At 41.7% G+C, this 61,497-nt stretch overlaps 1 protein-coding gene across 2 annotated transcripts; it reads right to left on the reverse strand.

The window, feature by feature from the left end:
- Nucleotides 1-14,443: 14,443 nt before the first annotated feature.
- On the reverse strand, nt 14,444-57,412 carry PLEKHB2 (pleckstrin homology domain containing B2). 2 transcript variants are annotated; one of them, XM_047872016.1, is made up of 8 exons: nt 57,286-57,412; nt 45,301-45,345; nt 39,890-40,042; nt 38,507-38,609; nt 32,679-32,718; nt 31,088-31,177; nt 22,311-22,416; nt 14,444-16,368 (listed from the first exon to the last, which is right to left on the reverse strand). In XM_047872016.1, the coding sequence occupies exons 2-8, from the start codon at nt 45,335-45,337 to the stop codon at nt 16,232-16,234; spliced, it is 666 nt and encodes a 221-aa protein (XP_047727972.1). In that variant the 5' UTR covers nt 45,338-45,345; nt 57,286-57,412; the 3' UTR covers nt 14,444-16,231. The 2 variants fall into 2 exon arrangements, with proteins under 2 accessions (XP_047727972.1, XP_047727971.1); XM_047872015.1 differs by having other exon boundaries at nt 22,311-22,419; nt 57,286-57,409.
- Between the last annotated feature and the right edge of the window lie 4,085 nt (nt 57,413-61,497).

Genomic DNA, 61,497 nt, shown 5'->3' on the forward strand with positions numbered 1-61,497 from the left:
ATTCTATGAAGCCAGCATTACCTTGATTCCAAAACCAAAGACCCCACTAAAAAGGAGAACTACAGGCCAATTTCCCTGATGGCCATGGATGCAAAAATCCTGAACAAGATACTAGCCAACTGGATCCAACAATACATTAAAAGAATTATTCACTATGACCAAGTAAGATTTATACAATATCTGCAAAACGATCAATGTGGTACATCACATTAATAAAAGAAAGGACAGGAACCACATGGTCCTCTTAATAGATGCAGAGAGAGCATTTGACAATATACGGCATCCTTTCTTAATAAAAACCCTCAAGAAAGTAGGGATAGAAGGATCATATCTCAAGATCATGAAAGCCATATATGAAAGACACACTGCTAATATCCTCAATGGGGAAAAACTGAGAGCTTTCCCCCAAAGGTCAGGAACACAACAGGGATGTCCACTATTGCCACTGTTATTCAACATAGTATTGGAAGTCTTAGCCTTAGCAATCAAACAACAAAAAAGAATAAAAGGCATCCAAATCAGCAAAGAGGAAATCAAACTTTATCTCTTCGCAGATGACATGATACTCTATGTGGAAAACCCAAAAAATTCCACCCAAAAACTGCTAGAATTGATCTATGAATTCAGAAAAGTTGCAGGATATAAAATCAATGCACAGAAATCAGTTGCATTCCTATACACCAACAATGAAGCAACAGAAAGAGAAATCAAGGAATCTATCCCATTTACAATTGCACCAAAAACTATAAAATACCTGGGAATAAACCTAATCAAAGAGGTGAAAAATATATACAGTGAAAACTGTAGAAAGCTTATGAAAGAAACTGGAGAAGACATAAAAAAAATGGAAAAATATTCCATGCTTCTGGATTAGAAGAATAAATATTGTTAAAATGTCAATACTACCCAAAGCAATCTACATATTCAATTCAATCCCTATCAAAATAACACCAGCATTCTTCACAGAGGTAGAACAAATAATCCTAAAATTTGTATGGAACCAGAAAAAACTCCAAATAGGGAGTTTTCTCCTGAAAAAGAAAACCAAAGCTAGAGGCATCACAATCCCAGACTTTAAGATGTATTACAAAGCTGTAATCATCAAGACAGTGTGGTACTGGCACAAAAACATACACTTAGATCATGGAACAAAACAGAGAGTCCAGAAATGAACCCACAAATGTATGGCCAACTAATCTTTGACAAAGCAGGAAGGAATATCCAATGGAATGAAGACAGTCTCTTCAGCAAGTGGTGTTGGGAAAACTGGATGGCAACATGCAGAAAAATGAACCTGGACAACTTTCTTACCTCATACACAAAAATAAACTCAAAATGGATGAAAGACCTAAACATAAGACAGGACGCCATCAAAATCCTCAAGGAGAAAACAGGTAAAAACCTCTTTGACTCTGGCCACAGCAACTTCTTACTCAACATGTCTCCAGACACAAGGGAAACAAAAGCAAAAATGAACTATTGGGACTTCATCAAAATAAAAAGCTTCTGCACAGTGAAGGAAACAATCAGAGACACTAAAAGGCAACACATGGAATGGGAGAAGATATTTGCCAATGACATATCAGATAAAGGGTTAGTATCCAAAATCTATAAAGAACTTATCAAACTCAACACCCAAAAAACACGCACCCAAAAAAAATCCAGTGAAGAAATGGGCAAGAGACATGAATAGACACTTCTCTAAAGAAGACATCCAGATGGCCAACAGACACATGAAAAGATGCTCAACATCACTCATCATCAGGGAAATACAAATCAAAACCACAATGAGATACCACCTTACACCTGTCAGAATGGCTAACATTAACAACAACAGATGTTGGCAAGGATGCAGAGAAAGAGGATCTCTTTTGCACTGCTGGTGGGAATGCAAACTGATGCAGCCACTCTGAAAAACAGTATGGACGTTCCTCAAAAAACTCAAAATAGAACTACCCTATGACCCAGCAATTGCACTACTAGGTGTTTATCCAAGGGATACAGGTGTGCTGTTTCGAAGGGGCACATGTACCCCAATGTTTATAGCAGTGCTATCTACAATAGCCAAAATATGGAAAGAGCCCAAATGTCCATCAACGGATGAATGGATAAAGAAGATGTGGTATGTATATACAATGGAGTATTCCTTGGCAATCAAAAAGAATGAAATCTTGCCATTTGCAACTACGTGGATGGAACTAGAGAGTATTATGCTAAGAGAAATTAGAGAAAGAAAAATATCATATGATTTCACTCATATGAGGACTTTAAGATACAAAACAGATAACATAAGAGAAGGGAAGCAAAAATAAAAATAGGGAAGGGGATAAAACATAAGAGACTCTTAAATATAGAGAACAAACAGAGGATTGCTGGAGGGGTTGTGGAAGAGGGGGGATGGGCTAAATGGCTAAGGGACAATAAGGAATCTACTCCTGAACTCATTGTTGCACTATGTCCTAACTAATTAAAAAAATAATTAATTAAATAAATTAAAAATTAAAAAAGAATTAAAGTCAAAAGATGACAAATATGAAAAAGGGGTTGAAATATGGGAGAGAACAGGTGAAGGTCCAGCATTCACTTAACAGAAATTCTACAAGGGGAGCAAAGATAGAATGGAGAAGACACAATTTTTGAAAAGAAAATGGCTGAGGATTTTCTCAAAAATAAAAAAAAAATGAATCTTCAGATTCATAAATCACAAGTTTTAAGATTTTAAAATGTCTAAATTAGACATATTGTAGCAAAACTGATAAACAGCAAAGACAAAACTGTAAAAAGTAGAAAGAAAAGGCAGATTACTAACAAAATTAACAGAAATTATGTTCACAGCAAAACTCAAAGCAAAAATTGGAGAATAGGCAATTGTGAACTATCCTAAATGTTGACCAGAAACCAACAAAACAAACAAATAAACTGACCATCACTCTAGTATTCTATACTGAGTTTAAACCATTATTCCTGAGTAATAAGAGAATAAAGATATTTGCAAGCAAAGACTCAGATGGCTTATCACTGCATACCCAATGGAAATGAGTCCTAAGAGAAAGAGATTACATGTAGAAGAAAAGAGAAGAGATACAAAGAAATAGCAAATGAGGCAAATATAAATGTTTACTATAAAATAATTATGATAAATTGGAGAATATAAAAAGGAGCTAAACTACTGGACAATAATAGATGAGAATAGATGGCAGGGATAGTGGGAGGTCAACATTCTAAGAATCCAGTGTCAATTAGGGGGCAAATTTGACACTATTAAGTCTGGTTTGTAGACTTAAGAGTAAGCATTAGAATGTTTAATCTCTGATGTACCTAGGTGGCTCAGTCGGTTGAGCATCTGACTTTGGCTCAGGTCGTGATCTCCTGGTTTGTGGGTTCAAGTCCTGCAATAGGCTCTGTGCTGACAGTTCAGAGCTTGAAGCCTGCTTTGGATTCTGTGTCTCCCTCTCTCTCTGCCCTCCCCCACTCATGCTCTTTCTCTCTCTCTAAAAAATAAACATTTTTTAAAAATGTAAAAAAAATTTTTTTTAATTTTTTTTAATGTTATCTTTATTTTTGAGACAGAGAGAAACAGCATGAGCAGGGGAGGGTCAGAGAGAGAGGGAGACACAGAATTGAAAGCAGGTTCCAGGCTCTGAGCTGTCAGCACAGAGCCGAACGTGGGGCTCGAACTCATCAACCTCAAGATCATGACCTGAGCCGAAGTTGGATGCTCAACCAACTGAGCCACCCAGGTGCCCCTAAAAAAAATTTTAAATAGCCAAGATATGGAGGCAACCAAAGTGTCCACCAATAGATAAATGGATAAAGAAAATGTGGTATACACATACACAATGAAATATTACTCAACCATAAAAAAGAATAAGATCTTGCCATTCACATGCCATTCACATGCCATTCACATGACAAGATAAACCTAGAGGGTACTAACCTAACTGAAATAAGTCAAACTGAAAAAGACACAAACCATATGATTTCACTTATATGTGGAATCTAAAAAACAAAACAAAGTAACAGAAAGCAGAATCCAACCCATAAATAGAGAACAAACTGATGGTTACCAGAGGGACAGGGAGTGGGGGGGGGTGGGCAGAATGAATAAAGGGAGTAGGAGATAGAGGCCTCCAGTTACAGAATGAATAAACCACGAGAATAAAGGTAAAGCATAGGGAATACAGTTAATGTTACTGTGATAGCATTGTACATAACAGAGGGTAGCTACACTTGTGAGCAGAGCAAAACATATAGAGAAGTGGAATCACTATGTTGTACACCTGAAACTAATGTAATGTCTTGTGTCAAATATACTCAAAAATGTTTTAACAAAAAGGCAAGAGAAGTGCCAGCCTGGATAAGATGGCACAGAGCCATTTCTCCGTGCTTCTCCCACGGAGCACAACTACAAACCCTGGAAATAACAAAAAGCAACCAAGAAGAATTCTCTCAAAGATGGAAAGAGGAAGGAAAACTGGCTTAGTTCCCCAAACTAGGACTGAAGGCATAGCACAGTGTAGGGCATCTTCTGTCTTCCCAACAGAAGATGACCCAGGCCTAACATTTCTTTCCCAGGCCCCCATCCCCAACTTAGTATGACAAGGTGGCACAAGTAGGCTCATGCTTCCTCTGGTTGGAACGGGAGTCCCTCCAACACTACTGAGCAAACCCAGCACCACCAGCAAGGGGATCAGTCAGGAGCCCCACTGACTGAGGAGGTGGCTGAGGAGGTATTCTCCTTCCTCACCAGGCCTGAGACTCTCCAACCCCAGCCCAGATAGTATCTTGGAGGTACCAGCAAGAATGGCCTGGTTACAAGAAGTAGCCCAGTACAAGAAATCTCTTCATGTCTGGGAGCCTGAGATTGCCCTCCCCTGCAGATGGCCCAGGGGCGGGATGAGGGACAGGGAAGTGCAGGCAAGAAGGCTTCTACCACAACAAACGACCTAGGCAAAGAAGCTTCTTTGTGCCCTTGAGCCAGACTCCCCTCCTTGACAGGGAGACACTGAGACTGCTGGGGGGAACCACGACTATAAGCAGGGACCCCAAATCCTCTTTGTATACATGGGCCTGAGATTCCTCTCCTCACCCCACCCACCTGCAAAGAGGCATGAAGGCAGATCGGTGGCAGGAACAAGAGGTATTCTGCCACAGTTAGTACCCAGCCCTGAAAGCTTCTTCACCTCCCGCTGCAGACAGGAGATCCTACTTTCTGACCCAAAGACCAAGGTAGCTGGGGGGCATCCACACACACAGTAAGTGCACAGCTCATGAGGTGCTTTCCAACCCTGCCCCACGGATGGATCCCACCAGAAAAACACATAGCCAGAGAACCTTCTCTGTCCCCAGGAACTTGAGGCTCCTCTTCCCAATCCCTCAAACTGGACAAACCCCCTACACCCCCGGACAAAACACCACCTTGTGCCAGCAGGAGCCCCAACAACACCAGATAAATCAGAACAAAATATCACTTCCAAAGTTCTGAAAATTCAACTGCCATTAAAACCACAGCCAACAAAAAGTGGGCCCAGACCTGTGCATAGACATAACTAGATTTAATAGAACCCAAAGTCTCTCATAAGAAAAAGTAAGAGTCAAGAAAATCACAACCTGAATGAGAAAAATCACTCACCTGACACCAACACCAAGATGAATCAGATGTTGAAATTATCCAACAAGGATTTTGAACCATATATTAATCATGTTTTTCATATTTAATGATGTTTTGACCTGGCTAGCCAGAAAGAGATTGCACTCCCAGGGCTACCTAATTCCTAAAAACTTAAGAATTAGGAAGTTTTGCTTCACCTAATTGCTTCACCAGCAAATTTACCCTTCAGATGCAAACCAACCAATCCAGAGTCCATAACCCCAACCTTTATGGAACTGTCACACCAAGGCAATATTTCTCCTACCCTAAGTCAACTGAGAGTCAGGTACGAGACAACTAGGGACAGCCTCTCTTCCCCAGAAACTGCTGGAATTATTCAAAGTAGCCAATCCTAAACTGTTTGCCCTGCCCTGCCCTGCCTTTCTTTCAGAAATCCCCCAAAATGCCATGGCCTATGCCTTCCTTTTGTTACTTCCTGCCTCCTGAACAACACAGGTACTTCCCCACCTCTGTGGCCTTACATGGCATGCCTCTTAGGGAAATTGTGAGTAACATTAAATTTCTTGCAATGACATCAACTTCTTCATGTCGTCATTCAGTCACCTTTATAAATTAAGACTTGGCACAAAATCAACAATCATAAAAATGCTTCAACAACAAAAAATTACAAACAAGTGAAAAAATTGAAAAATCTCAGTAAATAAATAAAAGTAATTTTAAAAACAAATGGAAACAATAGAATTGAAAAAGCCAATCACGGACAAAAGGAACAATGGCTAGGCTCAAAAGTAGTGTGAAGATGACAGAAGATAGAATCAGGGAACCTGAAGACAGACTAACAGAATTTACAAGATAAAGAATAAAGAAGGAAAATAAACTAGTATAGCCTCAGGGACCTCTGGGGGAAAACAAAAGAGTTAACATTCATATCATCATGGTCTCAGGGAGAGGAGAAAAGAGATTGAGTTTGAAAGAATATTCAAATCAATAATGGCCAAAAACTTCCCAAATTTGGCAAAAGACACAAACTCACAGATTTAAGAAACTGAGAAAATCCCTAGCAAAATAAACCCAAATAAATTCATGCCAAGAGTGCATCATAATTAAATTTCTGAAAACTAAGGACAAGAAGAATCTTGAAAGCAGCTAGAGATGGCATCCGAGATGGCAGTGTAGGTGGGTCCTGGGCTCACCCCCTCCTGTGGACACACCTAATCTATAGCTGCAGATAAATCATTTCCCTCTCCAGAAGATCTGAAGACTAGATAAACTGCTCTCCAAAGGACAAAAGTGATGAGGTTTTTGGGAGTGACAGTGGGGTTTGTGGTGTCTGGAGCCGACAGTCAAGAAAGAATTCTTGAAGACGTCTCCAGGGCAAAAATGTGATTTTATTAAAGCACAGGGACAGGACCTGTGGGTGGGAAGAGTTGCCCCAGGACCATGAGGAGGCTGGGACCATGAGGAGACTGGGACCATGAGGAGACTGGGGTTGGGGGAGGTAAGTCCAGGGGAAGTTTCCAATGAGATTTTCATATGCTAAAGAAGACTCCCAGGATCCCGGAGGCCTGGCTATTGTCAAGCTAGGGTTGTTTTTCCTTCTAGCAGAGCATTATCATTAAGACATAGGGAGTTACTCTTGCATGGGTGGCTCAGTAGGTTGAGCTTCCGACTTTGGTTCACGTCATGATCTCCCAGTTCCTGGGTTTGAGTCCCGTGTCAGGCTCTGTGCTGACAGCTCGAGCCTGGAACCTGCTTCACATTCTGTGTCTCCCTCTCTCTCTGCTTCTCCCCTGTTCACACTCAGTCTCTCAAAAATAAATAAAGATTAAAACAAAACAAAACAAAAAGACATAGGGAGTTACTCTGCCTACCTCCAGTATTTGTCAATGGGCTGCAGTTTATAAGGAAATTTAATTCTATCTGCCTTTTCCTTCTGCCTTTGTTCACCACCTCACTATGGAGGGATGATGGAGACTTAGGTCCTGCAGGACTAAGATCTCTATCAGTTAATCCTTTGTTTTCCCCTTTCCTCTGTTCTTGGGCAGCCAGAGTGCCTGAGGAATATCCCCACATATCCCACCAGGGGGTGGGGGGCTGTTTGTGGCCTGTCAGCTTGCCTTATGCTCCCTCATCAAAGAGGACACATCAAGAGGTGTAGCAGACCAGGCACCTGGATGGCTCAGTCAGTTGAGCGTCCAACTCTGGATTTCAGTTTAGGTCATAATCTCACCGGTCTGTGGGTTCGAGCCCTGCATGGGGCTCTAAGCTGACAACAAGGAGCCTGCTTGGGTTTCTCCCTCGTTCTCTCTCTGACCCTCCCCTGCTGCTCTCTTGCATACAGCACCCTCTCTAGCCCAGCCCCTTTCCACTCCAACCCCCATGCCCACCTGCCCTGTGGCTCCCTCACATCCTGGCAGGTCTGTCCTGAGAGTCCCTGTGCCCCAGATTACCAGCTGCAGGCCTTACAGGACCATCCCTCTGCCTAGACCTCTGTCCTGCCCTCCGGATGCTCCCATAGGACATTCAGGAGAAATCCCACACCTCACACAGCACACTCCCAACGTCTCTGCCCCCGTCCTACCCAGAGGCCCCAGGATGAGGCCCAGGATCCTGGTCAGGGATCACTCCTCCATCCTCCAGCCAACCCTCAGCAAGTCCTACAAGGGTCACTTGACAACAAATCTCCAATTATTCCAAGGTTTGGCCTCCACCACACAGCTGCCAGCTCCTCCCAGCGCTTCTCCAAGTTCTCTGTCCCCAGAGCCACCCTGCTAAAGCCACTCGTGGCTCCACCATAGTCTGGAAACCCAGTATAACCCCTGCCCTCCAATGCAGCCCCTCCCAGCACTGTGCAGCACCCACTAAGTTGGGGTGGTTGCTCCACAAGGCAACAACCTGGTCTCTCTAGTCTCATGCCCCAGTGCCTAGCACTGAGCAGAGCCCAGTGTGTGTTGAGTGCATGGGTGGTGTACTCTGGCCTAAAATAGAGGGGAAGACTTGAGTGGGTCTGTGGGCATAGCAGGGACTGTGGGCATAGCCTCGGGGCGGGGTGGGGGGCATTCAGGAGGCACACTGCCCTTTCATGTGGAGGCAGCAGCAACCACAAGGCTGGACAGGACCTGAGACAGGGCCTACAGTGGCAGGACAGACAGGGCCTAACTGTGTAGACTAGACCTGTATGGAGGATCCTCAGGGCCTGGGAGGCCCAGGCCAGGGCTCACAGATGGACTCAAAGCTTGGAGTTTGCAGAAGCTTTGTGGAGGGAGGGCCAGCATGAGAGAGGCACCTTGGGAGGAGTGAGAGTTGGGCATGAACCTCACATCCTTCATGACAGCCTACATGGTGCTGGGGGCTGTCCTTGTCCCCATTACACAGACACTACCAGCTTCCCCTCCTCAGGGCCTATGTGGCTTACCCTGGGGAGTTAGGAAAGGACAGGGAAACACTCTCCACCCGGACAGTCTTGGAGTGACTGACATTCAGCAAGCCCCTTCTCCTCTAGGGATGGCACCTAAGGCCTCCTCAGCCCCGAAACACTAGAGACAGAAGATGGGAACATGGACTCCTCAGTCCAGGGGAGTGAGCAGGGAGCGGGAATGTGGGTACAGGGGCTCTGTTTCTGCAGTCAGACCCACACCACGATCCAAGCATGTCTTCTTTGGGGCTAAGTGTGGGAGCCCTGGGAGACAGGGCAGGCCTGGGAGGGGTTGACAGCAGAGACATTCCTGAGGCTGCTCTGACACCCAGTGGTGATTCTCAGAACCAGCTGCTGCAAGGAGGAAGTGTAGCTGCTCCCCAGCAGAGAAGTGGGACAGGGGGCAGAGAAAGGCGGAGAAGGGGTGGGGTGGGAGAGATTGAGGGAAGGACGGAAAGAGAGAAGGAGAGAGTGGGTGGGAGAGGGTGGGAGGAAGAAGTCTATTTTAGGCCAATGGTTCTCAAGACTTGAACTTGCAGTGGAATCAACTTGAGGGCTGAGTTGCTGATTCAGGTCTGGGCTGAGCCAGAGTTTGCATTTCTTTTTTTTCTTTTCTTTTTTTTTTTTTTAAAGTTTATTTTGAGAGAGAGCATGAGTAAGGGTAGGGCAGAGAGAGGGAGAGACCAAATCCCAAAGAGGCCCCGTGTTGGCAGCTCAGAGCCCGACATGGGGCTCAAACTCCCAAACGGTAAGATCATGACCTGAGTCAAAATCCAGAGTCAGATGCTTGACTGAGCCACTCAGGTGCCCGTAGAGTCTGCATTTCCAGTAGATTTCTGGGGGAGGGGGGCTGCTGGTGGTCTGAGACCACACTCACACTCCTTTCCTCGTTTAGGAAAGGAATGGAGGGGAAGAGAAGGAACATCTGGGCTCCTGCTATGTGTCTGGGGGCTGGTTCTGTTATTATTAGACTTGGGGAAGCCCCCAAAGTCCTTCCCGCGGTCCTTCCTTCACATCTGCCTTGTACCTGCCACCCCATCGTGGCATGAGAGGCGGCTCCTGGGAACCGGGATGAACAGCCTGCGGGTATGGGGACCATACCCACACCTTCCCGCAAGGATCCAAGGCCCCAGCCTCCCACTGTGCTTGGCACACATTCTCTGTGCCCATGACATGCTCACCTGGCCTCTTGAAAATCACCAGAAGAACCAGGTAGGGCCCTGCCTGGTTGGCTGCTCAGGAGAGCCCAAGGCTCACTGCCCACTAGGGGAATGGCCCTGCTTAATTAAGGAATGTCATCTGAATGACTAGGGCTGGGGGCCAGGGGGGCAGGGGGTACCTCTGACCTGACTTACCACTGGCCAGGCAGAGGAACAGCCAGAGAGCCATGCAAAGTGTACCAAACACCTGCCTCCCACTGTGTCACTCTCCTCCTTGCTGTTTTCACCTGGAAGGGGCAGAAAATCTCCCTAGGCACAGCAAGGATGGAAGGGAGGTACCCCTGGCAGAGAAGAGAGGAAGGCATAAGTGTTCTGGGGAGGCAGGGCTTGGGGACCCTGGGACTGGGGCATTGAGGCTGGAAGGAGTACCCTGGGGTTTGGTGAAAATGAAGACTCCAGTCTACCCTGAACCCCTCTGGCCTTTCCGGACTTGAGCCCCAGGGATATGCACTTGTTATCAGTACCTGGGCTCTACAGTTTGGACGAGAACACTCATGTTCCTGAGCCAATTCATGCCACACACCATACCCCAGGTGAGGCAGAGAGGTCTGTTCCTCCCAGTGATTGAGGAGACAAGGTAAGTCACACAGAAGCAAGCAAAAATGTAAAACTTTCTCAGCGAAGGGAGGAGGAACAATCAGGGGCAATGATGTAATCTGCCACAAAGCCCACTATTTGGTGTGATAAATGAGTTTAAGGTATTAAAGAACAAATGAGTGAAATGACCACATTCCTTGCTGTGAAGGGGGACTCTCCTCCCCTAGGCCCCAAGCTGCCTGTCAACTGGGGAGTAGGGAAAGAAATAATTGAACAAGAACAAAATCTGTGAGCAATGATGTTTGTGTTGTATGAACCAACAATTTACATGTAATTTGCAACCACCTACTGTACCAATCAGTAAATACTACGCAACTGAGGGTTAATATAAACTGATTTCCATTGAGTGTCAAGGATAGCTGGCCATTGTTATCTGCCATTCACTGGATGTTCATTGGCAACTGTCATCAGGACAGATTGCTCCTGAACTCGGACTACACTGTGTAGCCAGGGCCATGTGACTAGCTCTTACCACTGGAATGTCTACAGTTTGAGCACCACTGCCAAGCTGAAGAATGGGTAGATCTTCACCACCTTTCTGTTCCAGCAGGATGCCAAAGCATCCACGAAGGACTCCAAGACAACCAGTGTGGTCCCTAAATGATAGCCTGGGGAAATCAACCACAGGACTAGGACTTGAACAGTAAAGCATTCAGCACTCAGCTCCTGAGATCTCAAGTGGCTTATCACAGCAGTCAGCCTCTGCATACAGTGACACAGACTCCCACTTCCAGGTCTTATGCTCCAGAGAAGCTTATCATCTATGAGTTCCACAGAGCCAACAGGAACACAACCCCTTCAAGAGCCCCACACTGGGATGAGAAACTTTTGAACAATATCCTTCATTATAGCATTGTTAGCAATAGCAAAAGTCAAATGGGTACTGGATGGAATTATAGGATAAATCAAATGAATGAGGAAGTTCTTTAAGTACTACATGGAAACACCTCAGATATGTTAAGTCAGGGAAAAAAAAAAAGAGGTAAAGAATAGCATACATACATCAGCAGTTTTCAAGGTATGATCCAAGGACTCCTTAGGGTACCCAAGACCCTTTCAGGGGGTCAGCTCAGTCCTCCCTTTCCAACTACATGTCTATGTGCAGCCGTATTTCCTTCTATGCCTCAACTAACAAATCAAATCAGACCGAACACAGAAACATACAGTAGAATCCAGCTGGTTTCTATTAAACCAGATGCTAAAGAAATATCTTCAAATGTGAAAATGCTTTGCCTCAGATTTTGGTTTGGAAAATAAGTTTTGTAAATTCTATGTTATAGGTTTTAAGTTTCTAATTGTCTCAATTTTATTTCATAATATGGAACATATTGATAAATATAACTCATGTTTAAAAGCTCTTTGGAGGCCTTAAAAATTTAATAATGTAAAAGGATCCTGCGACTGAAGTGTCTGGGTACCACTGGTGTATATATCAACCTCTGTGTAAAAAGGGGAGAAAAATAAGAATATTTTTTGTACTAGACTATATATGCATGAAGGATAACATGAAAGATAAACCTTCATGAGAAGAGAGAACCTCTCTTCTCAAGAGAGGGTAGGAAATGGGCAGATGGATAACCCATTACTAAATCGTTGTTTTTAAAAAAAATTCTGGTGCTGTGTATAACTTATTCAAAAAAAAAATTTTATACAGCTGGAGGCAGCAGGGGTCAGCATGACAGATGACGATAAAGTCAAGCTGGAGAGGGAAAGGGCTGTGGTCTGTGTGTGGAGTGTCTACCCTTCTCCACACCCAGAAAGTGTCTCCTGGCAAAATACTGGAGGATTGCTCTCTAAAGAAATGAAACCAAGAGACTCAAAGTTTCTGGTATAAATGAAACTCACCTTAAACTGTAACACGCAACCACACATCACCATTTAATGAAAGTTTGCAATAGGTGAGGTAAACAGAAAAACTAGCCCAGAGGAAACTGGTAATTCAGGATCTAGAGATTTAATTTGGGGATGGGGAAAGGGAAAAAAAGAATACAGTCATGCAACCAAAGACATGTAGTTGGAAGAAGTTACTGAATCTGCACTGCCAAGTGGATCTGGTTCAAGATGATCAGTTTTCTAATAGTCATCTTACAAGTATTACTACACATGCCATCCATATGTTCCTGTGGAAATTACACCTTTATAGGACATGGCATAAGGAAAAAGAATATGCTTTCATATCAGATATAAACCCATTTCACTTACTACCTGTGTGCTCCTGAGAAAAATATTTAACTTTTGAGCCTGTTTCATCCAGTGTAACCTGGACAATAGTGCCTTATAGAGTTACTTTAAGAATCTAATGAGTCATTCTTTTCTGATGTGATAATACATTCCCCAGCACTCAGGGATTTCTCAGTAAGTGCCATTCTTCTTTTTTTTTAATTTCTTTTTAATGTTTATTTATTTCTGAGAGACAGAAAGGCAGAGCACGTGTGGGGGAGGGGCAGAGAGCAAGGGAGACAGAGAATCCAAAGTAGGTTCCAGGCTCCAAGCTGTCAGCACAGAGCCCTATGCGGGGCTCCAAATCATGAACCGTGAGATCATGACCTGAGCCAAAGTCAGACACTTAACCAACTGAGCCACCTGGGTGCCCCACTCAGTAACTGCCATTCTTATTGCCCATGATGTAGCAGAAAAAACTGACAGTGTGTTACTATAATTTTTTTAAAAAATGGATTGGTGGTTGTCAGAAGTGGGGGTGGATAGTGGGAGAAATAGGTAAGCTGGGTTTTATTTAGTTTAACTAAATTTAATTTAAAAAAACAAGTCACAATGCAACCTGCTTTAAGGTTAACCATTTAATGTATTAACATTTTCCTTATAAACATACAATTTGCATATACAGGGAAAATAGGTTCTGTGGACACAAGAGAATATGAGAGGGAAGCAATCAGAAAACAGATCAATTCTAGGGGGGGAAGAAATGGAACTGCATTCCATGCCTGTGTCTACATAAACTTGGGAAGGAGAAAGAAAAATGAAACAGGATCATAACTGATGCAGAAAATAAACTTAGGCCATTCGTCTCAACCATGGTTGAGACCAGTGTCTTGGGTCCAGGTCTGGCCTGTTTCAGGATAATCATCTGAAACACAGCCACTGGCCTTTCTTTTCTCCTTACTATCTAAGACTCTGAAGTTCACTCCAGTAACCAAAAAACAATCAGCTTGGCATGTGTGCAATGTCAGTGGGCAACTTCTTCCACATATGAAAGTGAGAAAAGCTCACTCACACCTGAACAAGTTCCTTCCACCTCATCTAACTTTTTTTGATTTAGGATTACCTAAATTGAGGCAATCACAAAGCTGGCATCTATAGAAATTGGACCAAGGAAATGAAGTATCTCAGCCCATCTTTATACCTACTATGCATTTCCTAACAGCATCAAGTCACTGGCAACACTGAATTTCCAGGTTCAGCTGTGGCTGCCCAATGGGGCTGGCCAACAGAGTGCACACACATGTGGCCCAAGCTTCAGTTTACACCTGCCCCTTCCGTCAGAGGGGGGACTCTGCTTCCCAGGCATTTCAGCAACATAACTCAGTACCCTGTGGTTCCAGGAACTCCAAGTTCAAAATCAATACCCAATACCACATTAAAAACTGTTTAATATTTTATTAGTAAAGCATACAGCTCTTAATAATGACTATCTAAACAAAGCCATTCTTACTACAAAGGATGTAAAATCATAAGAGCAACATTTTTAATCATCAAAACCAACCTTGTCACAAATCACAGTTGGCAATTTTCCACTGTCTCAAATATCCAAAGGGGTGACAGTCAAGTGCACCTCCTTTCAACTAGAAACAGACTCTACAGTGTAAGTTCAGCAGAACTGCCCAGGAAAACAGACCTGACATCAAGGTCGTTTGGCAGATGGCTTCATATGGAGATCTATTTAAGTCTGCTCAGAGATGGAGTCAGTTGACCTATGAAACAAGTTATGCATGTAACTGGCCACAGAAAATAAAAACAGAATTTGTGCTACTAGGGAGTGTATTTTGGAGTGCCAGCGTAGGGACTGTTATTGTGCTAAACTGCCTTGGTGGAAGTACATTTTTTAAAGGTTGCAGGACAGAAGACTGGACTAATTTTGGGCTTTACAAATTCATATAAAGAAATAACAGAAGTGCAGGATTATGGGTTTTCCAGAGCTTCACACATAGCTGGGGCTCAAAATTACATGGTTTAAGCTTCTGTGTCAGGAATAAAAGCAAAGCCCATGTCCTGGTCAAGCTGAGTAATACCTTGACAGAAGGTCATTCATGTCCTTAGGCAATCATTTCCCATCTGTAACCTGAGTCTCCCCAACAGCCATGGTCCCAAGAGCCCCCCCTATACATCACCAGGGCTCCATGAACCCCAGTGCTTGGGGGACAATCACAGTGCCCCAGTCCTGCACAAAGCAGGACACCTGCTCTTCAGAAGGATAGAAGAGAGGAAAAGAGCACCCTCTGCACAGTGTGATCCCCAGAGGCCTGACACAGTCACACTGTAAGTATGGCTCTCATTCCATTTCCTCACCACTCTTAATACCACTTTCTCAACAAGTAGCAAAATAAGCTATAAGTAGGCTGATGTGGCAATAAAAATATCCAAAGCAGACACTAAAAACATAGGGTCTTCTCTGAATAAAGCACATCTACCTCCACATACTTCAAACTGTTTTGGCTTCTTCAAGTTTTAAAGGATAAAACTTTGAGGCGCAAGCCAATTCCTAATATGGGATATTTTCCAAGGATAATACCCAAAAAAAACAAAGAATAAAATAAAGAAGCATCATTTTAAGAGGAGGTGGGGAGGAAGGTGGGGAGGGAGGAGGGTGGGGAGGGGGGCTGACCCTACCCCATCATCCTGAGCAGTCAGCCTTGCTGGCCCCAGAGGTCCTGGGGATACCACCCCACTGCCTCAGGGAAGTTCCTGGTTGCTTACCAGTCCACAACTCCTGAAGTTACATGCAGCCAGCTCTGATCCAAGGCTTCAAAGTTCAATGTTAAACAGAAAGAAGATGCAGTTCTCCTTGCCACATTGCTCACTCATACATCACCATATATAAACAGAACACTAAATTATCCCTTAAGCACTATACCTAACTCTGAAAAGAAAATGCCATTCTAGATAGGTATGTCCAAAATAAGGTATTCCAAGAGTTCTAGAATGAAACTCCTGGAATGAGCCAGTGCCCCAGAGATTCCATGTTTTAGCTAAACACAAATCAGAAGCCTTCTCTATAGTACGTGTATGGATTAGTTAGAACTATGATGTCATCACTTTCAAAAGAACAATTAAACTATTATTAAAAACATTTATCACCAACAGAAATGCCCTGCAAATTATATTATTGCACACAGGGTATCAGAAGCTATGCACATCCAGATCTGAAGGACTCTAGAAGACCCAGAACAGAGACCCTAAGGCCATGCCGGTGGCTGCTCCGGCCAGCATGCCCAGTGCCAGATCACTGTCGCTGTCTCGATACCGCTCCCGAATGATGATCTGGTTGGCAGGCTGTTGTCCATAAAGTCCTAAAAAAGAAGTGAAAAAGCAGATGCTGTTAGGAGCAGTTTGTGAAGTCCAACAGTCCCTCATAAAGACAGTGTGCCCTGAAGTGGCAGAGGTCACATCTCCCTGCATGTGCATCCCTCTCCAACAGTGCTGTCTTCCTCGCAACAGGTGTGTGGAGTCGCTGAGTGGGTGCTCCCCGGTTCTCCCCCAGAACAGGCCATGGTGACTATTTCTAAGACTGCAGTAAGAGGAAACCAAGGTGCTCAACTTTCCAAGGTCCAAACCCCCAAACGCTGCAAATAGCAGGGTCCTAGTGCAGCTGTAAGCTCCAGTCCCCAATGTCCACTTCTCCCCCAAACACTGCAAACAGCAGGATCCTACTGCAGCTGTAAGCTCCTGTCTCCAGTGTCCACTTCTGCCCTCCCCCAAGCACTGCAAACAGCAGGGTCCTAGTGCAGCTGTAAGCTCCAGTCCCCATTGTCCACTTCTGCCTTCCCCCAAACGCTGCAAACAGCCAGGGTCCTAGTGCAGCTGGGTTCCCAATGTCTACTTCTGCCCTCCCCCAAACACTGCAAACAGCAGGATCCTAATGCAGCTGTAAGCTCTGGTCTCCAATGTCCACTTCTCCCCTCCAGTCACACTTATTAGGATGACAGGTAGATACAGGAGAGCATGGGAGATACATAGAGCCTGCATCGTGAGAGGCAAGAATCTGCACCTAAAGCTGAAAATGAAAAATCCATTTAAAAGCTAATTAGCTTCTTGATATTCATGTAAACCATTTTTAAATTAAACCTTAAATCTGCTAATAAAACTTGCTCATTTTTAATCATAGGTCTTTATGGGGGAAAATACTTACGTTAAGGGGAAAACTTCTAAAAAGCAAACTTTAAACAAGTTTAATATTTAATTTGCATGACTAAAGTTTACAACTGGAAATGTACTATTTGTTCTGTTCTATACTTCACAGCTATACTATCTAACAGCTAATTAGCTTTAAAATTACTCAAATATAAATAATGTTAACTTCCCTCCCTGACCTGCTGTTCCCTTAACAGTTCAACCCTACGGGAGCAAGAAACTAATACAACAGTAATGTGTATATGTAGATGAAAACCAACAGCAAAATAACGGCTAACATTTAGAAGTCCTTAGTACTCTAAGCAATTACAGTACAAGCATTTACATATACTGACTCACTTAATACTAACAACCCTATGAGCTGAGTTTATTATTATACCCATTTTACAGATGGGCAAAAGTGAGGCACACAGGGGTTAATGGCAATAAGGGCATGCAAACCCAGGCACTCAGGCTACAAGTGTGCACTCATAAACCACTAATACCTCAAATATGATGGAGGAGAATAGAAGAGAAAAGAAAAAACACCAAAGCTGCACAGTAGAATGACACCATTATAAACAAAGGGCTGATCAAGTACAGGTAACAGCACTGGAAGCAAACAATGTTTTATGCAATGTTTACCTTTCAAAATTGGTGAACTAGTAGTATTTACTTTCACTGCCTTGAAATTTAAAAGTTTTCAATTAGGCAAATGGAACTATGAAATGTAGGATAGTAGGAACTTGCAAGCTGACTTAATTAGAAGATCCCTTGGACAATCTAAATCTACATTCCCTCAGTAGATCACATCAAGGGCCTCCTGCACTACATGACCAGGAGAGACCTCTCCTGCAGCTCCTGCTTGCCTCTGCTCCTACCAGGAAGAGAAATCCTTACCCAAGTCAGCTGGGGACATTTCTAAGTTGTACGTACTGTAATTACCTAACTTAACTAAGCTTTACATAAATGGTCAAAATGTGAATGTGAAATAGGCAGCTATTGCTTCCAGGATAACTAAGTTCGATACTTTAGGGTGGACTGAATAAAGGCAGGTAACTCACAAATTACTATCAGAGCAAGGAAATGAGTAAACTAAAAAACTAAAAAAAGAATCTTAAAACCTAGACTTGTTTGTACTTACCAAGGGAAACCGTGATGCGGTGATAGGTCATGAGCACAGTGTTTACAAGACAAGAAAACTCCAACCAAAGGAGCCAATGCAAAGCAAACTCCTAGAGCCCATGTCAAAAGACAGCTGAACACTGTCCACTAACACAGGTAAATTAAAACAGAACACTCATAGCGTGTACACAGCACCCTTTGTACTTTTTAAATTGGCTGACTGACCACTGGCTCCAATCATATTAAATAGAAGGCCTTGGGGCACCTAGGTGGCTCAGTCAGTTAAGCGTCCGACTTCAGCTCATGTCATGATCTCACAGTTCGTGGGTTCGAGCCCCGCGTCTGGCTCTGTGCCAACAGCTCAGAACCTGTAGCCTGCTTCGGATTCTGTGTCTCCCTCTCTCTCTGCCCCTCCCCTGCTTGTGCTCTGTCTCTCTTTCTCTCTCAAAAATAAATAAACATTAAAAAAAATTTTTTTTTTTTTTTTTTTAAAAAGAGAGGTCTTTAACCTGCTATATGCATGACTATGGTGTCTAAAGACCACATAATGTCATGAAGCTGGCCAAGCACTGGGTATCCAGAAAGGGACTGAGAAGCTCCAATCTGGTCATCAGGACAAGGCTACTGGGGGATGACCACAAACTCAACTCACCCTCTCCAAAGCAAGTATACCTGCTAGATGGGTCACAATGCTAATGCTGAATGCCCACCTACTTCTTGACTCTGCCCTCTGCAGCAAGTATCTTGAGGGTGTTCATGAGAGGGCTATCTCTTTTTCTATGAAGAAAGGCAAGAGCAAGTAAAGAATCCAATTTACAGAAATTCCCTTTACTAGCACTTCTGCAAAACATCTGCTCTTCTATACAGTAAGAAACAGCTGAGATTACCCCAGTCAGAGGTCTGGGGGCTGAGTAAGAAAGAAGTTCGCTCTCATGGCATGGTAGGCTAGGGCTTAAAACCCACCAACTGCAAGACAAACAGGCAAAGAGATCAAGTTTGTAAACAATTACACCATGTTTATCTCTGCCAGTAAGCAGAAAAATGTAAACTAAAGCAACCTAAGGATCCACTTTAGACCCAAGGAGGGTATCAAAACTTTTAGAGCTAATAACAATAGGCAATCTTTCAGGACAACTGAGAAACCAGTGCTTCAGGAACTTCCTAGAAGTGGTAGAAACTGGCAAATTTTACCAACACTGAAGAATATCTTCATTTTTGCCAATGTGATCAGCAGAAATGGTATCTCATTTCAATTTGCATTTCTTTATTAGTGAAGTTGAATTTTTTGTTATTAGTCATTTGCCTTTCTTCTCATGTAAATGGTCTCTGGCCTCAGTTGGACCAGTCTTAAATTATTCCCTTTTCAAACTCAGTCTATCATTGATTCCTCCCCACCAGGCTACGATCTCCAATTCTATCATTGAAGTAGTAGAAAAAAATAAAAGTTCCTTTAAAGAAAAAAAAAAAAAAAAAAAAAGAAGAAAGAAAAAAAACCATAATGCTAAGTGAAATAAACCAGTCACAAAAATACACATACTATAGGATTCCACTTATATGAGATGTCTAACGTATCCAAATTCGCAGAAAAATAAAGTATAATAGTGGTTATCAGAGGCTAGGAGGAAGGAAAAGGGAAGTTGTTGTTTAACGAGTACAGTTTCAATATGGGAAGATGAAAAATTCAGGAAATCTGATGCACAACAATGTGAATGTACTTAACACTACTGAACTGTACAATTAAAATGGTTTTTAAAAAAGTAAATTTTATGGTACTTTTTTTTTTTTTACCATAATTAAAAATAATAACAATAGATTTTCTTCGAAAAAAAAGAAAGAAACTGGCAAACTGTTCTGAGAATCAACTGGGCAAATGGTATCAAGATTTGGGGCGCCTGGGTGGCTCAGTCAGTTAAGCGTCTGACTTCAGCTCAGGTCATGATCTCGCAGTTCGTGAGTTCGAGCCCCGCGTCGAGCTCTGTGCTGACAGCTCAGAGCCTGGAGACTGCTTCAGATTCTGTGACTCCCTCTCTCTGCCCTTCCCCTGCTCATGCTCTGTCTCTCTCTGTGTCTCAAAAATGAATAAACATTTAAAAAAAAATTAAATAAATGGTATTAAGATTTACTGTAATACTGTCAGATGAAAGGATACAGTGTGGATTTCCCTCAAAACAATCCAGAGATGACAGGAGATGGAGGTGAAACAAAATTAGGCATGATATGCTAGCTGAAGGTGGTAATGGACAAATGACAGTTCATTACACTATTGTCCATACTTCTGCATGTTTGAGAAGCTTTCTAAATTTCAATGGTATCAAAAGAAAAATAAATGTCTATGCCCTTTAACACATTAACTTAATACACGAAATGAAAAATGTATTCTAAGATTTAACAGGAATGAAAAAGAAAATCATTAGACATGTTCAAAGCAACATTTATGACTGCAAACAGGAAAAAGTAAACAGTTAATACTAGAAGATCACCCAATATGATAATATGCAGTCATTAAAAATACTTATGGAAATTATGTAGCACTCAGAATACACAGAATTTTAAAATGAGAAAAGAAATGCAAAAGGTGATATAAGATTTCAATGACAAAAATTTATTTTGTATGGGGAAAGTAATTCAAACAAAAATAGTTGTGCTAAGATCACAGGGCCAACAAATACTTCATTTTTTAGCATCATCATTTTATTAGTTTTCAATTTGACATGAAAAAAAGTCAAAAAGTCACAGTCCATGCTAGTTGAGTGAACTACATCAGATTGCAGGAACAGATAAGGAGAACCTCTCATATTGAATGCTCACCTATGAGACACCAAAGTAACCACCACTAATTAGCAGGATACTTTGAGTCAGGGGGCGGCAGCCCTGGACCTCTCTGTGAGATTAACATCAGTGACCACTTACCTCTCTGGCAACAGATTCTTCTTCCACTGCCGTGGTAAGACACTGCACTAGGTTTGTTCACAGCGCCCTCAGATTCAGATTCCCAACTGCTCTATGGGCTCAGGACTCTTGTAAGCTATTTGCCAGCTTCATTCACTTATACATTGATCCGATATGCCATGCCCACTGCAACCACCTCTGCCTGACTTCCCTTCTCTGGGCTTCTGGGTGTGGCCTTGTTCTTCAGTCCATCAACCACATGATGGGGGCTCTTGGGCCCCCTCATCCTGACTGTAGGCTCTGGCCTCACAGCCAGCACTCTCCTGCACCTCCACCTTAGACCTCCCACTGCCCAAACTGCACCCAGGACTTGATGCTACCTACACAGGCCAGTTACTCACAACTACAATTTTCCTCAGGTAAGGTAAAAAATGGAAGTGCATCAAAAGCCTGGAATAAATGTAAGAACCTTCCAGGCCTTTATTTCACTTGCAAAATGGAGTATCGCCTCAGTAGTAATAATATTTGAAGGATGTTACCAGAAGAGAAAAAACAGGAGAAAGTTATCATTTAAAATGGGATATAAGTGAATACCAGTAGGTACAAATTCTCTCCTTGGGAATAAATCTGGATACAACAGTGAAGTTTTAACAAGCCTACTCTGGGGCACCTGGGTGGCTCAGTCGGTTAACTGTCCGACTTCGGCTCAGGTCATGATCTTGTGATTTGTGAGTTCGAACCCTGCGTCAGGCTCTGTGCTGACAGCTTGGAGCCTGGAGCCTGCTTGGGATTCTGTGTCACCTTCTCTCTCTGCCCCTCCCCCAAAAATAAATAAATGCAAAAAAATTTTTTTAAATAAAAAAAAAAAAAAAAAACACAAGCCTACTCTAACTTTATAAGACAACGTAAAAATACATAACTTTTTTTTTTTTTAAGCATAGTAGAATCATTTGTGGTCTATAACCAGAAGCATAGTAGAATCGTTTGTGGTCTATAACCAGAAGCACTGCTCACTTATCCTTAAACTAAGAAATACAATTCCTTCAGGCCTCACAAATCCACCCAGTAAATGAAGAGAAATAAGGAATGGAAGGTGGGCGTGGGGTACCTGCATACGGGTACTGGTAGGGTACAGCATAAGCCTGTCCACTTGCAGCATAGACAACTTGAGTTCCTGGAGGGTACGCACCACTGTATGGACCATAGCCATATGCCTGCTGAAAAGAAATAGGCCCATCAGAAATACAATTTTGAAGTTCAGCATCCACTCATAATAAAAATCACCAACAAAGCAGGTGGAGAGGGAATGTACCTCCACATAATAAAGGCCATATGCAACAAGCCCACAGGACATCATAAACAACAGTGTAAAGTTAAAAGCTTTCCTCTAAGATTAGAAACAAGACAATACGGTGCCTGCCCACTCTTACTACTTTTATTCAACATCATAATGAAATTTTATTGTGTTTCACTTCACTGCACTTTGCAGATACTGTGTTTTTACACATGGGAGGTTTGTGGCAACCCTACACGGACCACGTCTATTGGCACAATTTTTCCAACAGCATTTGTTCACTTCATGTCTGTGTCACATTTTGCTAATTCTCACAATATTTCAAACTTTTTCATTATTAATATCTTTCTTTTTTTGAGAGAGCAAGCAAGCGAGCACACAAGCAGGGGAGCAGGGCAGTGGGAGGGAGTGGGTGGGAGTGGGGGGAGAGGGGGAGAGGGGGAGGGGGGAGAGGGGGAGAAGGGGAGAGGGGGAGAGGGGGAGAGGGGGAGGGGGGAGAGGGGGAGGGGGGGAGAGGGGAGGGAGGAGAAGGGGAGGGGGGGAGAGGGGGAAAGAGGAGAGAGGGAGAGGGGAGGGGGAGGGGGGGAGAGGGGGAAAGAGGAGAGAGGGAGAGGGGCAAAGAGGAGAGGGGGAAAAGAGGAGAGAGGGGGAGAGGGGGAGAGGAGGAAAGGGGGAGAGGAGGAGAGGAGGAAAAGGGGAGAGGGGGGAGACAATCTTAAGCAGGCTCCACACTCAGCACAGAGCCCACCACAAGGCTCAATCCCATGACCCTGGGATCATGACCTGAACCCAAATCAAGAGTCAGACACTCAAATGACTAAGCCACCCAAGAGCTCTGTTCATTATTATATTTGTTACAGCAATCTGTGATCAGTGATCTTTGATATTACTATTGTAATTGTTTTGGGGTGTCACAAACCACACCATATAAATGGGCAAACTTAATAGATAAATCGTGTGTTCTGCTTGCTCCACCAACCACTAGTTCCTATCTCTCTCCCTCTCAGGTCCCCTATTCCCTAAAACACAACAACATTAAAATGAGGCTAATTGAGAAGAACCCTACAACGGTAGCTAAGTGCTCAGGTGAGAGGAAGAGTCGCAAATCTCTCGCTTTAAATCAAAAGCTAGAAAGGATTCAGCTCAGTGAGGAAGGCATGTTGAACACTGAGACAGGCCAAAAGCTGGGCCTCTTGCACCAAACAGCCAGGTTGTGAGTGCAAAGGAAAAGTTCTTGAAGGAAATTAAAAGCACTACTCCAGTGAACATACAAATGGTGAGAAAACAGAACAGTCTTATAGTTGATACAGAGAACGTATGAGTGGTCTGGGTAGAAGATCAGCCAAACCCTAATCCAGAGGAAGGCCCTGACTCTCTTCAATTCTGTGAACGCTGAGAGAGGGAAAGAAGCTGCAGAAGAAAGTATGAAGCTAAGAGAGGTTGGTTCATGAGGTTTAAGAAAAGAAACCAGCTTTATAACATAAAAGGGCAAGGTAAAGCGGCAAGAGCTGATGTAGAAGCTGCAACAAGTTACCCAGAAGATGGCAGTTAAGATCATTTATGAAGGTGGCTACACCTAACAAGAGATTTTCAGTGCAGATGAAATAGCCTTCTATTGGAAGAAGATATTATCAAGGATTTTCATAGCTACAGATGAGAAGTCAATGCCTGGCTTCAAAGGACAAGTGGACTCCCTTGTTAGGGGTTAATGCAGCTGGCGACTTTAAGTTGAGGCCAATGCTCATTTACCAGAGTTTCTGCTCTGACCATACTTTTTTTTTTTTTTTTTACCTCCTGATGTTTAGGATTCTCAGTTGTCCAAAAACAGAATAGAAATGTCAGAGAAAAAGAATCAGTAAACGTACTATAAAGTGGAATAGAGAGGAAAATATATTGAAGAAAAGAAGGTGTGCATGGGTGGCTCAGTCAGTTAAGTGTCCAACTTCAGCTCAGGTCATGATTTCATGGTCCATGGGTTCGAGCCCCACGTCAGGCTCTGTGTTGACAGCTCAGGGCCTGCAGCCTGCTTCAGATTCTGTCTCCAGCCCTCTCTGCCCCTCCCCTGCTTATGCTCTGTCTCTAAAATAAATAAACATTAAAAAAAATTTTTTTTTTAATAAAAAGAAAATGAACAGAATCTGAGACACGTGGGACATCTAACATCCATATCATTAGTTTCAAAAGGAAAAGGGGTAGGGCTGAAAAAAACATTCCAGAAATAATGGCCTAAATTTTCCCAAATTTAGCAAGAAACAAAAAGACAATGAACGCCAAATAGGATAACGCCCCCAAAATCCATACCAACATACTATAGTCAAACTTCTGAAAACTAAGGACAATGAAAATAGCAAGAAACAAACAATGCATTACCTACATGGGGGGAAATGTAAATGATAGCAGATTTCTCCTCAGAAACCATGTAGACCAAAGGAAATAGCACACACTTGACAAATGCTGGAAGAAATGTCAACTCAGAATTCTACACTAGTGAAAATATCCCTCAGAAATAAAAAAATCAAGACATTCTCAGATGAAGAACTGAGAATCTGTTGCCAACAGAGCTACTATCCTAAGAGAATGGCAAAAAAAGAATTTCACTGAACAAAATGTAAACAATAAAAGAAAGGACCCTAAAACATCAGGAGGTAAAAAAAAAAAAAAAAAAAAAAAAATAGGTACAGAGCAAAAATACATGTAAATAAACTTTCCTTCACAGCTTGACTTTTCTAACAAGTCTGACAGCTGAAGCAAAATTTCTAACACCATCTGATGTGGTTCTCATATATAAAAGAAACGTGAACACTTGACTTTGAAAAATACGTAAATATGAATAATGTAGAGCAACCACTAAAAAAGCAATACAAAGAGACACACTCAAGAAACATTATAGATAAATCAAAATGCAACTTTATTTTTTTGATGTTTATTTATATTTGAGAGAGACAGAGAGACAGAGCATGAACAGGGGCAGAGAGAGGGAGACAGAATCTGAAGCAGGCTCCAGGCTCTCAGCTGTCAGCACAGAGCCCGACGAGGAGCTTGAACTCACGAGCATGAGAGCATGACCTGAGCCGTAGTCAGATGCTTAACCAACTGAGCCACCCAGGCGCCCCTCAAAAGGCAATTTTAAAACATGTTCAAATAATTCACAAAAAGCTTAAGTAAAAGAACACAGAGAAATTTAAAAAACACAGAACCAAAGGGAAACAAAAAACAAAATGGCATACTTAAACCTAATATATCAAAAATTACATTAAATGTAAATGGTCTAAATATACTAATTACAAAATAGATATTTGTCAGATGTCAGATAGGGAAAACTCACATACATGTTATCTATGAGAAACTCACTTCAAATGAAATATGTAGGTTGAAAAAAAAAAAAAAAAAAAGATGGGAAGAGATACCACACAGTGAAAAGAAGAAGTGACTATATTAATATCAGATACAGCAAACATCAGACTAAAGAAAATTGCCAGAAACAGAAAGGGACATTATAGGGGCGCCTGGGTGGCGCAGTCGGTTAAGCGTCCGACTTTAGCCAGGTCACGATCTCGCGGTCCGGGAGTTCGAGCCCCGCGTCGGGCTCTGGGCTGATGGCTCAGAGCCTGGAGCCTGTTTCCGATTCTGTGTCTCCCTCTCTCTCTGCCCCTCCCCCGTTCATGCTCTGTCTCTCTCTGTCCCAAAAATAAATAAACGTTGAAAAAAAAATGTATAAAAAAAAAAAAGGGACATTACATTATGATAATACAGTTAACCCACAAGAAAATGTAAACGTCTGTGGACCAATGACAGAGGTGCACACGTAAATTAAACAACTTATATGAAAAGGACCAATTACTCAAAAAGTACAAATTACTACAATCCACTCAATATGAAATAGAAAATGAACAGTACTATAATTCTCAAGAAAATAGAATTTGGAGGCGGCTGTGTGGCTCTCAGTCAAACATTCGACTTTGGCTCAGGTCATGATCTCAGGGTCCATGAGTTCGAGCCCCACATGGGGCTCTGTGCTGGCAGCTCAGAGCACGGAGCCTGCTTCCAATTCTGTGTCTCCCTCTCCCTCTGAACCTCCCCCACTTGCATGCTCTCAAAAATAAACATTTAAAAAAAATAAAATTTGTAATTAAAAATACCCCACCCTCAAAATCTTCAGGCCCAGACTGTTTCACTGGAGATTTCTACCAAATATTTAAAAAAAGAATTAACATGGGACGCCTGGGTAGCTCAGTCAGTTAAGCATCCAACTTCAACTCAGGTCACGATCTCAGGGTTGGTGAGTTTGAGCCCCGCATCAGGCTCTGTGCTAACAGCTCAGAGCCTGGAGCCTGCTTCAGATTGTGTGTCTCCCTCTCTCTCTGCCCCTCCCCTGCTGGCACTCTGTCTCTGTCTCTCTCAAAAATAAACAAACATTTAAAAAATTTTTTAAAAATAAATTAAAAAAGAATTAACACAAATTCTATATAATCTCTTCTAGAAAATAGAAGAGCAGGGAACGCTTCCCAAAATTCATTCTGTAAAGCCAGTATGACCTAATACCAAATAAGAGTACAAAAAAACTACAGACCAATATCCTTCATGAATATAGATTCAAAAATCTGTAAGAATATTAACAAACAGAATTCAGCAATAAAAGAAAAGAATTATACACCCAACTAAGAGAGGTTTATTACAGGGATGCAACTCTGGTTCATTATTTGAAAATCAACCAGTATAATCCATCATATTGGCAGAGGTTTAAAAAAAAAAATCACATGACCATGCCAATTGATGCAGAAAAGGTATTTGACAAAATTCAACACCTATTCATGATAAAACTCAGAAAACTAGAAAAGGAACTTTCTCAACTTGTTATTGAACATCTTCAAAAACTACAGCTCACATCACATGTAATGTAGAAAAACCGAATGCATTCCCCTTAAAATCAGGAACAAGACAAGGATGACTGCTCTTACCACTGCTATTCAACATAACATTAGAAGTTCTAACCAGGGCAAGGAAATAGAAGGCACACAGACTGGAAAGAAAACTCTCCCTATTTACAGATGACATGATTGCGTCTATTGTAGAATATCCCAGAGAATGTACAAAAAACTACTTCTAGAACCAATAGGTGAGCTTAGTAAGTTCACAAGCTATAAGATCAATAAACAAAAATCAATGAACTTGGGGAAATTAAAATTTAAAACATAATACCATAGACAACGATCAAAAAAAAATACGTAAGTGTAAATCTAACAAAACATGCCCAAGATTTTTATACTGAAACTACAAAATGCTGATGAAAAAAATCAGAGGATCTAAATAGAGACAGTCCATGTTCACTGACTGAAATACTCAACATAATATGTCAATTCTCCCCCCAAAAACCTGATACATAGGTTTAAAACAATTTCTTTCAAAATCTATCAAGAAGATTTGTTGTAGACTTAGACACATCATATGGAAAGGAAGTGGAACCAGAATAGTTCAGGGAATTCTGAAAAGGATATAGTGGGGGATCAATCTACCCAATTTTAAGACTTATACAGCTACAGTAATCAAGTCAGTGTGGTGCAAGAGGAAGAAAAACACATAGATCAATAGAACAATCAGAGAACCCAGAAATAGACACACACAAATACAGCCAAGTGAATTTTCACAGAGATGCAAAAGCAATTCCAGAAAGGACTTTTCATCAAATTGTAGTGGAATAAGTGGACATTCATATTAAAAAAAAAATGAACCCTAACCCTAACGCCTTACATGTAAATCCTGGCACTATGAAACTTCCAAAAAATAGCACAGGAGAAAACATTAGGAAACCTGGTCTTGGAGGAAGTATGAAACGACAACAAAAGCACAAACCATAAAAACTGATCAACTAGACTGCATGAAAACTAAAACTCCATGAAAGGCACTGTTAAGAGGATAATAACACAATGCTCCAGACCACATATCTGACAAAGTGTTCCTATCTCAAACTCAAAGAACTCTCAAAACTCAATGTTAAAAGAAATAATAATACAATTAGAAAACAAGCAAAAGACATGAAGTGACATTTTACTGAACAGGATATACAATGGCAAAAAAAAAGCACATAAAAAGATGTCCAACATCGCTAGCTATTAGGGAAATGCAAATTAAGATTAGAATGAAATATCACTACATACCTGTAAGAACAGCTAAAATTAAAAAATGGTGACAGCATTTAATGCTGGGAAAGATGCAGAGAAACTGGATTATTCACATAAGTGAAACAGTAGAGTCATTCTGGAAAGTAGTTTCTTAGCTTTTTAAAAAATTAACCATGTACTTACCATATAATAGACCCAGCAATTCCATTTTGGGGCATTTTCCCCAAAGAAATAAAACTTTATGCCTATATAAAAAGCTGTACATGAGGAGAATTCACAGTACATTTAGTGGTAATAGCCAAAACTTTGAAACAACCCCAAGTAAACATCCATCAATACTTAATGGGGTATACATGCAAGAATTTGGCTGGGTCTCAAGGGAACTGTACTAAGTGAAAAACATCAAACTCAAAAAGATCAGGGGTGCCTGGATGGCTCAGTCGGTTAAGCATTCGACTTCGGCTCAGGTCATGATCTCACGGTCTGTGGGTTCAAGCCCCGTGTCGGGCTCTGTGCTGACAGCTCGGAGCCTGGAGCCATCTTGGGATTCTGTGTCTCTCTGTCTCTCTGACCCACCCCCCCGCCCACCCCCCACCCCCCACCCCCCCGTTCATGCTCTATCTCTCTCTGTCTCAAAAATTAAATAAACATTAAAAAAAATTTTTAAAAAGATCACATGCTGTATGATTCTATTTATATAACATTGTGGAAATAACAAAATTATACAGACAGAGAACAAATCAACAAATCAGTGGTTGATGGGAGTTAGGGGAATGAGGGTATAACTATGTAAGGGTGTAGCGGGAAGATTTTATCAACAGTTTTATATCTTGACTGAAGCGCTGGTTACACAAATCTACACATATGATAAAATGACACGAAACCAGACATAAACATTTTGCCAATTTCAAATTCCTGGTTTTGATTTCATGCAACATGTAACAACTGAGGAACTGAATGAGGAGTACATGAGATCTTTCCATATTATTTTTGGAACTTCCTGTAAATCTATAATTATTAAAAGTTAAAAAAGCAAAACAAAACAGAAGTCCCTCCCACAACAGAGACTTCTATATGTAGCACTGAACACTTAACACATCTAACTAGGAGATACTCCTAAGGTATTTGATATGTGATTTTTTTCTTAAGTTTTGTTTTTTCAAAGTAAAAAAAAGTAGGGCTCCTGGGTAGCTCAGTTAAGCATCTGACTCTTGATTTCGGCTCAGGTCACCATCTCACAGTTCATGAGATTGAGCCCCACGTTGGGCTCCGTAATGACAATGTGGAGTCTGCTTGGGATTCTCTCTCTCTCCCTCTCTCTGCCTCTCCCCTGCTCGCTCTCTCTCTCAAAATAAACAGAATCTTTTAAGTAAAAATAAAAATAAAGCATCTTTTCTGGTTATAAAGAAAATTCAAGTAATTCATTAAGTATAAAAATCATCAATATCATATTATCAAAGCAACTATGATTAACATGAATCATTTCTAGGGGGCGTCTGGGTGGCTCAGTCAGTTCAGCATCTGACTTTGGTTCAGGTCATGATCTCACAGTTCATGAGTTCAAGCCCTGTGTCGGGCTCTGTGCTGACAGCTCAGAGCCTGGGGCCTGCTTCAGATTCTGTGTCTCCCTCTCTCTCTGCCCCTCCCCTGCTCACACTCTGTCTCTCTCTCCCTCTCTCTCTCAAAAATAAACAAACATTAAAAAAAAAAATTAGGGGTGCCTGGGTGGCTCAGTCGGTTGAGCGTTTGACTTCGGCTCAGGTCATGATCTCACAGTTTGTGAGTTCGAGTCCCGCGTCGGGCTCTGTGCAGACAGCTCAGGGTCTGGAGCCTGCTTCGGATTCTGTGTCTCCTCCTCTCTCTGCCCCTCCCCTGCTCATGCTCTGTCTCTCAATAATAAATAAATGTTAACTTTTTTTTTTTTTTTTTTTTAATTAAAGGGGCGCCTGGGTGGCTCAGCCGGTTAAGTGTCCGACTTTGGCTCAGGTCATGATCTCATGGTTTGTGGGTTCGAGCCCCGCGTCAGGCTCTGCACTGACAGCTCAGAGTCTGGAGCCTGCATCAGATTCTGTGTCTCCCTCTCTCTCTGCTCCTCCCCCACTCACACTCTGTCTCTCTCCCTTTCTCAAAAACAAATAAACATTAAAAAAAATTTTTTCTTAATAAAAAATAAAAAAAAAAAAACCATGAATCATTATCAGGCCTATCTTAAAAACAAAATGTAAACATGGAGATTATAAAGCAATAGCTTTATTTTATGAAAGCAAACAATGACAATAATCTGGTTTTTAAAAAGTTTAAAGAAAAGGGTTGAGTGCATTTTTAATTTCTCTGATACTGGTTCAAGGATTTTTTTTGTTTTGTTTCTTAAAAAGGAGAGTAGCACAGTTGGGAGGGGTGGGGAGGAGAGTAGCACAGAGACCCCAACCTCCCTAAAACTTGGCTTCCAAAACACCAAGATTTGCTCCCTACCTCAGGGGTTGGTGCAGCATAGGCTGTGTAAGGAGGAGGGGAAGAAGCCACAGCTGTCTCATCATACAGGACTTCTGAGCCAACATAAGCCTATGAGAGGAGAGAGAATGAAAAACAGCTTTCTGTCACAAAGCAACCATATACAGGCTCTCATGATTCTGTACGCATACATATCCTTTCTATTCAGCAAAATTTTAAAAATTAGAACAGCAAATACAACAGGTCTCTGAAAAGCAGTGAACAACAAGAGTATCTCCCCACAACCCCCTCTAATCCTGCACTCTCCTGTCCTCTGAATTCGGGAGGAGGCTGTCCTCCTCAGCCATCTGCAGAAGGCAGGAATGGAGCTCTCACTGCCTAAGGCGGCCAGAGTCTACCATTATCCAGGCCTTTTCAAAGATGTGGCACCACTCTCAACAACCCTTCTGTTAAATATAAATCCTACAATCTGAAAACACAGCAGTCAGGGATTGTCCTACACACACAGCCTGCTTCTTGGACTAAAAAAAAATTCCTTCATTAAATTACTTCCCAGTGGAAAAAGAAAAATCTATGTACTCTTTTAAAAAAAATTCCAGGAGCACCTGGGTGGCTCAGTCAGTTAAGCATCTGACACTTGATTTCAGCTCAGGCCATGATCTCATGGTTCTCGTGGGTTTGAGCCCCATGTCTGGCTCCATGCTGATGGTGCACAGAGCCTGCCTGGGATTCTCTCTTCCTCTCTCTCTGCCCCTCCCTGTGAGCACGTGTGCTCTCTCTCGCTCTCTCTCTCTCTCTCTCTCTCTCTCTCTCTCAAAATAAAAAAATAAACTTAAAAAAATAATAATAAATCCATGCAAAGAATCATCTTGGGATCTTAGCCCCAACAGTATGGATCATTAACACTAATTTCAGCCAAGATTTTTGTGAAAGAAAAGCTAACTGGAGTTGCAGAGTAGGCTTACAGGAAGAACTGTCTTGGGCTAACAGAGTAGGAAACAATGACATTTGGATATTAAGTCTTTTTTACTTTTCCTACCTGTACAAATTATTTTATAAGCTTCATCTACCTTTTTCTTTTCCTACCTTTATAGGGAAAAATAAAATCCTATCTGAAGAATAAAAATGCTTCCTGCAGAGGAAGTTGCCTTGATTCTCGGACACAAAAATGGCATTAGACCCCTACAAATGGGGTTTACTGTCTCAGTGACTTCCTAAGGTCAGAAGCAGAACTAGAATCAAGCACAAGTCCCCAAAATGCTTGTTTCACAAGGCTGGGGTGCCATGAATGGACTCTGGTCCTTTTTGAGCCTTCTCTGTAAACTACAGCAGAATTCAAAGTGCTGCAAAACTTTCTGAGATACAGACACTTCTGGAAGATATTAGGACCAGTGTTGCCTGTATTGGCAGGGATCCTCCTGCCTTAAAAGGTTTGGCAAAATCTAGCTTACTCTCATATCAGTAAAAGGTGCCCTGACCAGCTACGAGTGCTCAGCCATGGCTGGACGGTCAAGGAACCCATCCCCATTTCCCTTTCTTAATCCCCTATCATCCCATTTGTTACAGCAAGACAAGGCAAAAACGTTACAGGTGATTGCCCTTAGCAACTTACTGTGTTTGTCCTGGAATCCTGCAGTGTAAATTTCCAGGCCCTGGAGAAAAGAAAAAGGGATGTTTATTTAAGGCAATCCAACATCTACCTCAAGGATTCTCAAACCTGTGTCGGCATCAAAATTTCTGGAAAAGTTTGTTTCAAGAACAGGCCTTCTGTCCTTACCCCAAGACCCACTCAATCAAATCATCTGAGATCTGCACAATACACAATATGTGAAACAATATGTATCTGTGGCGCATACACTATATAGTATTTAAAGCATACTCTATTACTATACAGTTTTTGCTTTACTCTTTAGTAAGTATAAAAAAATGCACCATGTTTAACTCTACTGCAACTTGCTTTGTCAGTTCATGTCACACACACAGATCTACTGCATTTTAATTTATTGACTTATTGATTGATTCTGGGATTTTATTATTTAAATTAATTGATTTTCAAATTGGTTTCCATACAACACCCAGTGCTCATCCCAACAGATGCCCTCCTCAATGCCCATCACCCACTTTCCCCTCTCCCCCATCCCCCATCAACCCTCAGTTTGTTCTCAGTATTTAAGAATCTCTTATGGTTTGCCTCCCTCCCTCTCTGTTTTTTCCCCTTCCCCTCCCCCATGGTCTTCTGCTAAGTTTCTGAAGATCCACATGAGTGAAAACATATGGTATCTGTCTTTCTCTGCCTGACTTATTTCACTTAGCATAATACCAACTGCATTTTTTTAATGGCTACATAATGTTCCATGATAAGAGATTCAGATTGTCAGCAATTTTTTTGTGATTGAAAACAGTCCTAGTACTTTTTTGCCAGCTTGAGAAATTGACATATTACATGTAAGTTTACAGTATGCAATGTAATGATTTGATGCAAAATGATGACAGTATGATTCATACCTTCATCCCCTCACATAATTACTTATTATTTCTGATCATAACACTTAAAACCTAGTCCCTTAACTTGTTCAAGCATGTAACAAGCATTTGCTAATTATAATCACAATACTACATAACTAGATGCCCAGAACTTAGTCATCATATAGCTGGAAGTTTGTATACTTTGACCAACATCTCCCCATTTTCCCCAACCACCATTCATTCTACTATCTTTTTCTAGGAATTTGGCTTTTTTAGATTCTACAAGTGAGACATATAGTAATTGTCTTTCTCTGTTTTACTTATTTCATTTAGCACAATGCCCTCAAGGTCCATCCATATTGTTGCAAAACACAGGATTTCCTTCTTTTTTCCTTAATTGAATAATATTCAATGTATGTGGTGTGTGTGTGTGTGTGTGTGTGTGTGTGTGTGTGTGTGTGTATCACATTTTCCTTATCTATCATCCATCAACAACTGCTTAGGCTGTTTCATGTCTTGGATACTATGAATAATGCTGCAGTGAACATGTGGATGCAGAAATCTCTTCAAGATAAGGATTTCATTTCCTTCAAGACATATATCCAGAAGGGAATTGCTACATCATATGATGGTTCCACTTTCAGTTTTTTTGAGGAACGTCCATAATGTACCCATAGTGGCTTATACCAATTTACATTCCTGCCAACAGTGCACAGGGCTCCCTTATCTCTACATCCTCACAACATTTACCTTTTTGTCTTTTTGACAACAGCCATTCTAAGAGATGTGAGGTAATCTCATTATGATTTTGTTTTGCCTTTCCTGGTGATTACTGAGGTTGAGCATCTTTCCCCATACCTATGGCCATTTGTACATCTTTAGAAAAGTATCTACTCAAGTCCTTTGCCCACTTTTAAAAATTGTAGTTTTTTGCTATGAAGTTATACAAATTCTTATATATTCTGAATACTAAGCCCTTATCCTGTGGATGGTTTACAAATAATTTCTCCCATTCCATACGATGCCTTTTCATTTTACCAATGGGTTTCTTTTGCTGTGCAGAGGCTTTACAGTTTGGGGTGCATGGGTGGCTCAGTCAGTTAAGTGTCTGACTCTTGAGTTCAGCTCAGGTCATGATCTCACGGTTCAAGGGATCAAGCCCCAAGTCACGCTCTGTGCTGACAGTGTGGAGCCTGCTTGGGATTCTCTCTCTCCCTCTCTCTCTCTCTCAAAATAAATAAACTTAAAATTTTTTTTTAACTAAATATTTTTTTAAAAGTTTTACTGTTTGATGTAATCCCATGTGTTTCCTTTTCCTTTGCTGCTTGCACTTTTGGTGTCATATTCAAAAATTCACTGCCAAAACCAATGTTAAAGAGCTTTTTCCTGATACTGGACCATTTTCTTACACCATACACAAAAATGAAATGGATTCAGGACCTAAATGTGAGACCTGAAACCATAAAAATTCTAGAGTAGAACACAGGCAGTAATTTCTCTGACACTGGCCATGGCAATTTCTTTCTTGATAGGACTCCTAAGGCAAGGGAAACAAAAGCAAAAATTAACTATTAGGACTCCATCAAAACAAAAAGCTTCCCCACAGTAAAGGAAGCAACCAACAAAACTACCCACTGAATGGGAGAAGATATTTGCAAATGGTATATATCCAATGCAATGTTAGTATACAAAATATATAAAAAACTTACCAAACTCAACACCCCCCAAAAATAATCCAATTAAAAAATGGGCAGAAGAGGGGCACCTGGGTGGCTCAATCAGTTAAGCATCTGACTTCAGTTCAGGTCATGATCCCATGGTTCATGGATTTGAGCCCCGCATCGAACTTTGTGCTGAGAGAGTCTGGAGCCTGCTTCGGATTCTGTGTTTCGTTCTCTCTCTTGCCCCTCCCCTGCTCGCGCGCTGTCTCTGTCTCTCAAAAATGAATAAATGTTAAAAAAAAAAAAAAAAAAAAAAGTTTTTTTTAAATGGGCAGAAGATGTGAACAGACATTTCTCCAAAGACATCCAGATGGCCAACAGACACATGAAAAGATGCTCAACATCCCTCATCATCAGGGAAATGCAAATCAAAACTTTAACGAGATATCACATCACACCTGTCAGAATGGCTAAAAACAACACAAGAAACAGTAAGTGTTGGCAAAGATGTGAAGAAGGAACCCTTGTGCATTGTAGGTAGGAACGCAAACTAGTGTAGCCACTGTGGAAAATAATATGGAGATTCCTCAAAAATTCAAAATGGAGGAGTACCTGAGTGGCTCAGTTGATTGAGTATTCAACTCTCAATTTTCAGCTGAGGTCATGATCTCACGGTTTGTTGAGTTTGAGCCTCACATTGGGCTCTCTGCTGTCAGCACAGAGCCTGCTTCTGATCCTCTGTCCCACTCTCTGCCCCTCCCCAACTCACACTCTCTCTCCTTCTCTCAAAAATAATTTTTTAAAATTCTTTTTAAAAAAAGAGGAAAAAAAATTCAAATGGAACGACTGTATAATTCCATAATCGCACTACTGAGTAATTTACCCAAAGAATATGAAAAGATACATGCACCCCTATGTTTATTGCAGCATTTAGTGACCGAACAGCCCAGGTGTCTAGCAATAGATGGATAAAGAACATGTGGTGTATATATGTGTATGTGTATATATAAACATATATACATATATGGATCTAGAGAGTATAATGCTAAGTGAAATAAGCCAGGCAGAGAAAGACAAACATCATATTATTTCACTCATCTGTGGAATCTGAGAAACAAAAGGCAGAGATTGGACTGATTTAGTGGCAAGCTAAGGAATGCCAAGAATTACCAGCCACAACCCAAACTAGGAGGAGGCAGGAAGGGTTCTACTGAAAGGTCTCAGAGGGAACATGGCTCTGCTGACATATTGAGCTCAGACTCTTAGCTTCCAAAACTGAGGGAATACATTTGTTGTTTTAAGGCACCCAGTTTGTGGCCCACAGCAAACTAACATTCTCCTATTCTTTACTCTATTAGCATTCTCATTTTATTTCAAGTTTGTTTCTTGTTAATAGACAAGTTATACTCTGTATTTTTTACCCAATCTCAGATCTTACTTTTTTTAAGGGAAATTTAACCAATTCACATTTATTGAGGTCATAAACATCACTGGTTTAACTACTGCTAATTCCAGATATTTTTTCCACTACTTAAAAGAACATTCCATTTGACACCTTAGTGTACAGTAGAGCACAGCTCCACAGCAGCTCTGGAGACAAAGGTTCAAATCCTCAGTCTATTCTACTAGCTCTAAACTCTTGGGAAGTGTGGTAAGCACAATGATGTCCACCTCCTAATCCCCAAAACCTGTGAATGTTACTTCACAGGGGAAAGGGACTCTACAGATAGAATTCAAATTAAGGACCTTGAGATAGGGAGATTACCCTGGATTATCCATGTTGGCCCACACTATTCATTAAGTCCTTAAAAGCATATAACCTTCCCCAGCTGCAAAGAACCAAATGGATGACCACAAGAGAAAGGCTCAGCCCAGAAGCCAAGAAACCAGGAAGCCTCTAGAAGCTGGAAAAGGCAAGGAAACAGATTGTCCCCTAGAGCCTCTAGAAGGGATCATGGCCCAACCAACAATGGTTGGACTCTTGACCTCCAGAAATGTAATCATAAATTTGTACTGTTTGAAGCCACTAACCTCAGGATGATTTATTATAGGAGCATTAAAAAAGTGATATAGGAAATTAACCTAAGCCTGTTTCTGTTTTTTTTTTTTTTTAAGTTTATTTCCTTATTTTGAAAAGAGCACAGACATGTAAGTGGAGGAGGGGCAAAGAGAAAGGGAGAGGGAGAATCCTAGGCAGGCTCCACACCGTCAGTGCAGAGCCCAATGTGGGCTTGAACTTATGAACCATGAGACCATGGCCTGAGCCAAAGTCAAATGCTTAACTGACTGAGCCACATAGGCACCCCAAACCTAAATTTCTTGTAACAAGAACAGCATCTACCTTGTAAGATATGGTGAGCATTAAATACCATATATAAAGCAGTTAGCACAGTGCGTAGGGCCAAGTGAGTGTTCAAAATGCATGTTTAAATTGTTAGATACTAATAATATATAGACCCGATTTATAAAAAAAGTAGCAAACTGGCTGGACATGCAGTCATTTCTCCATCAGTCTATTGGAAAGCAGTATCTCTTCCAGAAAGTATCACTGAAGATTCACTGATAAAAGAAGAGTGTAAAAAAGTAGCTCCGGATGGGATTTAAAATAAACTCTAGAGTTTAGCATGGAATAAATGTTTACATTGAAGAGGAACATGTATGTGAAATGCAGAGCAGGCACTCTGACAAACTTCTCTGGATTATATGAAAATGTCACTTACATATGAATGTTTTAATATAAATGAAAATCACAACAATCTGTTAGTGAACTCTCACAATGTCCAGAATTTACTCATGGGAGTGATACAGAGTGGCCAGAAAGAAAAAAAACTCTTCCACCCCACCCCCCAAATTTCATTTAATCAGTGTTGGCTCCATATCCCTTCTTCAGAGAAGGCAGATGGAATAAGAACCATCAAAGGAAGGGAAAGACTTCATAATACAGATGTCCGTGCTTTTTAAAAAGACATTTACATAAAAAGAACAAGCTCTAAGAACCCATTCAACTACGCCCATTACCCAATGTGCATCTAGAGAAGAAAAAAGAGCACGTGCAGAATGACTACATGCTAATACCTCCTGTCATTCCCACTATAACGGGGATCTCGCCCGGACAGCTTGCCCAGACACAGAAACTAGGACCAGAGTTATTAGAGATGGAACAAGGCCCTGTTACATTTCTTTCACACATCCTCTCAGTCACTTATTCTGATGCCTGAAAGAAAACTCCATTCTCATGCTTCTCCCTTCCTGATAACTGGAAATAAAACAGGACACTTTTTAAATTATACACATAAAAAAAACCCAAACTTACAAACAATCATCTGTGCTTTCTGCACAAAGACTGATAGTTTTCCCATCTCGGCAAACAATCTGCAGCATACAGTCTTTTGACTTCCCATCTGGAGGCTGAATATCTATGAAACATAAGTAGAATAAAGAAATATTTACATAGTTTTTTTTTCAAGATTTATTCTTACCTAACAGCTCCGATAAGCAAAAGACCAGTACTTCAGAACATTCCAATTACAAAACATCTTTGTCCTGCTCCACAGAACCAAGCACATAAATCACAACTCTGTTCCAATTAAACTTAGGTTCCTTCTAAAAGGCAATTCACATATGGAGATGTACAGAAGAGCCCAGATATTACAAGAATAAACCCCACACAATGAAAAGTGTTACAAAGCATCAGGTAACAGAATACTTACTGCTTTTATTCACAGGAAACACTAAACTGGATCACTGCTTTAAAAGTGAAAATCATATTTTTAAAGTATCTGTGTACCAAGAAATAAGGTCTATGATATTTGAGCTTGGTTTAGGTAGATTTCAACAGCTGGCCCAAGGACACTGGTGTTTCAAGACCTAACATGTAGGAGTAAGATGTTACAATACCAATACTTACTACAGGCACATATGCCACTTGTGACTCTTTAATTCAAAACCTATTATGTAAGAGCAGGATGTTTCAAACATCAATGTTTACTAAAACAGATTCTTTATTCCAAACAGAAACAGAGCTAATAAACAGGGAAGTCTATAAATGCCATTAATTAGAAATAGAGGGGTGCCTGGGTGGCTCAGTCAGTTAAGTGTCCAACTCTTGATTTCAGCTCTGGTCATAATCTCATGGTTCGTGAGTTCAAGCCCCACATCAGGCTTTGTGCTGGTAGTGTGGAGCCTGCTTGGGATTCTCTCTCTCCCTCTCTCTCTCTGTCCCTTCTCCACTCATGTTGTCGCTCTAAAAATTAAAAATCTAAGTCTATACTTATTAAAAATCTGTTCCTTTAAAATGAATATAAGGGATAACTCCAAAAACCAAAGTATCATGGATTTTTAAGTAACTGACTGATGTTGTCATCAGTAAGATGCCCGTTCCGAGTCACAAAACCTATACTGCCTATGTTGGTTCCATTCTTCCTGGGGATCCCAGAACTCTGTTTCCCCACCTTCTCCATGGGACAACAAGGAATGTGAACTGCTGGGTTTAATTCAGATGAGAAAATTCAATCTGCCCCAATCATATGATTCATGATTCAAGTATCTAGGTGTCCACCGTGGTTACCTCCCAAATGAAACCCTTCTTTGGTCTGCTAATGAAAGCAAAATGAGTAAGAAAGAGGATTCAATTCCCACCAAGAATGGGGAAAGGTAGAGGACAGAAGCCGACCACAACAGACTCACTTTCACTTACCCCGACACTCGTGCCCCATGCGGATGTTGATGCAGTCCACCGGCATGTGGACCTTATCCTCAACACTCTGCCGAGTTTGGTCATCATAATAGATCAGGTGACCATCTGACCACAGGTCAAACCAATTCTTCTTCCAACGCTTCAAAATAGTACCTGAAAAAAATGAGAGAGATTTGCTTTACGCTAAAACAGTAAGGACTTTATCCTCTAACCCACAGGTAACAGAAACAGGAAACTTTACTCTGGCCCCATAAGTATACCTGCATACAAATGCCCAGAGCACTACATCAAAATAGAGATGAAAGCAGATTGCTTGGACTTCAAGCTGTATTACAAAGCTGTAGTCCTCAAGACAGCATGGTACCAGCACAAGAACAGACACTCAGATCAATGGAAAAGAACAGAGAACCCAGAAACGGACCCACAAGCACATGGCCAACTAATCTTTGACAAAGCAGGAAAGAATATCCAATGGAATAAAGACAGTCTCTTCAGCAAGTGGTGCTGGGAAAACTGGACAGCGACATGCAGAAGAATGAGCCTGGACAACTTTCTTACACCATACACAAAAATAAACTCAAAATGGATGAAAGACCTAAACATAAGATAGGAAGCCATCAAAATCCTCGAGGAGAAAGCAGGCAAAAACCTCTTTGATCTTGGCCACAGCAACTTCTTACTCAACACATCTCCAGAGGCAAGGGAAACAAAAGCAAAAATGAACTATCGGGACCTAATCAAAATAAAAAGCTTCTGCACAGCTAAGGAAACAATAGCAAAACTAAAAGGCAACGGACGGAATGGAAGAAGATGTTTGCAAATGACATATCAGATAAAGGGTTAGTATCCAAAATCTATAAAGAACTTATCAAAACTCAACACCCAAAAATCAATCCAGTGAAGAAATGGGCAAAAGACATGAATAGACACCTCTCCAAAGAAGACATCCAGATGGCCAACCGACACATGAAAAAATGCTCAACATCACTCATCATCAGGGAAATACAAATCAAACCACAATGAGATACTACTTCACACCAGTCAGAATAGCTAACATTAACAACTCAGGCAACAACAGATGTTGGCAAGGATGCAGAGAAAGAGGATCTCTTTTGCAATGCTGGTGGGAATGCAAACTGATGCAGCCACTCTGAAAAACAGTACAGAGGTTCCTCAAAAAAGTTAAAAATAGAACTACCCTACAACCCAGCAATTGCACTACTAGGTATTTATCCAAGGGATACAGGTGTGCTGTTTCGAAGGGGCACATGCACCCCAATGTTTATAGCAGCACTATCAACAATAGCTGAAGCATGGAAAGAGCCCAAATGTCCATCGACGGATGAAGGGATAAAGATGTGGCGTATATATATATATACAATGGAGTATTCCTCGGCAATCAAAAAGAATGAAATCTTGCCATTTGCAACTACGTGGATGGAACTATAGGGTATTATGCCAGCGAAATTAGTCAGAGAAAGACAAATATATATGACTTCACTCATATGAGGACTTTAAGATACAAACAGGTAAATATAAGGAAAGAGAAGCAAAAATAATATAAAAATAGGGAGGGGGACAAAACATAAGAGACTTTTAAATATGAAGAACAAACAGAGGGTTACTGGAGGGGTTGTGGGAGGGGGGATGAGCTAAATGGGTAAGGGGCATTAAGGAATCTACTTCTGAAACCACTGCTGCACTATATGCTAACTTGGATGTAAATTAAAAAAAGAAAAGAGAAGAGAAGAGAAGAGAAGAGAAGAGAAGAGAAGAGAAGAGAAAGACAAGAAAAAGAAAGCAGACTCCAATGGCACAAACACCCGTGCTGTACCAAGGCTACATGCAGCTCACGCTAAAGATACTAAGAATGCTGCTAAATTAATAGGCCCAAATTTTCAAAAAAAAGTTCAATAAAACCTTGATTTTGTTAACAAGCACTGGTGAGGATGCAGAGAAAAAGGAACCCTTGTACACGGTGGGAATGTATATTGGTACAGTCACTACAGAAAACGTTATTGAAGTTCCCCAAAAAAATTAAAAATAAAAAGACAATATAGTCCAATAATTCTACTGGGTATTTACACAAACAAAACAAAAACACTCACTCAAAAAGATACATGCACCTCTATGTTTACTACAGCATTACTTACAATAGCCAAAACAGGGAAGCAACGTTAAGTTGCGAAGTGTCCATGGACAAACATGAAAAGGAAGATGTAATGTTTATATACAAAGAAATATTACAGTTATAAAAAAAGGAGACTGTGCCACTTGCAATGACATGAATGGACCTAGAAGGTATTATGTTAAATGAAATAAATCAGATTGATAAAGACAAATACCATATGATTCCACTCACATGTGGAATCTAAAAAAAATATATGAAATGAGTCAGTCACTGGAATAAAAGGCACAGCATATGAGTAAAGTCAATGACACTGTAATAGTGATGTATGGGGACAGATGGTAGCTACACTTGTGGGGAGCACAGCATATATATATATATATATATATATATATATATATATATATATATATGTGTGTATATATAATAGAGTTATATACCTGAAACTAATTGTGTCAACTGTTTTTAAAAACATTTTTTAAATAGAAAATGAACATCTAATATTTTATCTTCTCAAAACTTTCCCAGTACTATTTAACTTTGCTAGACTGTTCAGAAAACATGGCACTGTGAAGTCTCTATATACAGATAACAATAGTACCTTCCACTTTAGGGAAAATATGTTTTTCTTTTTCTTTAAGGGCTTTCACATCTATTCTTCTCTAACATTCACCTTCCCTTAAAGCCCATGGGTGTGGGAGGGTGGCTCAGACACTGGAGGCACCCACAACCAGGACGCTGACCCCTATCCTGTGTGCATCCCTACTACTACCTCACATGTCCCTTTCAGTTTAAGGAATTCATCCTGTCATTTGTAGGGCTAGGCACTCAACTTCATAAAACTCAAATATCTCTGTCAGCAAGAAGGGAAAACTAAAAGGCCAAGTCACTCCTACCCTTTCCTCACACCCAGACACTAAGTACTATATCCTTTGTTCCCATAGATCCCACTCTGTTGTTGGCGGCCATCATGCACAAATCCCATTCTGTGTACCTCTCTTTATGCTCCTGTGGCTGCTACCAGTGTTAACCAAATAGGCAACACATCAGCCTTCCAAACTTTTTACCACTATCAGGTACCCTCCTTGCTGAGAGGGGCATCCACAGCACTGGCCCAAACTGATAAATAAGTGACATTAGCATCCATGTGATTGGCAGCCCCTGAGCTATACAGAAACTACCCAAGAGAGCCACCAAAACAGAGACAGGTGGAATCACTGGATTAGAGAGTTCTACCCAAATATTTCACCTGCCACCGAAGCCCTGACTGCAGATTCCCAAATTAAGCATCCTCCAGAGCCCAGAGGTCCTAAGGGTCTATGTGGCAATGGCAAGAAAAGGAGCCTGGGAGACCTCTTTGCAAACATGTAATTATCTGTGTACCTCTGCTACCCAGTGAATATAATGCATTTCACCTCATTTTATTTTATTGTGATTGATAGTTCTGCTTTTTCAAAGAAGGAAAATCAACCCACACATTGGCAGATGGGGAAATAGAGTAAATCTTCTGAATATACGGATTTGAGATTGTCATGGACCAGGACACTGGAAAAATCTATACAACTTATTTAAAAGACATCTATTTTGTGTACGTCATCAGGCTACGCACTGATGGGTGGGGAGAGGGAGCAAAAAACAATTGTCAAAATGGTCACTGTTCACTTACGCTGACAGGGAGACTGCCCTCAGTCAAGGGCGCAGTAAAGCCTAAGGAGAAAACCAGAGGACATCGAAAGGGCCAGGAAAGGAAGGCACATATATCCTCAAGGTCTGAGCAAGGCTCTCTTCATACCCTGACAATTTAGGGAAGGATAGGATCACAAAATCCAAGACAAGAAAACTTACACAAAGCCTGGGGCTAGGCTCCAATACACCAGGACTTTCTTTTTAAAGCCAACATTGTAATGGCTCTCTCTATTCTTAGAATACAGAACTGTCACAGACCTTGAAGGACACCTGGTTCCGCTCCAGGTCTGGGAATGTAGAACTAGTGACAGGACAAATAAGCTGAAAGCTTCTCTCCTGGTAGAAAGTGTGTCAATGTTGAAATGACACAGTCCTGCGTCTGAATACAGGTTTGCTACCCTGTGTTACCAAGTTACCAATTATCACTGAAATCCAATTTCTTCTACTAGAAGAGCTGTTGTGATTACATAATATATGTAAAATCTTTATAACAGGGTCACAAACAAGCTTCACAAATAATAGCTTTTATAAACCATCTAAGGTATGCAGTCCATTCTTCACAGTTAGTCTCCATTTTAGCTAAGTTCTAAAAGTATCCCCCATACAGAAATTTGTATCTCAACAATAAAGAGTGTAAACTACAGCTCAGGTTTTTTCTTGAGTCATAAATGATGTCACTTTTCCCTTAACTCTGCTATTTCTAGAAGAACAGCAGAATAATCTGTTTACTCCTTCTTCAATGAGCAGTCAGTTCTCCCTGCTCCAGAACATACCATGAATTCTACTTCTAGTGGCAGTCTCAGAGATGAACAGACAGTATATGAAAGATCATCACACACACAGATGAGTCTAAGAATGTGAATTCAACTCCATAAAGAATTGAGTCTATTCTGCAGAGTCCTTTTAGAGATCCAAAAGACCTTCTTTAAATAAACTCATTCCCTCAGGTCTAATCTTCATCCCTATAATTAAAGTCTCCAGTACTTCAGAATCTTAGTCACTGTTCAATCCCCAGACAAGACAGGTATTTCCCGCAAAAAGAGCAGTACCTCCATGCTAATATATCAGAGCTCAGCTTGGTTACATTCAAGCAGGGCCTCAGATCAGCCATGAATAATACAGCATGCTAGTGAGAAAAAGAGAAAAACCAGCAGGGATTACCACCATTCTCTGGTTTCTGTCAAGGCAGCAACCAAGAAAGAACTCTGTGTGAACAGAAACACAGCTCACAGAGCTGTAAAATTTCCAAGAGAAAATCCAGAGCAACAATATTAAGAAGACTTTGCTATTTGTTTTTTTTGTTTGTTTGTTTTTGAGAGAGAGAGAGAGAGAGAGAGAGAGAATGCAAGCGGTCAGAGAGAGAGGGGGAGAACAGAATCTGAAGCAGGCTCCAGGCTGAACTGTCAGCACAGAGACCGACACAGAGCTTGAACTCACAAACCACAAGATCATGATCTGAGCTGAAGTCAGATGCTAACAACTGAGCCACCCAGTCCCCCTATTTGTTTTTAAGTGTGATCTGTTTCAGCAACAGAAATAAATATGTACCCTAAGGCAACATTAAACCCAGACCAAGGTGCTCATGTCCTGTACTTACTCTGTCGCAGCAACCAGCCACTCTTCACAAACGCCATCTGTCCACCTATAAAAAAAGCCAGGTTCAAAGTTACACCCAGAAAAGAGAATGGCCCACATGAGCTGTTTTTCACTTACAACACTTCTGACACCAAACGTGTGGGGTCTTTCCAACATTAATAACCAATTCTCCCTATCTCAGGACACCAACTGGATGTCTACTGATTCAACCCAATTCTGACCTGGAGTTAGCATCCGACCCCACAGGTTCCGGGCTCAGTTCCACAAGAGTGCTCCCACTTTAGACACAAGTCCTGAGTCTCCAGTATTTCTGACCTACTAACTGGGAGTTCCCACAACCTCTCCTCAAATTTGATAATCTGCCAGAATTGTTCACAGAACTCAGGAAAAAGCATTTTATTTACCATTGCCTGTTTATCATAAAGGATATAACTCAAGAAGAACAAGATGGAAGAGTGAGGGCAAAGTGCCTTCTCTAGGCACACCACCCCCTCAGCACCTCTATGCGATCATCAACCCAGAAGCTCTTGGAACCCCGACATTTAGGGGTTTTAAGGGAGGTTCCATTAGGTAGGCATGATTGATTACATCACTGGCCACTGGTGACTGAACTTAATACCCAGGCTCTCCCCATCCCTGCAGGTCCAGGGATGGGGCTGAAAGTTCTAAGCTTTTTTTTTTTTTTTTTTAAGTTTATTTATTTATTTTGAGAGAGAGAAAGAGAGCGTGTAAGCAGGGGAAGGGCAGAGAGAGAGACGGAGAGAATCCCCAGTGGGCTCTGTGCTGACAGTGCAGGGGCTTGAACTCATGAACCGTGAGATCACAGCCTGAGCAGAAATCAAGAGTTGGATGCTTAACTGAGTCCCCCAGGCGCCCCTGAATGTTCTAAGCTTGTATTCACAAGAGTGACCCTCAGCAACCAGCCCCATTTTGAAGTTATCTGGGGACCCACCAAGAGTCACCTCATTAGCATAAACTTATGTATGGCTGAAAGGGACTTATTATGAATCACAAGACACTCCTAGCACCTCTATCTCAGGAAATTTCAAGGTTTTATTTATTTATTTTTTTAAGTTTATTTTTGGAAGAGAGAGAGCATGCACAAGTGGGGAAGGGGCAGAGAAAAAGAGAGAGGGAAACACAGAATCCAAAACAGGCTCCAGGATCTGAGCTGTCAGTGCAGAGCCTGATGCAGAGCTCAAACCCATGACCTGAGCCGAAGTCAAACACTTAACCAACTGAGCCACCTAGCATCCCGGAGAAATTACAAGGTTTTAGAAGTTCACATATTTCTTATTACATCACAAAATCACAGCCATCTCTCCATTCTCATCCCTTTCTGTGTCAGCTGAGGAAGGGACCAAAGCCATTTAACCTAACTGGCCACTTGGCATTTACCTAATACCTCCTCAGTGGGATCAATATAAACCCTCCCTCCACCTTCCACTCTAGGGTTTGGCCTCAACACTCTTACCCACCTTACGAAATCTTTTTTTTTTTTTTTTCAACCTTTATTTTTGGGACAGAGAGAGACAGAGCATGAACGGGGGAGGGGCAGAGAGACAGGGAGACACAGAGTCGGAAACAGGCTCCAGGCTCTGAGCCATCAGCCCAGAGCCTGATGCGGGGCTCGAACTCACGGACCATGAGATCGTGACCTGGCTGAAGTCGGACGCCTAACCGACTGCGCCACCCAGGCGCCCCCCACCTTACGAAATCTAATGCCATTCAAGAAACATAAAGCAGCCCCAGGAACACTAAGACTCTGTCAAGGACCTGTAGCTTCTCCTAACATGCCCAGTGTCCTGGGGCTCTGGGGTCTGCTGCCTTAGCTTTATATTTGGTGTGCCCAGTTGACTTCACACAGCCCAGTCAGATGTGAACTGGTGTCAACAGGCAGAGTGGCCCGGTCAAAGGAGAACACCAGAAGTCAAGAAAAGGTGCGATAAATTTAACTATAAAAATAAAAATCTGAGTGACAAAATAAAAAGTCAAAAAGGTAAAAGATTAAGAGAAAACACTTACAGGGTGCCTGGGTGGCTCAGTTGGTTAAGTGTCTGACTTTGGCTCAGGTCATGATCTCAAGGTTCATGAGTTCAAGCCCCAAACTGGACTCTCTGCTGTCAGCTCTCTGCCCCTCCAGCCCCCCATCTCTGTCTCCTTCTCTCCCTCCCTCTCTCTCAAAAATAAATAAACTTTAAAAAAGGAAAAAAAAAAACATTTACAATTATATGGCAGCAACAAGCTAATTTCCTGCATGTACAAAACTCACATATATCAAATGATTATCATCAGGCAGTTCACCAAAAAAAAACATAAATGAGCAATAAATTTGTAAGACATTCAATTTATCTCTCAATTCAAGAGACAAAATTCAAAACACAAGTTAACAATATTACCTATCAGATGGGCACAAATGAAAAACACTATTATATCCAGAAAGGAGTATGTATGATGGCAGGAACAAAAAATGTTGCAAACTTTTGGGAGGAAACTTTGACAACATCTATCAAAATTTTAAATGTTCATAAACTCTGACCCAGCGATTTCATACCTCATTGATACATGTGCAGAGGTTCACCAACATATCTGTCTATTTGTGGTAATATCGCTTATACTGGAAAGAACTAGCTCCAATCAAAGTGTCCCACATCAGAAGACCACTCAAAGGATACCCACCCTCCACACATGTGACAGATCATTTCGCAGATGTTTAAAAGGGGGGTAGAACAGTATGTGCTGATACCTGCGTAATTGTTTTGTGGAAGGAATCAAAGAAACTGCTAAGGATGTGTATCTGAAGAGAGGAGAGAGGCAATGCTGGGTATGTATCAGAAAAGTGACTATTCAGTCCTATTACACCTTTTTTTGTGATATTTCAAGCCCCCAATGCAGGGCTTGAACTAACTAATGAGATCAAGAGTGGGACGTTCAATCAACTGAATCACCCAGCAACTTCTATCCTTTTTTTTTTAATCAACAGATTTTAGAGGCGCCTGGCTGGCTCAGTTGGTAGAGCGTGCAACTCTTGATCTCACGTCATGAGTTTGAGCCTCATGTTGGGCATGAAGATTACTTAAAAATTTTTTTTAATTAAAAAAATAGATTTTGAAAAAAAAAAAAATTTAAAAAGGGGCGCCTGGGTGGCACAGTCGGTTAAGCTTCCAACTTCAGCCAGGTCACGATCTTGCGGTCCGTGAGTTCAAGCCCCGCGTCAGGCTCTGGGCTGATGGCTCAGAGCCTGGAGCCTGTTTCCAATTCTGTGTCTCCCTCTCTCTCTGCCCCTCCCCTGTTCATGCTCTGTCTCTCTCTGTCCCAAAAATAAATAAACGTTGAAAAAAAAAATAGATTTTTTTTGGAGGCTGAAATTATGGACCACTTTGGTTCTCTACTTTAGCATTTTTAGGTATTCTCTTTAAGGGTTAGTTAGCAAAACAGAGCAAAAGCCCAAGTAGGCACCTGAAAAGAACAAATTAGTCTCCCCACCTTTAATTTTTCCCACATCTAAGTACGGCTAAATTCTCCCCTCTCCAAACCTTGGCAAAAAGAGCTCCACAACTTGGTTCATCCTATACTCCAGCATCTCCAAAATCTCATACTCTAAAGGTTCTTAATGTCCTTGCAATTTCTGCCAACTCATGCTATCTGTCCTCACCAAGAAAGGAAGTTTTCCATCTTTCCCCATTTTTCTCCCACATATTTAGATGCTCAAACAGTCCCAGGTGAATGAGAATCAGAAAGTCAATGTCTCCCCCTTTCCCCCAATGGATATGCAGGTGCACTGGCAGGGAAACCCACCCTAATCCAAGGCTCTCTGTTAGGCAAAATGAAAGTTTCTTTATTATTTAAACTGGGTTGAACTGGTTTCCTAAAACTTGGAGCCTAAAACATCCTAAAACAATCATTTAGTTCCAAACGGACACCACCATATTTTCATCCAACACATATCCTTTGAGTGCTAATATGTTCCCAGCCTGTGGTAGGCACTAAGAACACAGCAGGGACCAAGCCAAAGTCCCCATTTTTACGTACTTATACTTTAGTAAAAGCAACAGGTCAAACTTATAAATTAAACAGATGGGTGATGCAATGTTATAGACAGCATTACATCTCGAACAGCTGTGTTATTACCCCAGAACATCAAACCACATTCATTCATGCCAAATCCTAGGTAACTATAGTAAAGTGTCTACCATCGTAACATGAATTCTCGGTCTGTATTTCATGTGAAAAAGAAAATATCTGGGAATAGGCCAAAAATTACTAGCAGGTATTGGGAGCTACCAAGTCACAATACGATTATTATAAAACTTGGCTGCAGGGGCGCCTGGGTGGCTCAGTTGGTTAAGCGTCCGACTTCGGATCAGGTCATGATCTCACAGTCTGTGAGTTCGAGCCCCGCGTCGGGCTCTGTGCTGACAGCTCAGAGCTTGGAGCCCATTTCAGATTCTGTGTCTCCCTCTCTCTCTGCCCCTCCCCTGTTCATACTCTGTCTCTCTCTGTCTCAAAAATAAATAAACGTTAAAAAAAAAATAAAAAAAAAAAAAACTTGGCTGCAAAGTTGTCCTACAACTTTGCTGGTACTTCAACAGCTGGTGGTTGTGTAAAAATGTGGAGCAATATAAAGATGTTTCCTGAACTTTTCTGGTAACTTTTTTGTATTCTCAAATGATTCTTGATATCATTTTGACTCTATTTGCTGTCATTCATAATAGTCAAAATGTCAGACCGGTGTTAACACTGGTAAGAACACCTTCATTGGGGCACCTGATTGGCTCAGTCAGTCAGGCACCTGACGCAGATTTCAGCTCAGGTCGTGATCATAAGGTTCATGGGATCAAGCCCGGAATCGGGCTCTGCGCTGACATTTGCAGAGCCTGCTTGGGATTCTCTCCCTCTCTGAAATCCCCTACTTGCGTGCCTGCTCTCTCTCCCTTTCTCTCTCTCTCAAAATAAATAAACATTAAAACAAAAAAACAAAAAAAATCTTCATTTACTCAAAGGTCTTTTAAGAAACTGAGTCCAACAATTTTACATACCTGTAAAACCATTAACAACGCTAGCACCCCTGAAAATAGAGTGTCAAAAAGGAAGTTCCAAATAAAACCTTAAAAACCTTGAGATTTCCTATTATCTACCAACTGCATGGGTCAACATCTGAGTTACTCATGTTCTCTTTGGTACTGCCTTGGCGTAAGCCTGGGTTTTACTTTTCAGGTATCTGGCACTCAAGGTATGTCAACAATAGGAATCTGATCAGCTGACTTGGGAATCAATTTCAAGCCATCTGAATAAAAATTCAAAAAGGAAAAAAAAAACAACTTCTACATCAAGGGGCCATCGTAAACATACCTTTGGTGTGCTTATGTAAAATAATTCAAAACCATTAGAGAAAGAGAAAACTATTATAACAAGGTCTAAAGAAACTTAAACTGGAATTATCAACAGAAACTCGTGACTTTTTGAAAGGGTAATTCTGTGGACTCAAGTAGCTTCTTATCTGGTATCATCCTGTCTATCTTTAGTCATTATGTGGGACAATCTCACATGCACCCCATGTCTAGATTTTTATCTCTGATACTGGTCTTCTCAAAAAGGAGTCAGTGCTCCTTGAAAATCAGCTGGTTACAATTTAGGGACAGGAAACTGCAAGTTGTGCCTACTGTCAAAAAGCAAAGACACATGGCACCTGGGTGGCTCAGTCAGTCATGATTTCAGCTCAGGCCATGATCTCAGAATTGTGGGATCAAGCCCGGCATCAGGCTCTGTGCTGAGCATGGAGCCTGCTTAAGATTCATATCCTCCCTCTCTCTCTCTCCCTCCCTCCCTCCCTCTCTCTCTCTCCTTCCCTCTCTCCCTCTCTCTCTCCCCCACCCCTGACCCTCTCCCCTGCTCACGCACACTGTCTCTACAAATAAAAATGTAAATTAAACTTTAAAAAATTAAAGACGCTTTCAGGAAGGAATGTCTTTAGAAAGGATTAAAAAAAACCAACCAGCTGAAGGAAGAGCATCTAATAATGCCAAATTAAAAACAATAATTATAGTTCATTAGAACCAACTGAGGATGAAAGGCATCCTAAGAATAAAATGACTAAAACCAAATACACTGCTATAGAATGTGTTAGAGAAAGCACACAACTTCCGATGTGAGTTTGGATTTCACCCAACTGGGGGCCCAGGGGAGGGGGGTGTTAAAAGAAAGTTTAAACGCTCTGACTTGTATAATACCTTCTCCTCACTTGATAATTCAAATGGTTATTATGGTAATAATAAGGGGTATTTGTTGTGTTTACCAAGATGCCACAATTTCTTTTTTAAGACAAAAAGTCTAGACTTCTGAGTTAAGGGCTCAAGTGTATAAAACTTAGCAGTAGAGAAGACTGTAGGAATAGACTTCAAACCAGCCTAAAACTTAAACCACTGGAGAGCAGGACTTTTAGGAAACAAACCTGGAATTCACACCCGCAGGAATACAGAGTCCGGTTACTTGTATTTGCTGGGCAGGCACTCACAAGCCAGTCTCCAGAAAAGTCAAAAAGAAGAAAATATTAAAGCCCCATGATAATGAAAGCCTCCTCAAGCACCCCGTGGGATCTTCACTCTAGTCAGGCAATATCATCCACACAGCACATCTTAGGGGGACTGAGGCAAGGGTATTTTGCCATCTAGCAGACACAGCAAGGTGGGCACTCAACTGAAGGCAGGAAAACAAGTTCTTTACCTTCACTGAAGAGATGTGTGTCCTTTGTGACTACTAGCCTCTTCTGTCAGGCACCAGTTTGTTATCACCAGCACCATATGCAGCATATTGCCTCATCAGCCTTAGTCTCAGCCTCCAGCAGCAAGAGCAACCTTGCCTCTGGCTCCCAACCCACAAGCAACATGTATGTAACACAATACAGACCCTCCACACTATGCCCTATAAAGAAGATAAACCAAGGGCAACAAGTTCTTAAATAAGCCGTTGCCAGTACCTGGCTCCTTAAATGACCCACCTCACCTAAGCTGGACCGCAGCTGTATCTGTCTAGAATCCATACCCTGCCAAGCTCCTGAACCCTGACCAGAACAGAGGAGACACTGTCACTCAGTCCTGCCTTCAGCCTTACAGAGCACTCACATGTCACTGCCTAAAAGAGGTATCCTACTATTCATTGGCCTAGGCCAATTCCTGATCCTACTAGCCTGCCCTGCTTTGAGGTTACCTAGAAACAGTGCTGGGGCGGGGGAGGCAGACTTTAAACATCCATTTTTTTAATTTTTCTTTCTGTGTTAAACAAAAATATTACGGTTATGTAAAATCCGTATTTTTATCACTAAACACTGTAATTCACAGGAGAGTTATTTTCAAAGAGAGAAGACACACAGTGATATTAAAATGAGAATCCAAGACAAAAGATATACCAATAATATCAAGATTACCCATGCTAATGACTGCTTTGCTATTTTCAACATTAAAGATGGATTATTAGGAGCATAAACAGTTAACTCTGCTCCCTCCTGAAATGCAACTAAAATGAGTTAAGGGGAAAACAAAGCATAAATCACAGAGAGACCAGCAGCAGAGACAAAAACAGATGACCCATGTTCAAATCCTGACTCACTCACTTATAGATAACTTTGGGCAAGTTATTTAACTTTTCCAAGGCTTAGTTTCTTAGCCCATATAATGAGAATACCAACACCTACTTGATAGATATTTGGAAAATTGGGTGAAAAAACATGTAAATATTTGGCATAGTGCCTGACATTTACTAAAATTCAAGAATTGGTAGCTGCTCACGCAGCAATTACTATTATCACTATTACTTCCTCACTAGCACATGAATAAAATTTGCCCAAAACATTCCAGAAGACAGAAACACATTAGGTGGCTTCTCAAATGGCTTAGAAGACTTAATAAATTAAGATGCTCTTGAAGGTCAAAATTTGAACATATATACACTAGAAGTAAAAACAAAAATCTTGTAGACAAACAAAAAACTTCCATGAATACAGAACCAAATCCATCTTTAAAGGAACAGGAATATTTTTTTGCCTTACTTTGCTGAAGTCCACATCACTTCATAACTTATTTCAACGCTTCACTATTTATATCCTGGAGCAAGATCTACTGCATAAACTAAAACTCATCAGATAAAAGTCCTGCTGTTGGGTCTCAAGAGAATAAAACACCAGCAAACTAGCTGCAAAATACCCACATTACACACATGCCAGAAAACCTATAGGAAGTTTTAAACATAAACCATATTCAACAATTCATATTTTTTTTAAGTTTATTTATTTTTGAGAAAGAGAGAAAAAGCAAGCATGAGCAGGGGAAAGGTGGGGGGCAGGGGGGAATTCCCACACAGGTTCTATGCTGTCAGCCAGCAGCCCGAGGCAGGGCTTGAGCTCATAAACCATGAGATCATGACCTCAGCCAAAATCAAGAGTTGGACACCTAACCAACGGAGCCACGCAGGGGCCCTTCAACAATTCAAATTATTTTAAATGTGAACTGAAATCATTTTAAAAGCACTGAATCCAAAAGATATTAATTTAAGAGGTAGAAAGAACATTGCCTTTGGAATCTGTCAGTTCTGAGCTCTGCCTTTTACTAACTGGTATGACTTTGAGCACAATACTAAACCTCCCAAGCTTCACTTTTCTTCTTACCTGTACAACAGGACACTACTAGTTATCTCATAGGGGGTTAGTGTGAGAACTAAATGAGATAATATGCCCAAAGAGCCCTGTAGGTGCTCCAAAACTGAGAACTGCTATAATTACGTTACTATTTTAAGAAATGCAATTTAGAGTTGCGTGTCTACAACTGACTCATTCACAATATCCTGGTTCCTCTAGTTAGCCCTCTCTGTACCTTAACTGTAAAAGTTCCTACCTTTTCAAAGGGAGGAAAACTCTGTTCTTCAAAAATAATAGTGTAGGGGAAGGGCCTGGGTGGCTCAGTCAGTAGAGTGTCCAACTTCGGCTCAGGTCATGATCTTGCGGTTCATGGGTCCGAGCCTGCTTAGGATTCCCTATCTCCCTCTCTCTACCCTCCCCAGCTAGAACTCCTGTCTTTCTCTCTCTCTCTCTCAAAAAAAATAAACCTTAAAAAAAAAATGATAACGTTAGGGGCACCTGGATGGATAAGGTGGAGCGTGCCACTCTTGATCTCAGGGTGGTAAATTCGAGCCCCATGCTGGGTGTAGAGACAACTTAAAAACAAAATCTTAAAAAAAAAAAAAAAAAGTTTTTTTAATGTATATTTACTTATTTTGAGAAAAACAGAGCATGAGCAGGGTAGCGGCAGAGAGACATAATCCCAAGCAGGCTCCATGCTGTTAGCGCAGAGCCCGATTTAGGGCTCAATCTCATGAACCATAAGGTCATAACCTCAGACAAAATCAAGAGTTGGATGACTGACTGAGACACCCAGGTGCCCTGAAAAAAATTATTTTTCTTTTAAATTATAACCATTTTTTCTTAGGTTTATTTTACTTATTTTAAGAGAATGAGAGAGAGAGAGAACATAGGAGGGGCAAAGAAAGTAGGGGGGAGAGAGAGAGAATCCCAAGCAGGCTCCCACTGTCAATGTGGAGCCCAGGCTCGAACTCACAAACCACGAGATCATGACCTGAATGGAAATCAAGAGTCGATGTTTAAACAACTGAGCCATCCAGCTGCCCCCCCAAAAATTTTTTAAATAACAATGTAAAGGCAACAAGAAGTCCCAAGTGTACCCTAAATACAGGGGACAAGAATTGGGTGAGCCATCATCACTCAGAGGTCAGTGTAGCGTTGGCACTACAACCACTGGCAGTAGCAACCACTTCTTAACAAGCCTAATACAAGTACTCATCAAAGGGCAGACAAACTAGACAGATAAGAAAGTTCAACTGTCTGTGCCCATGATCAAATTCAGAAGCAAATATACAACCAATAAAACATGACAGCCCACTTTTTGTAACATGTTTAATAGTTTATTTTACTATCTGCAGTTTTTTGTATTTAGAGACACTAACCATTTTTAATTTCTTTACACATCTAGAAAAAAGAAAAAAGGCAGAGGTAAGGAGAAAGAAACCAAATATTCCTGTAGGGTGGCAAACTGGGAAGCATAGCATAGCTTCTAGGGAGAGTCAGGAAAAACTAGTATCTTCCAGAAGTATAATAGGACTATCACAACAAGAGTGGTATCTGTTCTTTCTATACCACTGATGCACACATTTCATAAATTCAGTCCTTGAGATTATTAGGAATTTTACTTATAAAATGTACTGACATCATTAAAAATATGCTAGTGAAGAACCTTTGTCAGATTCTGAGTTATTTTCTGCAGCCTCCCTTAGAAAGCATTTACTGAACACTACCTCATCTGCCAGGATGATCCTCCAACATATGTTGGATTTCTGCCCTCAGAGATCAGATCAGTATGCTGCTGGGGGGGGGGGGGGGGTGAAGAGGAGGAGTCAAGTAAAAAAATCACTACCAGGAAGAGGAAACCCTAGACATTCTCGTTCCCATGTACAGGCTGGCCCTTAGATAACCTGGCTGCACAAGCACATATAGGCAAATATTTTGGTCATTGATTTGTTCAACAAATAAAGAGAGCCAAAGTAAACAGGCAGCTAAACAGTCCCAGCTCGGCCCTAATTCCCCTCGTGACTTCTGACAACTCACTTCCTGCACTGGCACTGGTTTCCTCAAAGACCAGGAGACCCTTTCCTCCCTTTAAATACAAGGGAACTGCCTCTGGCAGTGGCTCCACCCCGTCCTAATCAGAGGAGGTACTTAAAAAAAAAAAATTCTCAGGGACTTGGAGTCAATGGTGTTGGGAATTAATCACGGTGCTCTAGATTTTTTGGTAGTGTGACAGTCGTACCTCATTCCCTCCACTTCCCTGAAAAAACGGGAACTTACTATTCGTTCATTTACAAAGCCTCTTCTATGTAATTTACTCTACATTTGAGATAAAAACAAAAAACTCTATGTCAACACTAAATAAACCCCCGCTGAGGTTCAGAGTTCCTGATCTGGATGAATGAAAGGATCAGATGTGGAAAAAGTACAACCAAGGCCCTAAGACTGCACAGCTAAGAGTAGGTGAAACGAAGCGGGGGCCGAGCGCACCCGCGAGTGCAGAGTTTCAATGCCGTTCTGGATTCCTTAAAGAGGGTGCGATCTCCGTGCCGGAGGGGAACGAAAAAGAGCCCAAGTCTCCTCGACCAGACAGCCGGCACTAGGACACCCGAGCTGGAGGAAAGACAGCGGGACGGGTGGGAGCACCTGCGGGGAGCGGAAAGGCAGCGAGCCGGCCGGGAGAAACTGCGGGAAGCGGCACGGCTGCGGGAGAGCTCGGGCGGGGCTGGGAGACTCTAGGGGAGGCTCTGGAGAGGCCAGCACCAGGCAGGGGAGAGGGCGCGGGCCGAGGGCAGTCCCTGCAGAGCGGCGCGGAGTTGGGCGGCTCCAGCCTGGTAGAAGCCGACGGTGTCCGCTCAGAGGGTCGCGGGGTGGGCGGCTCTAGGGAAGGCTCTGGAGGGGCCGACACGGTGGAAGAGGAGGGCGCGCGCAAATGTTGACGGCTCTAGCAGAAGCTCTGGTGGGGCCGACACGAGCAACGGGAGAAAAGAATGTGGGCCGGGGGTCAACTCTGGGGGCGCCGAGTGGGCGGCGCTGGAGGAGGCTCTGCTGGGACCTACGCCCGGGAGGGCGTCCTCTCGGAAGGGTGCGGTGCTGGGCGGCTCAAGGGGAAGCTCAGCAGGGACCGACGCTAGGGAAGGGGAGGGCGCGCAGAGCGGGGCAACTCTAGCAGAGGCTCTGCAAGGACCGACACTGGAGAGGGGCGGGACGCTAGCCGAGAGGGGGTCTTCTCGGAGGAGTATAGGGCTGAGCCCCAAGAGAGGCTCCAAAGGGACCAACTCCAGGGGATGGGGAGAAGAAGGGGCGCAGGCGGGTGGGTCCGGCTCGAGGTCGCCGGAACCAGACAGGGACATTTACCTGCGAACTATCGGGCCGCCGCCGCGGAGCACAGAAGCAGGGCGACAGAGCGCAAGGACGCCGCTGAGGCTCTCTGGCTGCAAATGCCCCACGCCTGCGTCCTGGCCGCCGTCCAACGTCACACCGCCGTGGCGCATGCGCCTGGCTGCGCGGGACATGCCTGGAATGGTCTTGGGGGCCACGGCGGAGCCTGGGTATTCGCGGGGAGGGGAGAGGAGGAGAAGGGAGGGGAGCCGAGGGGAGGGCAGGGGAAAGGAGAGCTGGAGAGGGAGGGGAGGGGGCTGGGACATCCTCAGTTCTGCTGGAGTGGAGGGAGGCTTACTTTTCAACTGAAAAGGAACTGTTTGCACCCTGATCTTGCATCTAAATATAACCCTCCAATAAAAAGAGCCATGGCTCCTTAGAGAAATGAGTGGCTCTAGAGGTGGGGCAGGAAAAGTACAACCTAGAGTCCGGAGCTTGATGTAGCGCCAGAAGTAAGGAATGCTCAAAAAATAAACCGTGGAGGCGTGTCATAAGATACAGAAGTCAACCTGAAAGAGCTCTCCATGACCAAATCTGGAACAATTTGAGCAGCAAAATAAGTTATACATAATTGGATTATAACTTACAGTGTAAAACAAGCCCTTCTTTTGTAAATAAATGATTAAATTTAATGGGAAGAAGAGAAAAGTTTTTTTTTTTTTTGTAGAGGAATTCTAATCATCCTCCATTATGAGGGGCTATTAATCTCCACCCACCCACCCCTCAATCTGCATAATGACTTCCTCCCAAAGAGTAAAGTGTGAGAAGGGGGAAAAATAACTTTACAGTGGAAAAACCTGACAAACGCTACTCAACCATGTGATCAAGGTTGACATCAACAGTGGCAGTAAGTCATGTTGGTAATATTTAACCCTGACATGATGTAATGAAAATGTCACTTTTCCTGTGCTCTTCCACCCCAGTGGAATGAGAAGAACATCAGGCAAATCCCTATTGAGGGATGTTCCACAAAATACTTCACCAGTATGCCTCAAAACTATGAAGGTCGTTGAAAACAGGGAATGACTGAGAAACTGTCAGGTGCAGTGAGGAATCCTAGATGGAATTCTGGAACAGCAAAATTGACAGTGAAAAAATTGGTAAATTCCAAATAAAGTCTTGACTTTAATAATAATTACTAGTGATTTTTAGTTTTGAGAATTGTGCCATGGTTATGTGAGATGTAAGCATCATGGGAAACTGAATATACTAATTTTTCTCTGCAAATTTAAAATTATTTCAAAATAAAAATTTTATTTAAAAACAAAGAAGGCAATGGAGGGGAAAAAGAAATGTTAGTTATCTTTACTGAGAAACTTTTATGGTGCTTTTAAGCCCTTGTGGGGCCTCTAGGGTCAGGGTTGGGACACTTCCTGGAAAGTGGCCTGAGGGAATCTTGGGCAACTCTACTCCTGAAAGGTAAGTACTGTGTAAACATTTATCAAGCTGTGCGCTTAAGATTTGTTTTCTTTTCTGTGATAAATAGCAAACATGTAACTGAGTTAATTTTTTTTTTAAAGATCAAATTGATTTTATTCGAGGATTCATGAATAGGGCAGCATCCTATCTAGCAAATAGAAAGGAACTCCAATGAGCTGTAGAAAAGGAAAGGTTTTTAAAGGTGGAAAGAGGACAGAACAGGAAAATTATTAGCAAAGAATGCATTGTTTCAGGCAAGGATGCCTTCCTAAGGGGATCTATCAAGCAGATTAACTCACTATGCTGACCAGGTAATTCCATATTGTATGGTTAAAGGTTACGTTCCTGGGAGGTTGAAACTACACTTAGGTATTAAGTCTTGGTTTGGTAGTGTGGAATTTGGCACAAGTGACTCCCTTTGGGGACTGCTCTCTCATTTTTAACATCTGCATGTAAACTCTTTCTCACACGCGCGCGCGCACACACACACATTTTTTAAATTTTAAAAATTGGAGGAAAGGCCTGTAGTTAATGGGCTTCAAAACTCCAAACTGAGATGGCAAGAGTTCCTGTCTTAACCTCGCTTCTCTCTGGGAAAAGAAATTCAGGGTGGGGAGTCCTGTGATGCTTTCCAATCTAATGTTTTGTAAAATAGTGTGACTTAGTCAACAAAGAGTTCAGAGATTGGAGTCTTCTAGAATTCTTCCTGGTCCCCACTACCCAAGAATAAGTCTGAGCAAATTACCTGACATCACTGAAGTTCCTGACCATCTCTCAGTAAAGTGATAAGGCTAGCCCTATCTTCTGTGTTAATCTTAGGTATCTTTCAAGGCTTGGAGTTGAAATGTCCCAAAATACACAAGCATTTTGTCTTTGAGCAATGGGGCTGTGGATGACTTATTTCTTCATACTTTTCTGTATTTTCCAAATTTTCTTCAATTAATCACTTGACTTTAAATCACTGAGACAACAGGAAAAAGGTAATAATTGAATCCAATTTGGTTTAAGTGGATGTTCCAGGAGCTGGAGCAGGAAGTGTCTCCTAGTACGTTTTCTGGTTTAGTAAAATTGGCTGGCTGGCTTGCTTGCTTGCTTGCTTGCTTGCTTGCTTTTTTAATTTTCCAATCTCTTTAATCTGAATTCAGGTCAAAACAGTTCTCTTATGCTATTAATACACTATTCCACCATACATAGCAGAACTCACAAGCACTCATCATCACCATGTTTTGTGCATGGTTACAAACACTTTATTCAATAAAGGTGAATTGAAAAATCACAGTGTGCCAGTCACTGGTAATACGAACAGCAACTTGCAGATCCTAATCAGCCTGGACTACTGGGACTCCATAAGTGGAAGCAGGAGGTAAATGAAAGTCTCCTCTGGAGTGTCCTGACATGCTCTCAAATCACCTAAGTCATTTTGACACCAGCATGCCCAACTTGCTGCCACTAGGCCTGGTGCTGCATTTGATCTGAGGATGGTTGCAGGGCACTCTCACGAGGAGCAGTGCTCAGTAAAATTGGTTTTCTGTCCAAGTTTACTGACAAGAAAGTATAAGAGGAAAAAGGCCAACTGTGGAGGTAAGAATACCTGCTTTCCAGCCCCATATCTGCCAATACTGAATATGTGTCCTCCTGTCCAGAACTGAAAGAGGGCTTCAAGGAACCACGCTAGGACTCCATATTCATTGGTCGCCTTGCTCCATGGCTCCATAGAATTTGTGGTCCTCAACTTGGTCAAACCAAATTATGTGCTCCCTTTTTTGCCCTGTTTACTAGTACTAAAATTGAAAAAAGAAAATGTTAAGTCTTTTGTGGTTAGAAAAGAAAATCTAAATAGGAAATGTGGATGCCTGGCTGGTTCAGTTGAAAGAGCATGGGACTATTAGGGTCATGAGTTCAAGCCTCAGAGATTGGGTGTAGAGATTACTAAAATACATACATACATAAGTACATAAACTTCAATAAAATAAATAAGACATGAAGTAATATGTCATGTCTCTCCATGCCACATCCCACTTTATTTGGAATGGAAATCTAGTGAAAACAGACTTGACTTTTGGGTCAAGCTAAAGTGAAGTCCAGCCCAGGACTAGGAAGCTCTTTCACTCAGCTTGCTATACCTTTGCTCTTCCTAGACAGAAATTCTGAAACGGTCTCTGTTGGGTAGGAAACAAAGAGTTTTTGCATACTTAAATTTGACTTTATTTTGCCCTCAACATCTACTGAAAAGCCTTAGTTTTCTTCAGACAGTTGAGCCGCTTCTTTTGGGTTTTTGCCCACTATAAACATGAAACTGTCCATGCACACGAGAATGGGAAAGAGAGCTGTTACTGTCCCTGTTCATAGGCTATTTCTCACCACCTTTCCCTCTCCCTCCTCACACCTGCTCTGCCTATTTAAACCATTTACATTAAAGTGAGTCCCTCTCCTCCCTCATTCACCACAGCCTCTATTACTACTTCAGTTTGCTGTGTTGCTTGTTAAACACCTACTATCTATTTCATAGAAGTCTAAAGAGGGAATAGAAGACCAAAGTGTGTTTTTGGTCTGCCATCTTGAGTGAGAAGCTTCGGACCCTAATTGCTTTCTACATGCTCAACTGTCTGTAAATATCTGTTCAACCAATAGTATCCTTAAGTTGTTTTCCAGGACTATTCAGGATTCCTTCTTTTAAAAATACCTTTTCTTGGGGCACCTGGGTGGCCCAGTAGGTTGGGTGTCCGACTTCAGCTAGGTTATGACCTCATGTTTCTGAGTTCAACCCGC

The sequence above is a fragment of the Prionailurus viverrinus genome, chromosome C1 (assembly GCF_022837055.1).
Source record: "Prionailurus viverrinus isolate Anna chromosome C1, UM_Priviv_1.0, whole genome shotgun sequence".
Classification (NCBI taxonomy): domain Eukaryota; kingdom Metazoa; phylum Chordata; class Mammalia; order Carnivora; family Felidae; genus Prionailurus; species Prionailurus viverrinus.

Coding starts and splice junctions, on each gene's coding strand:
- PLEKHB2 (XM_047872015.1), bottom strand. CDS start 45,337: ATGGCGTTTGTGAAGAGTGGCTGGTTGCTGCGACAGA. Junction 32,719..38,506: donor GAAAGCACAGATGATTGTTT/GTAAGTTTGGGT, acceptor TCTTTTCTCCAG/GGCCTGGAAATTTACACTGC. Junction 22,420..31,087: donor ATGCTGCACCAACCCCTGAG/GTAGGGAGCAAA, acceptor ATTTCTTTTCAG/CAGGCATATGGCTATGGTCC.